Source organism: Bos indicus x Bos taurus, chromosome 7, assembly GCF_003369695.1.
Source record: "Bos indicus x Bos taurus breed Angus x Brahman F1 hybrid chromosome 7, Bos_hybrid_MaternalHap_v2.0, whole genome shotgun sequence".
NCBI classification, from domain to species: domain Eukaryota; kingdom Metazoa; phylum Chordata; class Mammalia; order Artiodactyla; family Bovidae; genus Bos; species Bos indicus x Bos taurus.
The window spans coordinates 99,144,221-99,202,368 of record NC_040082.1 but is presented as its reverse complement, the minus strand read 5'-3'; the positions used below and the strand labels follow the sequence as shown (position 1 = coordinate 99,202,368).

At 51.6% G+C, this 58,148-nt stretch overlaps 2 protein-coding genes and 1 long non-coding RNA gene across 8 annotated transcripts; 2 read left to right on the top strand and 1 right to left on the bottom strand.

Moving 5' to 3' along the window:
- Window positions 1-2,153: 2,153 nt before the first annotated feature.
- On the top strand, window positions 2,154-10,936 carry DDX39A (DExD-box helicase 39A). Of its 2 annotated transcripts, none has more exons than XM_027548001.1 (11): window positions 2,154-2,495; window positions 6,429-6,637; window positions 6,766-6,893; window positions 8,071-8,163; window positions 8,527-8,710; window positions 9,382-9,500; window positions 9,830-9,961; window positions 10,057-10,166; window positions 10,267-10,411; window positions 10,523-10,670; window positions 10,786-10,936. In XM_027548001.1, exons 2-11 carry the CDS (start codon window positions 6,430-6,432, stop codon window positions 10,800-10,802), a joined length of 1,284 nt encoding a protein of 427 aa, XP_027403802.1. In that variant the 5' UTR covers window positions 2,154-2,495; window position 6,429; the 3' UTR covers window positions 10,803-10,936. The 2 variants fall into 2 exon arrangements, with proteins under 2 accessions (XP_027403802.1, XP_027403801.1); XM_027548000.1 differs by having other exon boundaries at window positions 2,358-2,495; window positions 6,426-6,637.
- On the bottom strand, window positions 7,332-28,942 carry ADGRE5 (adhesion G protein-coupled receptor E5). 5 transcript variants are annotated; one of them, XM_027547995.1, is made up of 20 exons: window positions 28,816-28,942; window positions 24,334-24,384; window positions 23,996-24,115; window positions 23,290-23,445; window positions 19,924-20,055; window positions 19,237-19,383; window positions 18,227-18,373; window positions 18,093-18,139; window positions 17,885-17,962; window positions 15,720-15,897; window positions 15,528-15,635; window positions 14,905-15,119; window positions 14,175-14,357; window positions 13,010-13,201; window positions 12,567-12,793; window positions 12,397-12,463; window positions 12,169-12,260; window positions 11,917-12,085; window positions 11,722-11,826; window positions 11,040-11,632 (listed from the first exon to the last, which is right to left on the bottom strand). In XM_027547995.1, exons 1-20 carry the CDS (start codon window positions 28,853-28,855, stop codon window positions 11,603-11,605), a joined length of 2,484 nt encoding a protein of 827 aa, XP_027403796.1. In that variant the 5' UTR covers window positions 28,856-28,942; the 3' UTR covers window positions 11,040-11,602. The 5 variants fall into 5 exon arrangements, with proteins under 5 accessions (XP_027403799.1, XP_027403796.1, XP_027403800.1 ...); XM_027547999.1 differs by lacking the exon at window positions 28,816-28,942 and adding an exon at window positions 25,588-25,649; XM_027547997.1 differs by lacking the exon at window positions 19,237-19,383.
- Window positions 28,649-29,606, top strand: LOC113896043. Its single transcript, XR_003511982.1, has 2 exons — window positions 28,649-29,094; window positions 29,360-29,606. It is a non-coding gene; the product is annotated as an uncharacterized LOC113896043 (long non-coding RNA).
- Window positions 29,607-58,148: the final 28,542 nt, after the last annotated feature.

Sequence of the window (58,148 nt, the reverse complement as noted above, 5' to 3'; positions counted from 1 at the left end):
CAAAGTAGACCCAGCACAGTCAATAATAAACAAGTAAATAAAATCATTATTATTTTTTTAAAAAGACAGGATCAGTAGTTCTGAACGTTTCCTTTTGCAGGTGCCAATATGGCTTGACGTGGCACTGTTATGGCAACCCACTCCAGTGTTCTTGCCTGGAGAATCCCAAGGACGTGGGAGCCTGGTGGACTGCCATCTATGGGGTCGCACAGAGTCGGACACGACTGAAGTGACTTAGCAGCAGCAGCAGCAGCACTGTTACTGACCCTGTCTTTACTTAAAATTTTGATATTTTGCTCATCAGATATTTTAGCGAGATTTTAAACATTAATTTCTTTAAAATACTGCATTCAAATATTATTTATCTTGATGACTCAGTTTTTTAAGATTAAAAAAATTATTTTTTTATTTTTGGCTCTGCTGGGTCTTCGTTGCTATGAGTGGGCTCTCTCTAGTTGCGGAGAGCACTACTCACCGTTGTGCGTGTTTCTCATTGCAGTGGCTTCTCTTGTGGAGCACAGGCTCCAGGTGCACGGGGTTCAGTAGTTGCAGCACTTGGCCTCAGTAGCTGTGGCTCTCGGGCTTAGTTGCTGCACTGAATGTGGGATCTTCCCGGAACAGGGATGGAACCCACGTCCCGTACATATTGCAAGGCAGATTCTTAACCACTGAACCACCAGGGAAGTCTCATGAGTCTTTTGCTTTGTTTGGTTTGGTGTTTGGTGCCCCCCTTTAAGTTTGCATGCGTCACCCTCATTCTGTCCCCGCTTCCCCACTTCCGGGTATAGAGGAAGTGCTCTATAAGTGTTCTGATGTAATTATTACACACAATATCTACCTTATGTCATGTAAAGCCTCCCTCTGGATTGACTGGTTTCTCTTCATTGGGCTTTTTGACTGAAGTTATACCTGTGATGACTTTAGCTCTGAATTTGTCTCAGACATGGACCCTGCGGTAGCCTTATACTAAATGAAAACTGAAATGCCTGAACCTCTTTGGAAAACTGTGGAGAAAGATTTAATTGTGTCAAGGGCTTAGGGAGACTGGAAAGCTGGAGCAGGCTTATGGAGTTTGCCCTACTTACTTTCCTTCCTCCTTCCCACCCCCCAAATCTCCCATAGCTGAGAAAAGACTGACAGTACCAGGTATGGCAAGAATTAAGAATCACTGGAACTTTCACAGGGTGCTAGTGACAATGTAAAGTGGAACAACCACTTAGAAAACTGCCAGGATCTACTAAAGCTGAACACTCACATGACCTTCCACTCACCATTTCACTCCCAGGTATTTGCCCAAGAGAAGTAAATTCGTTTTCACAAAAATACTTGTATATGATTTATTAATAATGGCCAAATATTGGAGAAAAAATGTCTATCTATAGGTGAATGGAGAAACTACATTGGCTATATTGTGGAATAGCCACACAGTGGAATACTACTCAGGAGTAAAAAAGCAATATGCTGTACATATTGCTATGTACAGCAATGTGGAAAATCTCAAAACATTTTGTTGAGCAGAAGCCAGACACAAAAGACAATCTACTGCATGATTCTGTTTATATTAAATTCAAGAACAGACAAGATTATAGTGATAGAAATAAACATAGTGGTTGCCTGGTTGGGGCAGGAGGGAGGAAAGGGGTGTGGCTGACTTGAGAGGGACACAACAGAACTTTCTGTGGTGATGGAAATGTTCTATAACTGCACCAGGCAATTGTCACTCGGGTATCAATCATCAGAACTCATGGGAACGCTCAACTCGGTAAAGCACTAGCGGGATAAAAAGGCTAGGAAATTTTCATACAAAGAAAAACTAAAAGTAACAACAACAACAAAAGTTTTATAACGAAAACATCGTGGTTTTGGTTTTTTCGGCCTGAACCTACATGGCCACTCGCCGTGTCTGACTCGACTTTCAGCAAACAGGAATTGTGGCTTAGGACCATTTCTCTCACTCCCATGCCCTGAGGGGCCCCTTCTCTACTGAAGGTGCAAAATGTCCCTCCACGCTGGCATCATTCCAAGCTCCCTAGCCTTTTCAGAACCTCTACGTTGCAGGACCACTTCAAAAACTTTCTTCGGCGTAGAGGCCATATTTCATAAGGGCGAGACACTCACCCTAGACCCACATCACGGCTTCGATTGCCCGTACTAAATATGGTGGCACACGAGCCAGTTACAACCTCGACCACGTGACGGTACGCTCGCAGACGCCCGCTTCGGTCAGCCCACTCCGGCGCCTACTTTTAGATTGACCAATGAATCGGACGTATGAGGCACGCCCCTTTCCCCTCTCCACCAATAGCCTCCAGACACCTTCCGCAAAATCCAATAATCGCTTCCGCCTCTCTTGAATGAAAAGCGAGCGGTCCAGTGAGCTGAGCCTCAGTCGGACGCAGGAGACAGGAAGCGCAACAGCGCGTGTCGGGGCTCGAGAACGGTAACCGGAGTCGGGTGGCTCTCTTCGCAGCACGGGGAAGCGAACGAGGAATCAGGTGAGCAGCTGGCCCAGGCGCGGGGCCGCGGTGCGGAGACGTCGGATCTGCGGGCGAGCGGGAGATAAGAGACGCCAGGGGTTGAGGGAAGGAGTCCGGGCGCGAGACAAGGGGAGGCGGGGCGGTTGGGGTGTCCCGAGCGCGCGTTGGCGGCCGTTGGGCGTTAGGGCGCATGCGCGAGGGGTAGACCGGCCGTTGGAACGCGGGTACGAGTCCGCTTCCGGGAGGGGCTGTCATGGCCGCCTGCAGGCTGAACCCCACCTTGGGGCAGAGTCTGCCTGTTCTTGGAAGCCCGAGGCGATTTGGGGAAGGGTCAGGAGGCGACCCGGGGGTCTGGGGCCGCGGAGCGCGAAGCCGGAGCTTGTAGACGTGACGATCTTCAAGATCGAAAGACTCTTCCTCCGTTCTTGCTTTGCGTTTCAGGGGGTGGATTCGTAGTTCCAGAGATTTAGGGCAAAAAAATGATGTTCCAGTAAGGAACAAAGTCTTAAATGAAAATTCTCTTTGGGGGCACTTCAGTACGCGAAAGGGTCTGAGTTGTTACTTAGTCGTCTGTAAGCTTTCAAGTTGATCAGCTCCTGGGGCCTCTGCCACCTTCTCTGGGTGGAGCAAACAGCGCCAAATCCTTTCCTGATCTAATTTGTTTTGATTTTTAGGTTCTCCCTAGCCAGTCCCTAGAAATTTTTGTGTGTCAAGCCTAGTCTGTCATTAAATTTGTCTCCCCATTAAAACAAAAAGAGTTTCTTCGAACTCTTCTCCTAATTTTTGGAATGCACATCTCTTTCCGGATTTGAAGCCCAGAGTAGACAACGCTGCCTGTTTTTATGTCCAAGGCTCCCCCAAGGGTTGGTCCTCCTCTGTAGGGTGATCCATCCTCTTTTCTCTCTTTAACAACACTCCCACCGTGGTTAACCCCCTTTCATTTGGTGTCTGGTTTTCCCTGCTGCTGGTCCCTTAACTTAGTCCATCTTCTCTGGAGTAACTCGGTCTTGAGCAAATCCTGATTGAGTCACAACTAAAAACCTAATCAGCGATTTCTTATTGTTCAGCGAATTAAGTATGAATGCTCTGGGCCTAACCATCTTGGTTTTCTGCCTCTTGCTTCAAGCAGCCAGTTCTTTCCAACCCCTGAAAGGGTTTGGACTAGTGGTTTCTGGACTGCCCTTTGCTGGCACCTTTTTTCCTCTTTGATGCTTGAAGTGAGCCTTCTTGTTTTCACCAGTAGGAATCCTCAGTACTTGGATTGCCTCTTTCAAGAATCCGATAAGGATACTTGCTTAGCCCCTAAACTCTGCCTTGAGGCCCCGATTCTGATTCCATTCATTCAGCCATTTGCTCTTGAGTGCTTACCTGTTATGTACTAGGTCCTGTTCTGGGTGCTGGGCTGGCATGACTGGAGGGGGTGTTTTTTTAGTTGGACCCAACTTTAGAATATGCCTTTTTGGAACAACAGAACAGCTTCCCTGATGTTCAGTGGGTAAAGAATCTGCCTGCAGTGCAGGAGACACAGAGATGGGGGTTTGATCCATGGGTCAGGAACATACCCTGGAGGAGAAAATGGCAATTCACTCCAGTATTTTTGCCTGAAAAATCCCATGGACAGAGGAGCCTGGTGGGCTACAGTCCATGGTGTCAATAAGAGTTGGAAACGACAAGGTGACTAAACAATGGGAAATGCCTTTTTGAAACAACAGAGGTCTGAAAAAAGTGGGGAAAACAAGTTGAAAGGTGCTGAGGCATGTTTGAGGCTCAGCAGCAAGGCCTGTGTGTGAGGGTGACGGGGGTGACACACTGCATGTAGAGGGAGTCAGGTTGTGCCGGGCTTGATAGGCTGTGGTGAGGACTCTGGTTTACTCTGAACACAGTGGGATCCTGTGGACCGGTGTTGAGCAGAGGAGTGGCTTTCTCTGACTTAGCTTTTTTAGGCTCCCTTCAGCAGCTGAGCGGCATTGAAGGGGGAGTGGGAGATGGAAAGCAAGGAGCCCAACAAGGTGGCTTTTGACATAATCCAGGCAAGAGGTGACAGTGCCCAAGTGCCTATCAGTTGACAATGGCTAAAACAAACTGTAGTATTCCAGTAAAAAGGAATATTCATCAGCCACAAAAAGGAATGGTGTACTGATACACGGCCACAATGTAGAAGAACCTTGAAAAATAACGTGAGTAAAAGACGTCAGACTGTCACATGTTGTATGATTCCATTATATGAAATGTTCCAAATAGGCAAATTCATAAAAAGAAAGTAGATTAGTGATTGCCAAAGGGAGTTGGGGGACACAGAATGGTAGCCTAAGGATTCAGTCTTATTGACATGAGGAAATGTGTGCTAAAGATGATTGTGGCAGCAGTTGAAAGTATTTGTGACTGCACAAGAAACCAATAAAATGTACCTTTTAAACAGTGCCTTGTATGACATGTGAATGTGTCCATAAAGCTGCTCTAATCTAAAAAGAAAGGTGATGACAGCCTGAGAACCAGTGACGTAGCAGGGGTGAGAAGTGGCCTGATTGACCTGCTTGACTTTATTGGCTGGAGGGACAGGAAAAGAGAAAAGACAGAACAGTTCAGAGAATGGAGTTGCCTTTTCTCAGATGCGGGTTGAGGGGAGAGGTTGTCCATAGAGAGGCTGCACAGAGGTGGTTAAGGCCCTGGGGCTGCATACTCACAGAGGATGAGTGGCAAAAGGGCCACAAACTGGGCCTGGGACCATCAAAATCCATCTCAGGAAGAGGGACTGTTTTTAGCACTTCCACCCCCTACACTGGGCTTCCCTTATGGCTGAATGGTAAAGAACCCGCCTCCCAATGCGGGAGACGTGGGTTCAGTCCCTGTGTCGGGAAGATCCCCTAGTAGAGGGCTTGGCAACCCACTCTAGTATTCTTGCCTGGGAAATCCCATGGACAGAGGAACCTGGCCGGCTACAGTTCATGTGGTTACAAAGGGAAACGACTTAGCAACTAAATGACAGCAACAACCACCCCCTTGACTGGAGGCTGGGGTGCAACAGGGAGGACAAAAGACAGTATTCTCATGTTTGGGTCCCTTGTAGCCTGCACCCACTAGGTGCTCTGTGTGTCGGAATTAAATGAAGCCAGGAAGTGATCGCACTTTGTATTAATTCTTTTTACCATCTTGGCTGTATTCTTACTGGCTCCAGGCCCAATGGGAGGTCTTTTCATGAGAGCACTTAATTATTCCCTTGTGCAAACCACAAATAGCAGGAGCAGCTGGGGCTGGGTAGACACTGGCGAGCTCACAAGCTCCCATCTCTCCAGCATCCTGACAGTTGCATCTCCAGGCTCAGGGTGGGGTCCTTGGGGAGTGAAGGGGGAGGGGAGTCCTTGAGACTAGGTGGTCTGAGGCTATTCAGTAGAGCTGAGACTTTGAAGCTGAGAAGGAGGCATGTATTTGTTCAGAGACCAGAAGTAATGCAGCAGAGCCATGCCTGTGGGGCTGGGGTAGAGGCTCAGTGAGTATCAGCAGCCAAATGAGGCTGGGGGTGGCATGGAATGGGGTGAGCAGGGGCCAGAGAGGGAGGTTGCAATTGGAAAGGAATTGGGGTTTCACTTGGTGCACCTGTGGTTGTGGCCTGAAGGGTCCCAGTAGAGGTGAGGCAGCTTGGTGGAGGGTGGTGGAGATGTGGGAACAACAGGTGGAAGCTGGGAAGTGCTACACAGGTAGAGTAGTGGGACCTGCTGTTGGAGTCAGTGGTGGAGGTGAGTTAAAGAGAAATCAGAGAATGATGTCCAGTCTTGGCTTCAGTGGCTGGGCGGCCAGACCTGACCCCAGGACCTCACCCACCTTGGACTTGTGTCTGCAGCTCACAGCTTCTGTGCAGCCGGCTCCCTCTTCCCCCTCTGGGAATTTTCCCGCCTGCGTCAGTCACCATTATTGCTTCTCTGAGCCCTGTTCCCCCTCCTCTGTTCGCAGCAGCATGGCGGAACAGGATGTGGAAAACGAGCTTCTGGATTATGAGGAAGATGAAGAGCCCCAGGCACCTCCAGAGAGCGCTCCACCTCCCCCCAAGAAAGACGTTAAGGGTTCCTATGTTTCCATCCACAGCTCTGGCTTCCGGGACTTTCTGTTGAAGCCGGAGCTCCTGAGGGCCATAGTGGACTGTGGCTTTGAGCATCCATCAGAGGGTACGCATCCCTGGGTCCTCCCTTCCTCGGCTCTCCTCACTGCTTCAGCGTGGTCCCCTCAGGTGAGGGGCCTGCACAGAGGGAACGTCCGTCCAGTTTCTGATAGCTCATGTGCTCTCTTCCCTCAGTCCAGCACGAGTGTATTCCACAAGCCATCCTGGGCATGGACATCTTGTGCCAGGCCAAGTCAGGGATGGGCAAGACAGCAGTTTTTGTGTTGGCCACTCTGCAGCAGATCGAGCCCGTCAACGGACAGGTGGGTGGACACCCTCCCTGCTAGGCCCCAGCTTCCTGATGCAGCAGGAATCATGGGTCGTCTTGTTAAAAATCCTTGTTCCTGCATCCTCTTTGTGGACTTTTAAAATTAACTACGGTAATTAGTTCTACTGGAGTAGGAGATGGCAACCCACTCTAGTATTCTTGCTTGGAAAATCTCATGAACAGAGGAACCTCACAGGCTACAGTCCATGGCGTCACAAAGAGTCAGATGCAAGTGAGCAACTTAGCACACACACACTTAGTTGTTACCAGTATCACCCCCAAAATGATAAGCCAAGAGGAAAAACTGAAAAGTGCCCATTCTGACCACCCGGCAAGATGGCTGTTATTTCCAATGTGCTTTTCTGGATCGTTCACATACAGGAAGGTGGTCTTTTTTTTTTTTTTTTTTTTAGGAAGGTGGTCTTACACCGAACACGGTTTTGTTACTGCTTTTATTGCCAACAGAACACAATTGTCTTCTCATGCCTTGAATGTTGTAGTTCACTACTTGGAGGGGATAATTGCGGTCCTTGCAGGTGTTCTGTTCTTGACATGCTGGGGCACACCTCCCTGGGTGGTGTGTGGGTGCATGAGCCCTTGTTACTGACCTTAGGATGGGTGGTCTCGGAGGGAAGGTTTCATGGGAGGCCATGGTGTGGTCTCAGTCCTTGGCATTGTGGGCCAGGAAGGTGTGGTAGCCTTCCCCTGGTGGTCATAGGCCAGCCAGAGGGCAGGCTCGGGAAGCTGTTAGCGTGGAGGGTGTCACCAGCTAGGGGTCTCCCTGGCCTAGGGGGACACACCTGAGTAGCTATAAGGAGACGTAGGGAGGGCTTTCCTGGTGGCTCCAGTGCAGGAGATGCAGGTTGAGTCCCTGGGTTAGGAAGATCCCTTAGAGGAGGAAATGGCAACCATGGACAGAGGAGCCTGATGGGCTACAGTCCATTGGGTCAAAGAGTCAGACATGACTGAGGGACTAAACAAAAACAACAGTAAGCCTTATTACCTGCTAGGGAAAAAATAAGAATATACAGGGAGTGAGCAGCAGCTGATAGACTGGGAGAAGCTGGGGCCACGTGGACTGGACCTTCCAGGGGACCAGCACCAGGGTGGGCTCTGGCCAGGGGAGGACTTCAGACATTGCCTTAAGGGTCTGTGCCCCACCTGCCCCACAGGTGACAGTCCTAGTGATGTGCCACACTCGAGAGCTGGCCTTCCAGATCAGCAAGGAGTATGAGCGCTTCTCCAAATACATGCCCAGCGTCAAGGTGAGTCCCCAGACCGAGTGGGGCGTCACGTGACCCTCTGTAGCCTTGCTGGCCGTGGTGCTGGCCCAGCCGGCATTAACCAGGCTTGGCTGCAGTGGCTGCCTTTGAGGTCTGTGGTGGTTTACGCTCCTTAAAAGCCTGATGAATTATGAATGGCCCCCAGAGGCCTGTGCCAGTCTCAGTCCTGGGGCTGCTTTTCAGTGGAGCTGGGGCCAGGCTCTGAGGCCTCTCCTGTCCCCAGGCACCAGGTCTGGCGTGTCGGTGGGGGCTTTGCAGGGTCATGAACTGCGTGGCCGCAGTCACTGGAGTTGGGTGTGAGCTTTTGGCCACCAGATGGTTGACGGCAGCTTTCTGCCCACATAGGTGTCTGTGTTCTTTGGGGGCCTGTCCATCAAGAAAGATGAGGAGGTGTTGAAGAGAAACTGTCCCCACGTGGTGGTGGGGACACCGGGCCGGATCCTGGCACTTGTGCGCAATAGGAGCCTCAACCTGAGGAATGTGAAGCACTTCGTGTTGGATGAGTGCGACAAGATGCTGGAGCAGCTGGGTGAGTGTCTGCGCCGGGTCTGCGGGCTGTGGAGGCCCCTCGCAGCATCCCCCAGACTTCAGAGCCAGGCCCTGACAGGGCAGGCCAGAGGTTTCCCCAGAGTGGGGTCGTGTGGGTGGCCAGCAGTCAGGTCTCCTGGAAACAGATTTGCGGGCAAATCCTGGCATTTGGCAGAGTGAACTGCGGCTTCAGAGCTAGATCTTGGAGTGGGACCACATGGCCCAAGATAAGCCGTGTCTGGGCACATGTCCATGTTAGCCGAGGACTGTGGCCTTGCCACCTGCTGGTTTAGCTCTAGGCCCCCGCCTGCGCTCAGGGAGCCCTGACAGGGCTGGTGGGAACTGGGGCTTGTGCCTGGGAAGCGGCTGCAGCTCTCACTCCAGCGGCTATCTCTGCCTCAGGCTCCCCACCCTGAAGCGTGGCTGGAGGTGCGCTGGCACGGCTGCTCCGCTCTGGCAGCGTGTAAGTGGATTGCCGCTCCTCCCGCGCCTGTGCTTATTACCCTAAGTCCGGGCCCTCAGGCACCTGGGGCTCCCCCCCTCCGGCCAGTCTGCACTCACACCGCCCTTGTCATGGGGCCAGCGGCTCCCTGGCACAGGTTGGGAGGGACTGGATCCAGTCTTGGGTGGGCGTCATGGTCTGGCAGGCGCTCACGCCCCATTTCTTGCCAGATATGCGGCGGGACGTGCAGGAAATCTTCCGCCTGACCCCCCACGAGAAGCAGTGCATGATGTTCAGCGCCACCTTGAGCAAGGAGATCCGACCTGTGTGCAGGAAGTTCATGCAAGATGTGAGTAATGGCGGAGAGCTCAGTGCGGTAGCTTCAGCCTCCGAGGGTGCAGGCTCTTGCCGCTCGCCAACATCCACGCTGCCCTCATGGCACAAGCATGCTGGAAGGCCGGCGGAGCCTCTTCCTCTCTTGTCAAACTGGGAGCTGAGAGCTTGGTCTACACCTGAACCGGGCCGGACCTTAGATCCAGCTATTGGGAGACAAGTATTGGGGGTACAGAGGCCTCTTTGAAGTATTGCAGCCACGGAGTCACTTTTGGAAGGTTCTGGGCAGGCAGAAGGCCCAGAAGTAAGCCCCGCCTGGCTCTTCCTGCTCTCCTCCCTGCACAGCCCATGGAGGTGTTTGTGGACGACGAGACCAAGCTCACGCTGCACGGGCTACAGCAGTACTATGTGAAACTCAAGGACAGTGAGAAGAACCGCAAGCTCTTCGACCTCCTGGATGTGTTGGAGTTTAACCAGGTGATGCTTCTGCACTCCTGTGGCCTGTGCTGGGGTTCCCTGCCTCGGGGAGGGACTCTGGCCCTGACCCAGGTCTGCCCCTCCCTCCCTCGCAGGTTGTGATCTTTGTGAAGTCAGTGCAGCGCTGCATGGCCTTGGCCCAGCTCCTGGTAGAACAGAACTTCCCAGCTATTGCCATCCACAGGGGCATGGCCCAGGAAGAGCGGTGAGTGTGGGCCGCCCTCAGCCCCTGGCAGGCCCCGTGGAGGGGATGCCACCCAGGGTCCCCGTATCTGATGGCCACCCCTTGTTCTTCTCGCACCTAGCCTGTCGCGCTATCAGCAGTTCAAGGACTTCCAGCGGCGGATCCTTGTCGCCACCAATCTGTTCGGCCGAGGCATGGACATTGAGCGCGTCAACATCGTCTTCAATTATGACATGCCTGAGGACTCGGACACTTACCTCCACCGTGTGAGTGGCCCATGGGGGTGTCCCTTCCCCTCCTGCCCCTTTCTCAGGGTTGGTGTTGGATGGGGACCTCTGTCTGTTCTCAGCCTGACCCTTGCTCCTGTCTCCCTGCAGGTGGCCCGTGCGGGTCGCTTCGGTACCAAAGGCCTGGCCGTTACTTTCGTGTCTGACGAGAACGATGCCAAAATCCTCAATGATGTCCAGGACCGGTTTGAAGTGAATGTGGCAGAGCTTCCAGAAGAAATTGACATCTCCACATACAGTAAGTGGCTCAGACAGGGCTGGGGTGCCGGGGGAGGTGGGGGACAGTGGTGGGGCCTTCTGTCCCCACGCCCCCTCCTCACTGGCTTCCCCCGTCCCCCGTGTGTGTCTTACAGTTGAGCAGAGCCGGTAACCGCATGCCCTGACGACCAGAGCCACTCTACTTCCCACGTGCTGCTTCAAGTCCTCTTTCTAGGCGACACTGGGCCTTTCATTTTACTGTTTAAAAGCTGTAGATTTGTGCAAGAATAAGTTTGTATTATGGAAGTCTGGCTCCCACAGTGTCTGTTTCTGTCAGCTCACTGCATTTCATGGACACCAGGGGCCCATGGCCTGGTCAGTGAGCCTCTGGCCAGCAAGACATGCCACCTTCTGTGTCAACATGAGATTTAATTCTTGAAGTGTCAACACTGAAAGGTTTATACAGATTTTAAAAAAACAGGCAATGTCCACAGCCTTCACATCTTTTGAACCCTCTGCCCTGGGGCAGATGGGCCTTAGTACCACGAGCTTTCTTCGGCAAGGAGCTGAGAAGGGCCCTGCCCCTCTCCCACCCAGCCTCAGTCTTAGCTTAACCTAAAAGCAAAGTCTCAGCACCTTGGCCTCTTGTTCTGTAGCAAAGACAGATGACGGGAAAGGGCCAGGCTGGGCACGAGTCCTCATTCTGTCCCGGCCTGGTGTACTTGAGGGGGCTGCCCCTACCCTGGGTGCTGACTGGGGTGGAGCTGAGAGGCAGCAGGAAGTAGGTCCGACCCTCCACCCTTGCTGGGTGTTCAGGGGTTCGGTACCAGACGGTGGCTGTCACCCTCCTCTCCGTGGTGCGTGTGGGGCCCGAGGCAGGAGGGAGCAGAGCATAGAGGGAGGAGAGGAGGTCATCTGTGTGTGCAAAAGCTGCTGAGGCCACAGGAGATGCTGTTGGCCAGATCTGCGCCTTCACATGCCAGACTCTGAGGGCCTGAGGGCCTGGAGAGAAAGGAGCACAGCGTGAGAACGGAGCCCAGAGACCTGGGGGCCTTCTGTCCTGCACCCCTGACCCCAGGCTCAGCCCTTACCTGAGTCTGATTGTGGCTAGAGCCAGACCCAGAGGTGGTTGTGGCAAACTCGGAGTACTTGTTCCCAGCAACCATGCAGGCCCACTTGCGGTACTCCTCTCTCACCTGTGGGGCACAGGGGCCAGGTCAGGGGAGGACAGGCCCCAGGACAGGAGGAGGGGCCCAGCTCCGCCCGCAGCCTGGCCTGCAGCCCACCTTCTTGTTAAGGAGGCAGTACAGCACGAAGAGGAAGAAGCCCTGCAGGCAGTTGAGGATGCTGAAGATGTAGGACAGCACCCAGCTCTCCGGGTCGAAGAGGAGCAGGCCGAAGACCCAGGTGCAGCCCAACACGAAGAGCTGGGCGATGGCCGTGATAGTCAACACCCTGCAGAGAGGCAGCCAGTTGCAGCTGGGGGCCCCACCTCACACACCCACCTCTTCTGTCAGCCCTCCTGTCTGTCTGCTCACCTGGCTTTCTTTAATTTCTTTATGTCAGGGTTGATTTCAGAAAACTTCTGAGTGAGTTTCCAGACAGTAATCACAAAGATGATAGCATTGCCCTGGGCAGGGAGCACAGAATTCAGATTAGGGGGTATCCTTGGAACTTGCAGGGAGAAAGCTGGTACAGGGGCTCAATGTGGAGCCGAGTGCTTCAGATTTTCAAGGGTGTGGGGTGGGGCGAGGTGAGACAGTTACCAAAACGATGAAGGTCACAGGTCCCACAAAACTCCAGAGGAAGCCACCCTCGAAATTCAACCAGCAGCTGGGCAAGAAGGGAGGGTCTGGTCAGCACCCAGTAAGCCCAGAGGGGAGCAAGGGCTCCATGCAACCCCCAAGCCCTGGCCCTCCCACCACCTCGCGCTCACAATTTCTCGCGGCCATAGCCCTTGCTGTAGGCGCCTGCTGAGATGCCCACGATGATCAGAGGCACGCCGTAACCGATCAGGCAGAGCCAGAGCTTTCTCAGGCCTTGGCCCTGGAACACGCGCACCACGAGGAAGTAGAGCTCCACGCCCTCGAGGCTCATCCAGCAGAAGGCGGCCAGGAAGCAGTAGTGCAGCAGCACGGCCACCAGGCGGCAGCGCGTCCCCACCTGCGGGGGCAAGGGCGGAGGGACGGGGCGGTGACGTCAGCGGTGGGCGGGTCCGGGACTGGACTCAGAAGCAGTGAATGGGCGGGGCCGTATGCTTCCGCTGAGGGGAGGCCGACCACCCTACCCAGCTGGGAGTAGGCGCAGCTATTCCACTCCAGGCCCTCGCAGGTCTAGCGCCCAGGTGAGAGTGGGGCGCTCCACGGGGCGGGGCCTCACCTCGCCGCCTTCATTCTCGATGCCCGCCAGGAAGATGGCAGAGCCCACGAAGAGGCAGATGCAGAGGTGCAGGTGCACCGTGGTGCGCGAGCCCTGGATGGGCCGCACCAGCAGGAAGGTGAGGATGCACAGCAGCAGGCAGGCCAGCGACAGCGCCAGTCCCACCTTGGTGATCAAGGCCAGCTTCGGGTCCTAGATGCAGGATGGGGCGGGTGGGACTCCATCAGTACCCTGAGGCCTTCCTGCCCTCCTTGTGGGCCCCACCACCCACACCCACCTGGGACCTGGCCTGCAGGACTCTGATCAGGTGGCTCATCTCCCTCCACCTCCTCTACCATCAACATCTGAATAAACTTACTATGTCTCTCTCACCCTAAACACCACCACCCCTGCACCCATGGGTGCAGCAGGTATCCCCAATTCTTCTGGATGAGTGCCCCACCACACACCCAGACAGTTCTTAGAAGGTCCCCCGTGTATCCTCAATGGCTGCAACCTTCTTTCCCTACACTGATGAGCCCACCTCTCTGACCCTCATCTTCATCTCATCTCTTGCCTCTCCAACACCTCGCTGCAACTATGAGCTCATCAAAACCCACATTTGTGTCCTTCCTGGGCCTTGGGCCTGGACCACCAGCCTCCCCTACTCTGCCTGACCCATTCCAGGTATTCACATGGCCTAGTGTATCTATGGATCCCTCAGGAGCTGTTAGCGATATTTAACAACTTGATGGAGCTTCCCCAGTGGCTCAGTGGTAAAGATTCCACCTGCCAATCCACTAGGAGATGCTGATTTTATCTCTGGGTCAGGAAGATCCCCTGGAAGAGGAAAAGGTAGTATTCTTGCCAGGAGAATCTCATGGATAGAGGAGCCTGGCGGTCTACAGTCTGTGGGGTCCTGAAAGAGTTGGACACGACTTAATGACTGAACAACTTGTTAGGGGTGGGCCATCAGAGGGGCACTGGCTGAAGTAAGGCCCGCAGTGCCAGGCCACTCTGTTCAGTTGCTGAGTCATGTGGAGGTCTAGGGCTCCCAAGCAAGGGGCTGCATCTGGTCTGTGCAACCATGTGGAACCTCTTGGACCATTCCACTGAAACCAGCTGTCTGTTCTGCCTGAGCCAGCCATGCCACAGTGGGTTTCTGAGGATGGCCCCGTCTGCTCACCTCCACGTCGTAGTGGGCCATGAGGATAGCAAAGCTGCTTAGGTGGCTGCACTGGCAAGTGATGCTTCCATTGCCCCTGCCCATCTTCCAGCAGCCTGTGGTGGCCCAGGACCCGTTCCCATTGCTGTCTTTCTTCCAGAAGGCACAGATCAGCTCCTGCCGAGGCTTGAGCTCCGGCTGTTCCTAGGGAGAGGCGGTCATAGAAGTTAGCCTGGAACCCTCTCGTGGGTACTGGGCTTGGGTGGACCCCAAAGAGGGCTGCTTCTCCTTTGACACTTGTCTACTGAGCACCGATTGTGTGTGCCAGGCCAGGGGACCCGGGAGTGAACTGGGGAGACAGAAATCCCTGTCCTTCTGGGCTGACATTCTAGTGGGGGAGACAGATAGAAAATAATACACCTAATAAGTAAACTAGATAGTGTGTTAGCAGGTGCTGAATGCGAAAGAAAAGAGCAAAGGGGAAAGGTGGGGTGTGATTAGATTGTAATTTAAACAAGCAGGTCCAGGAAGGCCTAGACAAGTAGGTGACATGTGAACAAGTTGACAGGTAAAGGACTGAATCGTGGCGGAAAGGTGCCCCAGGCAGAGGGCACGTGTCAAGGCCCTGAGGCACGTGTGAGGAAGCAGCACAGTGGATGGCGTGGGGGAACGAAGGCTGCTAAGAGACCACAGGGACCTTGGCTATGGGGTGAGCAGTGTGGCTGATTGCCCTCCCCACCCCAGGACTCACATGGAGGGCGAAGGCAAAGGAGACATTGGAGTCGAGTTTCTCAGTGTTCGTGTTGCTCAGAAAGACAGAGCTGACCGCTGAGAGAAGCGTGACCTTGGCACCTCGGACAGGACTCTTGTAGGTCTCTTTCAGCTTCTCGGAGTCCAGTTTCAAAGAGGCATTGGCCAGCAATTTTTTCATGTTCTGACTGGAGAGGATGCCCACCACGGTGGGGCCTGGGGGACAGACATGCTGGCTACCTTCTGCTCTGCTTGCTTCCGTGCCCCATCCTTCCTCTGAAGATGTCTACTTCAAGCTCGCTAGTCTGCCATGATGCCCAGAGTCCCGCCCCAAGGCTCGGTTTCCTGTGGCTGCACATTCTGAAGCTGTGTTGCTGTTGTTCAGTCCCTCAGTCCTGTCCGACTCTTTGCAATCCCATGGACTGCAGCACGCCAGGCTTCCCCGTCTTTCACCATCCCCCGGAGCTTGCTCAGACTCACACCCATTGAGTCAGTGATGCCATTCAACCATCTCATCCTCTGTCGCCCCCTTTCCTCTTTCCCTCAATCCTTCCTGTATCCTAGCCATATCCTAGCTTCTCCCTCCCTTTCCCTGGAGTGCCCGCTCTGGGCGCCTGCCATTACCCGACTCCTCAGCTGCAGCTGCCACGGCCCAGTCCAGCAGCATCCGTGCGTGGCTCTGGCCCACGGTGACGTTTCCTTTCCCCTGCTCCTGGACCACCAGGGACAGCTCTGAGAAGAGAGGGGGCAGTGACCGGGGGCTCCGGGTGTGGGAGGGGGTCCTGGGGGGCTGGGCTGGGGAGGACGTGGTCTCACCTGTGTTGTCAAGCGAACGGTAGGTGAAGGAGCCTTTAGGCATGGCTTTGGCCAGTGTCCTCAGGATCTGTTCAAGGCCTGAGAGCAGGTGAGTGACTGTGACGTGCTTGGAAGACTGATCCAGTGACTCCAGGTCTCCTGAGTTTTTCAACAGGTCATCCACTGACCCGACAAGGTCCTGTGGGTAACGAGTGACAGCTCCTGGGTTACTGTACCACAAGGGCAGCCCGAAGGACCCTGCTATCTCACATCCCCTCACCCCACCCCCACAACTGGGGTACACACTGGAGAACCACCTGGGTTGCCTAGGGGACAGAACCAGGGGAATCATCAAGACAGGGCAGTAGCCAGAAGATGAGTAAGGGGGTTGAGCATGTGCCTGTGTGCACGTATTATAACAGCAACAGTGCTTAACATTTATCACGCACTGGCATTATGTCAGGCCCTGTTCTGACATAGAAAGTCTGCGGCTTTTCTGGTGGCTCAGTGGTAAAGAACCCACCTGCCAATGCAGGAGACGCAGGTTCAATCCCTGGGTCAGGAAGATCCCCCAGAGAAGGCAATGGCTACCCACGTCAGTATTCTTGCCTGGAGAATCCCACAGACAGAGGAGCCTGGCAGGCTACAGTCCACGGGTCGCAAAGAGTCGGACATGACTGAGCGACTGAGCACGCATGCAGGCACTTTCTAAGTCTGCACTGCCCGAAACAGCTGCCCTGAGCCCCAGATGTCACTTGAAATATGGCTCCACGTTGAAATGATAATAGTTTTAATCTATGGGGTTAAATGCAATTTTCACCTTAATTTCACTTACTTCTTTTTTTAAAAAATTAATTTTTTAATTGAAGGGTAATTGCTTTATAGAATTTTGTTGTTTTCTAGCAAACCTCACACTGAATCAGCTGTAGGCATACATATATCCCCTCACTTTTGAACCTCCCTCCTATCTCCCTACACATCCCACCCCTCTAGGTTGATACGGAGCCCCTGTTTGAGTTTCTCTATGTCTGCTTCTCCATTGCTGCCCTACCGTTTTTCTAGATTCCATGCAGGTTAGTATGTGATATGTATCTTTCTCTTTCTGACTTACTTTATTCTGTATAATAGGCTTTAGTTTCATCCACCTCATTAGAACTGACTCAAATGCGCCCCTTCTTAGGGCTGAGTAATATTCCATTGTGTATATGTACCACAACTTATCCATTCATCTGCCGACGGACATCTAGGTTGCTTCCATGTTCTAGCTATTGTAAATAGTGCTGCAGTGAACAATGGGATACATGTGTCTTTTTCAGTTTTGGTTTCCTCAAGGTATATGTCTAGGGGTGGAATTGCTGGGTCATATGGTGGTTTTATTCCTAGTTTTTTAAGGAATCTCCATACCATCTTCCATAGTGGCTGGATCAATTTACATTCCCACCAACAGTGCAAGAGGGTTCCCTTTTCTCCACACCCTCTCCAGCATTTATACTTCTACTCTTTAAATTTATTCTTAACCTTTATATTTTAAAAATGCAGCTATTGGAAAAATCCAAATGACATAAAGGGCTCACATATTTCTCTTTTAAAAAGTTTATTATTATAATCTTTTTAGAGGCTCAATATTTCTACCAGGCCAAGCACATATGACATATAGTATTTATATTGTATGCCAGGCACTTTTCTTTGAGACTCACTCCTATCAGTTCATTTAAAGCTTTCCCAAGTGAACTGAGGTTCAGAGAGGGGGAGTCACTTGCCTGAGGTCACACAGCAAGAACTGGCAGTGGGTGGGATGAGGGGTATTTGAACTCTGTGGCCTTGCTCCAAAGGTGAATTCTCAACTGCTCCATTTCATTGACATTATATTCCTCTCAAACATGTGTGTTTGTGTGTGTGTGTGTGTGTGGGCTTCCCTGGTGGATCAGTGGTAAAGAATCCACCTGCCAATGCAGAAGACACAGCTTGGGTCAGGAAGATCCCCTGGAGAAGGAAATGGCAACCAACTCCAGTCTTCTTGCCTAGAGAATTCCATGGACAGAGGAGCCTAGAGGGACTGAGCAACTAAATAATAGCAATCCGTGACTTTTGTATACAGATGTATGCGTTTGACCAGAGGCCTCTGCTTGGGCATCTCCATTCACACTGAAACATCCTCCAGCCATCCCACACTGTCCTGCCCTTACCTGCATGGATTTCTTGGCCATGGCTGGTTTGAAGTCTCTGCTCATTTTCTGGACTCTTTCAAAGAAGGCAGAGAGACTCTGGAGAGAGGGGAAAGGTGGGGAAGTCAGAGAGTTTCATCCTGGGTGGGGGAGCTTCGGGGAAAATGAGTGATCAGGGTGAGCTGGTTGGAGGGACTTTTTGTCGCTGGTCCCCACTGGGGCCACTTACCCGGCTTTTGATTCCAGGGGGAGCAGTCCAGGCGGGGAAGGAGATCTCTGCAGGGGACAGGACAGCAGTTCATTAGCTGTGGCAGTGTCTGTGTTTGCTGTGGGCGGGGCCTGGGGTCAGGGCAGGACAGGTACCTTTACAGATGGTGTCCGTTTGCTTATTCTTGAGTCCATGTTTAGGCTCCCAGCCTTCGCGGCAGTGGCATGTGTATGAACCCACAGTGTTGAAGCAGACGGTGGAGTTGTGACACTGATGCTGCCCAGAGCTGCACTCATCCACATCTGGGGACAAGAAGGAGGAGGTCAGGCTCTGCCCCAGCCCTGTGAGGCCCCTGTCCTCCTTGTGCCCCACTTTTTTCCCATATTAGTCCCCCAGGAGGTGACGCCACCCGGTGTCCGCACATCGAGTGGTGGACACTAAGGTTATTTATGGGAAGTGTGCGGAGTTCTGACACACAGCAGATGAGCCCCACAGATAGGCAAGTTGTGAAAATACTGAAGTATCTTTTCTCGTGATTAGAAAAGACCCTGATGCTGGCAAGAGGAGAAGCGGACGACAGAGGATGACATCACCTACTCAATGGACATGAGTTTGAGCAAACTCCGGGTGATAGTGAAGGACAGAGAAGCCTGGCGTGCTGCAGTCCATGAGTTGGCAAAGAGTCCGACAGGACTTAGCAACTGAACAACAATTAGTTGCTGCCCAGAGTCCCTGGGAGCCTTCCCCTTCGTACCCCAGCTCCTTCTCCAGGACCCCCCAGATCTCACATTTAATTAACACATTAATCACATTTAATTAACAAGAATTAGTGCCTGGCATAGCAGGACACCTCCAGCATTCATTCTGTTTGGTTTGTGCGGGTGCCACTGAATATGTGATTGGATGTTTTGAGTGTGGGTCTCCAAGAGTGTGGGCTTCCTAGGTGGCTCAGTGGTAAAGGCTCTGTCTGCCAGTTCAGGAGCCCCAGGAGATGTGGGTTTAATCCCTGGGTCGGGAAGATCCCCTGGAAGAGCAAATGGTAACCCACTCCAGTATTCTTGCTGGGATAATGCCATGGACTATAGTCCATGGGGTCGCAAAGAGTCGGACAAGACGAATTGAGCATGCACGCACACTCCAAGAGTGTAGCATCTGAGCTCCGAACCTTCACAGACAGTGTTGTTTGGGCCATTGGGGGATCCAGCAATAGGCTTCCAGCCGGGGCGGCAGCGGCATTCATAGCTGCCCACAGAGTTGAGGCAGTGGGTGGAGCTGTGGCATGGCTTTTTCCCTGAGGTGCATTCATTCACATCTGAGGACAAAGCCAGAAGGTCAGCGCCACCGCCACTTCCGCTTCTCACTGCCCAGTACCAAGGACCCCACTGTGACTGCACGTGTCAGCACCTGGTGACCTGCAACTTGACTCTTAAAACACCTGTAAGATGGGCGTGGTAGGGGCCATGGTCCTCAGTTTATAGGCAGAAAAACTAGGAGTGAAACTGAGTCACAGGGGCTGGACTTCCAGACCAAGGATTCTTGCCTCTGGGGCCCTGGACCAAGGTTCCCCTTCTAGGAACCGGAAGTGAGAGCTTCCTCTGCTCGAATGTGGCAGATGTGGAAGGGGTGAGGTCTGGGAGATGTTCACAGAGCCAAGTTTGGGGCCCGAAGTCTCTGCTGTCTCCCTGGTCTGTGGTGGGACCATTCGGGGAGGCGATCCGCAGGCAGGGCCCTGGCAGACCCTTGTCATCACAGGAACCCGAGTCTCTTCTCTCTGCTGCTTGGGCTCTGGGAACTGCCTCGGCTCCTTCCCCAGCTCCAGGCCTGCCTCACCCTTTCTTCCTGGGGTCTCTACCTGTGCAATGCCTCGGGTCCTCTGGGCTGAACTCCAAGCCAGGTGGGCACTGGCAGGTGTAGTTACCCTCAGTGTTGATGCAGACGCTGCGGCCTTTACAGACTCGGGGTCTGTGCTGACATTCGTCCACGTCTGCAAGGGGAAGGAGAGCGTGATGGATACCTGCTGCTGTGGACAGCCTTCGAGCATGGAGTTTGGCCACGTTTTCTGGTATAGAAGGATCCAGAAGGGCCCACTCTCTCTCCCCTGGTGAGTGGGGGCCTTTCCTCATTCACACGGAGGCATCCTATGGTGAGCATGGTGGCCCACATGTTCTGTTGTCCAGATGTGGCCCAAGTCCTACCCGTCTGCCAGCTCTGGCTCCCTTAGGCTCCCTGGGAAGCTCCCAGCTTGGATGGGAACATCACAGCTGCCTGTGTCCCAGTCTGAGGATTTGGACGAAGGACTGGGTGGGTCTTCCTGGAAGCCGAGCGCAGCTGTGTTCCCTCAGCAGGGCCCATCTTGGCTTCTAGTGATGGACTTTGTCCTGACTCCCCCAGGGCGAGTGCTGCCATCAGAGTTCTCCTTAGATCCTGCTGACTCCGGCAGGACAGCACTCTCCTGTCTGTGCTAACTCTGAGGCTCCAGCTCCATGAAGATGGACCAAGATCCACCCCTGAGTCAGGCTGCTCAATGACAATGTTTTGGGGCAGTGGCATGGAAAATGAGGATGACAGAAAAAGGTCAGGGCCACCCGGGCAGTGGGCACCAGGCCGTGTTCGACAGTGGGGCTGATGTCTGGCCAGGCAGCCTTGGGGCTACGAAGGTACCTTTTTCTGATTCCCATGAAGGCTTCCCCCAGACTGGCAGGAAGTGGTAAGAATCCATATCTGAGCAAAGTTCACAATGAGCAAAGGCTGGATGGCTGGAGCAAGGAGCAGGTGCCCTTGGGTGAAGGGTGGCAGGTGTTTCTGCTATCTTGGCACTTGGCCTCCCACTAGAGACGTAGGCCTGTGCATCCTGCTGGGTGGGGCTCAGCCTCCACCTTCTCTCCCGACATGGTCTGGGTCACTGTGGGGCCTGGATTGGTCTCCTCAGTAAAGGGTCAGGCCAGGGGCAGTGGTCTTTGACGACGTCTCATCATCTGGTCCAGATGGAAGCCTCTTTGTTCGACTGACTCTTGCAGTGGGTTGGGGGTTGATGTCACCCTGGGACACCCCTGACACAACATCCTCCCGGGCCTCGGTCATCAGAACTGCCTCAGGTCTGTGAACCGGAATTACTGGGGAGGGTCAGGGTGGAGCCTTGGGTGGGGCGGGGAAATAGATGGAGGCTGAGAAGCTGAGATGTGGGGTCAGGGTGACAGAAGGCGTCTTCTCCAGGCAGGTTGCTGGGCCAGGGGCGTGGCCAGCCAGGTACAGTGAACTGTTCCTTGAATCTCCTCCTTCAGCATTTCTAGACAGGTCCCCAGAGTCCACCACAACCCAGGGTGGACTCACCCTGGGTCAGAGGCCCCAGTGGGAGCAGGTCTCCTTCCAGCAGTCATTAACAATGGCGAAGAGGACAGATACGGTTCTGGGACACATGGTGCTGTGACCGCACTGAGTACCTTGAATGTCACCCCCATGGCAGTGGGGTGGATATTCTAAACATTGAGAAGAGCCCCTCTGCAGAGGTTCTGAGCCTTGGGGTTCAGAGAGGGCTGGGAGACCAGGTAGATGCACAGGATGGCCCTCTGATGCCAGAGAAAGTGGGATGAGGAAGCCAGGGAGCAGCCCCGGTCTTCTGCCCATAGCAGACCCCACGGCCTGGACACGGATGACACGTGCTCAGGTGCAGCAAAGGCTGGAATGCTGAGACGGGGTTGCACAGACAGTCCAGCTGAGCCCGCCAGAGAGCTAGGTCTTCAGGCGGCAGGCTTTAGTCCCAGTCAGTAGGCTGCTCTCTGCCTGGCACCCTCCTTGAGGCCCTTGGAGGTCCCTCTCCCAACTCGCTCTTGTTCATGCCTGTCTCTAGAGGAACTCACAACAGTGGGTGGGCGGCACACCCAGTCCAGATACTGAGTGGGATCCACGACCACCACGTACTGTTGTGCAGGCTGGTCACTGCACAAGGGTATCCAGCCAAGGAGGCAGGTGAAAACCAGCTCACACTCCATTCCCCAAACACACGGTTCAATGGGATGACAGGGAACTTTTCCCTATTCGTGTGAAGGCTCTGGCCAGGCCACATGTTTCAAGCACAACATCCACCCACAGAGGACCCTGTGAACCAGCAGAGACCCCACAGATGCAGGACCCCTCTTCCCTGTGAGGCTGTGCCTCCCTCTATCTGCAGGGCAGGAGGGAAGGGGCTGGGACCAAGGTTGCGGGCTCTTCTCTGTGCAGCAGAGTGGGTCAAAGGACCCTCCTCAGAGTCCTCTGGATCCTGGGCTCAGCCCCTTCTCACCTCCCACCTTCCCTTTCCTCCCCTCCCCATCCTCTGTATTCAGGTCTAACCATCTTCATGGAGCCCTCTCTGGAGTCCTGTCTGCCCACTGCTGGTCTCCTCTGCCCCTTCCCCTGCCTATCTTCTCCCACTGGAAAGGGGGCAAAGCCTAGTGATGTATGGAGGCCAGGCTCCTCCTGGGTCCCTGGTGAGGGAGTGGACAGGACAGCTGCTCCTGAGCACCCACCCTGGGGCACAGCCCCCAGGGATGCCCATCCTGGAGAGGGTGAGTTAGATCATGATGACCATAATTTAAAATGCCAACGGCCCTCACTGTTTTGTGCCTTGTTATTCTTATTATTATTATTTATACCCCAGCAACTCTATGAGGTAAACACCACTGTCACCCCCTTTTTACAGATGGGTAAACTGAGGGACAGGGCAGTGAAGTAACTTGTCCAAGATCACACAGTTAGTAAAAGGCAAAGCTACTTTTGTTGTTATCTGTAAAAGACACTCTTTTTGTTTGTTTGTTTAAAGCATAAACTCACAATTACATTGTCACATCTCACATGTTAATGACTCCTTTTTTTTTTTTTTTTTTGGCTGAGCTGTGCAGCATATGGGATCTTAGTTCCCTGGCCAAGGATTGAACCCACGTCCTGTGTATTGCAAGGTGGATTCTTAACCACTGAACCACCAGGGAAGTCCCAAACAGTGATTTCTGAATCAGTGTCCTGGCTAGTGTCACACACAGAGCGATCAGGGGCAAAGCCAGGACCTGGGCCCCTGGTTCATCATGCCACCCCGCCTCTCCGTGCAAGTGGCACAGGCGTAGGTACACCTTTCCTAACGCAGACCTGGGTGCCACACCTGTAACCAGGATGCTGCAGGAAGGACTCAGCATTTGAGGCCCCAAACCTCAAGAATGAGAGGCGGGAAGCGCAGCCTCATTCTTACCTCGACATGTGTTCTCACTCTCATTCCGGAAGATCATTGCCCCAGAAACAGGCTCATAGCCTGGGCTGCACGTGCAGTAGTAGCCCCCTTCCGTGTTCTGGCAGTCTGCTGAACTTCCACAGTCCACTGGTGAGGGTGGGCCACACTCGTTGATGTCTGGAACACAACAGGGCAAAGGGTCACCTCCCAAAGACACGAGTTTGGTCAGTGCAGAGATTCCCAACCCCTACCTGACTCCCCAGCTTTGGGCCTCAAGTTTAATCAGTATACTTTTAGAAAGAATTAGACTCTCTTAGGCCATACTGCTGAGACTGGGCTGTGGCTGGAGCAAGCCATTCCTAAAGCTTGTGCAATCAGCTCTGTTCTTCTTGGCCCTCTGGCTGTCACCCCGGATTGAGACACAGTGGGAAGTGCTGAACTGGGGTGTGGGTAGAAGCCCTGTGTCCCCCTCCTCAGTCCTGAAAGGACAAACTGAGGCACAGACTCCAGACTCCTGGAGACCCAGCTGTGCTCTCTCTAGGAAGCCATGTGTATTCATGTCTCGTCTGTCCATCTTCATATCTTTTCCTTTCTCTTTTTTTCTGTCCTTGATGATGGACCTGAGGACAAAGGCTGAGGCCCCCAAGCAACACCCATGTCCCCCAGAAACACTGGACTGTACCCCACAATCTCTGCATGTCACACCATCACCCCCAAGCTGCCATACCGTCACAACTCTCCAAGGGGTCGGTGAAGATCTCCCCAGAAAAAGAAATGAATCCTGGAGCGCAGCGGCAGGCAGCGCCATTGACACATGAGGAGTTTGGAGGGCACGGCAGAGCGCAGGCTGTGGGGATGGAGACCTTGGTCAGAAGGTGAGGGCAGAGCCAGGGGCTGGGGACGGGGACAGGATCAACTCCAGGAGACGGGGTGTTGGGGAGGCGTGACCCTGGCCTTCCCCCTGTAACGGGTTTGTCTCCTGCTTGGGCTGAGCGGTGCGGGTGGAAGTCTAGGGCCCCTTCCCCAGGCTCCAGCTGTGGACCACGTTGCTCCCAGCAGACTCACCCTTGCTGTTCTGGGATCCAACTTCCGACAGAGTCAGCAAGAAGCACAACACTGGAACAGAGAGGGCGGGGCGTCAGAGGGGCCACCGGCAGGGAAGGGCAGATGCAGTCCCCAGAGTAACGCAAACGAGGAAGAGAGGGCTCTCAGCCCCTCCCAGGCTTGGGCTCTGTGTCTCTGTCTGTTGCTCAAGGAGAAAGTGGGTACGTGGCATCTGCCTGCGAATGAACACCCATGGCCAGGGGATCTGCCACCTGTCACCTGGAGGTGGGTTTCAGAAACTGAGGGATGGCAGGCTTCCCTCGTAGCTCAGTGATAAAGAATCCACCTGCCAATGCTGGAGACATGGGTTCAATCCCTGGTCTGGGAAGAACCCATATGCCACGCAGCAACTGAGCCCATGTGCCACAACTACAGAAGCCCGAGAACTCTAGAGCCTGTGCTCCACAAGAGAAGCCGCCACCATGAGAAGCCCACAAACCACAGCTAGAGAGCAGTTCCCGTGAGCCACCACTAGGGAAAGCCTGTGCCCAGCAACACAGACGAAGCACAGCCAAAGAGAAAGAAACTGAGGGATGAGGAAGAGTTCCAAGCACCAGGGGGTCCCAGCTCCCGGGGACCGGTGTGGGCAGCAGCTCAGTAATCAGACTGGAGCCAGGCAGCCCCAGGTCTCAGACTGTGGTCAGGCGACCTCATCTCTCAGAGCCTCAGCTTCCCTTTCTGTGGAGTGGGGATGATGACAGGACCCATTTCCTAGAATACTGTGAGAATTAAGCCTGCAGATATCGCCTGGTGCACCAAAGTGTACTGTCATCAACGTTTCTTTTCTTTAAGTCATATTGGAGTACAGTTGATTTATAGTGTTGGGTTAATTGCAGGTGAACAGCAAAGTGATTCAGTTATACGTGTACATATATTCATTCTTTTTCAGATTCTTTTCCCATAGAGGTTATCACAGAATGTTGAGTACAGTTCCCTGGATAACGTTTCTTTATGTAAGGAGAGGGCTGGATCAGGCAGTTTTCTCAGATTCCACCCCCAACACTGAATCTAAGATCCTCCAGCTCCCATACCCTTCCTCAGGGACACAGGTTCACCCACCCCACACCCGTGTCGGTCAGTCCTGATGGCTTTCTTGGGACCCAGTGGCGACATTTAACCCTGGGCTGCCCCTGCCCCCACCCCAGTGCACAGGAAGATGCTGTGGGTTCACACTGGGGGTGTTGCTGGAAGGGGGTCCTCTCTGGCTGTACTTACCACCCAGGGGCACCCCATTCTCAGGGCCTCTTCAAGTCATCAGGGCCTTTAGAGATGGGGATCTCCTTACGATTCACCAAAGAGAGACCGACAAGAAGACATGGAGAAAAAATAGAGATGAGAGAGAGGGAGAAAGAGAGAGATGGAGACAGAAGAGGAGAGACAAATGGAGAGAAACACAAAGGCAGAAGTTCAGGCAGTGATAGAGATGGTCAATCCTAAAGGAAGTCAACCTTGCCTACTCATTGGAAGGACTGAAGCTGAAGCTCCAGGAACTTTGGCCACTTGAGGGGAAGAGCCGACTCATCGGAAAAGACTCTGATGTTGGGACAGACTGAGTGCAGGAGAAGAGGGTGACAGAGGATGAGATGGTAAGATAGCATCACCAACTCAATGAACATAGATTTGAGCAAACTCCGGGAGACTCTAGAGGACAGAGGAGCCTGGTGTGCTATAGTTCATGGGGTCACAAAGCGTGGGACACGACTTAGTGACTGTGCAACAACAGAGAGATGGACAGAGAAATAGGGAACTCCGCAAGAGAGAAACAGACGTGGCTGAGATTGGACAAAGAAACACAGAGATGTGGAGACTGAGAGGGAGATAGGGAAACAATTAGGAGGCGGGGATGGAAACAAAGGGGGAGGGAGGGGGAGGACAGTTCAGCCGCGGGGGGAAGCATGGAGGGCTTGGGGGAGGCACCCAGTCCCTGCCCACCTGAGAATGCTGTAGGAGGCAACACAGACCCCAACAATCCAGGGAGACCCAGAAGAGGGCAGTGGGCGGACGGATAGGGCAGGAGGAAGGGCAGGAATGAGTCACTTCCTGGGCCAAGGGAAAGCATGACTCACACACAGCTCGTTGCCCCTGGAGCGAGCTTCCAGGGGAATTCTGGGGTCTGTCATTGTGAGCCCGGCTTGAAGGGCTGTGAGGGGTCAGCAGACTGGAGGGTCCCCTGGCCACTCAGTCCCTAGGTCCAAACTTGATACCCTTAGGTTGGCGGTGGGCATGGAGTCCCTCCCAGAAGCCCTCTCAGCAAGGGTAAACTGAGGTTGGGATGCCCTTCCCCTTCCTCGTTTGAGGATTTCTCTCGTCCTCCTCTCAGGTCACAGGGCTTGGCTAGCTCCCCCCTCTGCTGGGACTCAGTTCCTCTTTGCAGGACAGACCCAAAATTATTGCCGCACCGCCCCTCCCCTTCCCCACCGCAGCAGGATTATGCAGCCTGGGCTGATTTGCCCCCATTTCCCAACTTCCTGCTCACAACTGCCCTGTTTGTGTCCATTCTGCAGATGGACAGATTGAGGCCTGGAGCCCAGAAAAGGCTCAGGAAGAATCTGGTGAACAGAGGAGCTTGGGAAAGGTGGGACTGGGGCTTTCCTGGTGGTTCAGTGATAAAGAATACACCTGCCAGTGCAGGAGACATGGTTTTGATCCCGAACTGGGAAGATCCCACATGACGAGGAGCAACTAAGTGCGCCACAACCTCTGAGCTTGTGCCCTAGAGCCGGGGAGGTACAATTACTGAGCCCGCGTGCCTCGAAGAGCAGCCACTGCAATGAGAAGCCCGTGCACCGCGACGAGAGAGTAGCCCCGGCTGACAGCAGCTAGACAAAAGTCCTCGCAGCAGTGAGGACCCAGCAGAGCCAAAAATAAATAAAAAACAAAAAGTGACAACACTTAAACAGAAAAGGTGGAATGGGGTCAAGTTTCCCAGACCCTGCATGGGGGTGGGACAGCTCTTCTGAGCCCCGTGCCCTCCGCCAGGGCGGGGTTGGGCTCTGCTCCCCCACCACAGAGGCTCCCAGGCCACAATTTCTCCATCTGGGTCCTTGGAGGTCGCCCAAACAGGAGCTGGGAGAGGCGCTGCTGGTCATCTGTGCCCAGTCCCATCTGGTTTGCATTCCCCCTGGCGAGCCCTGAGCGGTTACATTCCTAGGGTGGGGGCAGGACAGGCAGCCTCTCTTTGCTCCTCCTCAGACCCTCCAGTCTCCCCCCAGACCAGCCAGTGAAATAATAACGTGCGTGTGCTCAGTCGTTTCAGTAGTGTCTGAACCCTATAGACTGCAGCCCACCGGGCTCCTCTGTCCATGGGATTCTCCAGGCAAGAGTACTGGAGTGGGTTACCATGCCCTCCTGCAGGGAATCTTCCAGACCCAGGGATCCAACCCACATCTCCTGCATCGCAGGTGGAATCTTTACCGCTGAGCCAATAAAAATATTGTTTACTTAATTCTTTCTGTAAACTAGGAATAGTTTGCTTTGGAACTCACTTAACACAGCCCAATAAGGTGAAGATCGGTCTTACCCCATTTTACAGATGTGCAAAGTGAGGCTCAGAGGCAGTGAGATTCAGCTCCAGTGACACACCGCTTTCCCCTCCATCAGGTGTGCCCCACACAGACTCCTCTTTCTAGCTTCCCCGCCCGGGAGCCACTGAGCTTATGCCTGCCAACCTGGGCCAGCACGGGGAATCCCGTCCCAGGGCGACCTGGGAAGCCCGGGTTGGTACCCCAAGGGCCATTTCTTCATTCTCTTTGTTGCTTGGTTGCTTAGGCAACCAGCTGCCCAGATAACCGTTAGAGCCACCCTGGGTGGGGCGGGAAGGGAGGCCCTGGGGAAGTCACAGCAAAAGTTCAAACCTGCCACCAGCGCCGGTAAAACCTTTTCCACCCACCTGCAGCTGAATCCCAGCTGGATCCGGGGGAGCGAGAACGAGGGTCTCTGGGGCTGATTTTGCCACTGAGACAGTGTGGGACATGTTGGGGGTACCCCCACCTGGCAGTGAAGAGGTCCCGCCCCCCAGTCCTCCAGCCCCCTAGGATCTCCCTACAACCTGTGTTAAGAGCCGCCACCTGTGTGTGTGTGAGAGAGAGAGAGACAGAGATAGAGAGGGTCTCAGCGCTCCTTTTTGCCCCTCCTCCTTCCCCAAACCTGTCTCCCACTTTGGGAGCAGTTCAGAAAGCTCAGAGATTTCTCTGGGAGACAGGGACAGGCTCTAGAAAATGCCGGGGGATCCTGCCACCGTGTAGGGGTGCCTGGCCCCTGGCCCCAGGCCCCCTCAGCACCCGCCCCCACGCCCGGCCATGTGACTCCCTTCCAGGCTGGCCCCATAGCTGCCAGCTGCACCTCGCATTTCTCCAGGGAAAAGAGGGCGCGGGGGCACCACATGGTGCTGCCGGGGGCTCCCTGGCCGCTTGCCCCGACCCCTCAGGGCCCCAGAGCGCTCACCGTGAAAGAGAAGAAAGGGGCCGCCGTGGGGGCCTCCCATGGTCCGAGCTGCCGCAGGGGAAGCAGAAGATGGGGCAGGGCTGTTTCTGCCGCCGAGCTGGGCAGCTGTGCAAGCTTTCCCAAGGCCCGCCTGGCCTTTATAAAGGGGGGCGGGGGAGCAGCCGCGGGCCCAGGGCCCTCCCCGGAACTGGCGGGGCAGCTGGAAACCAACAGGAAAGTGGAGCGAAAACACAGACCCAGGGGCGCCGCACCCGCGGGCGCGCACACACACACTTTAAGGTACAACCTGCCCTTTGGGTGTCTGCACTTTGTGGCCCCTGTGTAAAACGGCTGGCGGATCCCAGGGGCTAGGGGACGGGGAAGAGTCTTGCCAGGACCTGCTTGCCTTGTTTGGCCGGAGGCGTGTAGGCTGGGGAGGGGCCGCGTTCAGAAATAACTCGGGGCTCCCACGTTGCGGGGACCACCCTGTGTTGGCTGCCTTGTCTTGCTGAATCTCCAACGCCAGTTTCCCGCGCTAACAGAAACTTCCTCTTTTGTTTTCCAGATGAGGAAACTGAGGCCTAGAGAGGCCAGAGTCCACATGAGAGCTGTGCGGGGGGTGGGGCACAAAGGAGCCCTTCGTGGAAGCCAGGCTGGCTGGCGCCAAGAAAGCGGAACTGCGGGGCCCCAGGGCCGTGGAGGTCCGAGGTCCAGGAGCTGGCCTCTTCTGGGCCAGCGTTTCACCTGGTGGGAAACATATTTCAGGGATTCATGGACACTGCGTTAATCAATAGAGAAATCATATCATAGGAGAGTTGTTTCCTTTTCTAATTAATCATGTGACTGACTTGTCTCTGAAACCATCTCATCATTTAAAACAAACAAACAAAAAAACCACACTATTATTTGTGAAGCACTTAATCTGAGCCAGGCCAGATTCACCTAGAGAAAGTGAAAGAAAGTGTTAGTCGCTCAGTTGTGTAGCTATAGCCCGCCAGGCTCCTCTGTCCATGGAATTCTCCAGGCAAGAATGCTGGAGTGCCCATTCCCTTCTCCAGGGGATCTTCCCGACCCAGGGATTGAACCCAGGTCTCCTGCATTGCAGGAAGGTTCTTTACCGTCTGAGCCATCATGGAAGCCCTCTAGAAGATTCAACTAGAGTTATCTATTTTAATTCACTGACTCCTCAAAATACCTTTGAGGCAGATGTTGCTATGATCCCCATTTTGCAGAAGAGGAAAGTTGAGGCACAATTTACAAGTAGCTAAACAGAGATCCACAGGCAGGCAGCAGGGTCCCCAAGTGTCTGCAAGGAGCCCAAGCTCCAGCAGAAAGTCTCAGTTGGGTGCTAATGTGTCTTTAACACCCTGGTAGCCCTGAAGTTTTTCCAGCTAGAATCCATAGCTTTATGTTCCTTGTGTTATTATATATTTGTTAAGCTTACAGACTATCTGAGGCAATGAGAAGGGTTTTTTAATTAGGACATCAAAATAAAAGATTCTTTTAAAGGAATGGATTCAAGAATGCAGTAGCATAGACAATTAAATAAAACATTAAGTGCATAATAGTCTAAAAGGGTAGGATTGTAGTCATGGAAAAAAAAGGTCACCCTCGGCCAAAGACAGACAAACATTATCCCAGGGGTGGTGGAGCGCCCCAAGTTGTAAACTTAACCCATTCCTGCCCTTGCTGTCCTTTTGATCTGGACAGGGTATGGGAAGGGGGCCCCATCAGGGAAACTGGGGCCTTTCTGGACCTCAGTTTCCTCAGGGGGAGGGGAGTGGATATGAGAGGAGACTGGGAGGGGAGAGGGCCAGACCAGGCCCAAAGTGGATTTTTGGCTTTTTTCCCTTAAAACTGGAAACGCCAGGGCTGGACATCCTCCCCTCCCCAACAGGTCTGACAGCTGGTGCTTACAAAAGCTGGGGGTGGGTGGGGGTGGGGGTTGCAGCCTAGGGAGCCACTGCCCTCCCCCCAACCCAGGGCTGTGTCTTGGGCCCTTGGAGCAGGTGTAACCAGCTCAGGACTCAATTTTCCTTTCTGGAGAATGGGACTATAATGCCTGTCTACTGGCTTCACAGAGCAGATTGAGTGATATGAGAGAGAAGGCTTGGGGAAGGCATGAAGGGGGACATTACACTCCCCACCCCGACCCTGGCTCCTCCCCCGCCACCCCCTCCATAATCTGGCATAATCAGCAAGTCCTACAGCTCTGCCTTGAGATAGACCCAGACTCTTTCTACTTCTCCTTCTTATTGGACCCCACCCTGGTCCAGCCATGTTATCTCCTGGGTCTGTGTTCCAGCTTCTGCCCCACCAACCCCCACTCCTTTCCCCTCCGAGAGGCCCAAGGATGCCTGAGTCAGGTCTCATCTCTCCTCTGCTCAAGAGCACTCCATGGCTCCCTCTTTCCTCGGAGTAAATCTGCACGTCCTCTTTCAGCCCATAAGACCCTGCCTGCTCTGCTGGGCCACCTCCCTGCCCTCACCTCCTCCCACTCTCACTTGGCTACAGTTTTTCTTTTGGAAAACACTGGGAGTGACTGCAGGGCCTTTACACAGGCAGTTGTCTCTGCCTGGAGCACTCTTACCCAGAGAACCAGATAACCTCTGTCTCCTCTCCCTCCTTGCCCAAACATTCCCTGGTCTAACCTCCACCCAGGCCTCCATGTCATAAATATAATTCTCTGGATACTCCCTGCTTTCTGAGTCTGTCACAGTTCACCATCCCCCCATCATAAAATCTACCTTCTTAATTTGTCTACTGTCAGACCCCCACCCCCACCCCCCACTAGACTGTCAGCCTGGAGGGCAGAGCTTTGGTTCATTTGCCTTTCTTCAGAAGCAGAGCTTCTAGGGTAAAGAATCCACCTGCCAATGCAGGAGATACAGGTTTGATCCCTGGGTGGGGAAGATCCCCTCGAGAAAGAAATGGCAACCCACTCCAATATTCTTGCCTGGGAAATCCTATGGATAGAGGAGCCTGGTGGGTTACAGTCCATGGGGTCAACTTAACAACTAAACAAGATACAGAGCAGAGCCTGCACCCAGCAGGGCTCCACTGAAGGAAGTCCCCTGCAGCCTTCCTGATTGGGCCCCTGCTGAGGTGTCCCGGTGTTTCTCCCCCACCCTCTGCCCTGAAGTCCCAGCCCCAGTGCCCCTGGACAATCTCATGACCTCTGGTCCACAACTGTGTGGGGCAAGGAGGGAACATGGGTCCCTGTTGATCAGCTGGAAAACCAGCATGTGGGTGAGGTGGGGTGGGGTGTGATCGGGCCACTGGCCTGCGATTCCTCAGCTAGGAAGTAACTGATCCAGGACTAGTCAACCAATCAGAATGATAGCTGAATATATTATATTTTTAGTATTGTAGCTGCCATGAAACACGTCATTGGGCTTCCCAGGTGGGGCTCAGTGGTACAGAACCTGCCTGCCAATGCAGGAGATGCGGGTTCTATCCCTGGGTCAGGAAGATCCCCTGGGGTTGGAAATGACAACCTACTCTAGTATTCTTGCCTGGGAAATCCCACAGACAGAGGAGGAAAATGATGGGCACAGTCACAGGGCACCCCAATCTTCTATCGGAGGTCCGGGGCAAACCCAGTCTCTTCCGCTTTTCGACTGTGTGGTCTCGGGTGGGTGATGTGGCCATTCTGGGCCTCAGTTTCCCCATCTATGAAATGGTCGGAATCTCGCAGCAGGGCTGATGGGAATCATAACGGAGTGAGTGAATTGTAGGGATGTAGCTGACAGTAGGGACTTCCCAGGTAGCTCAGTGGTAAAGAACCTGTCTATCAACGCAGGAGATAAGGGTTCCAATCCTGGGTTGGGAAGATCCCCTGGGGGAGGGTATGGAAACCCACTCCAGCATTCTTGCCCGGAGAATCCCATGGACAAAAGAGCCTGGCCAGCTACAGTCCATGGGGTTGCAAAGAGTCGGACACGACTTAGTGGCTAAACAGAGGCAGCAGCAGCAGCTGAGGTTATACAGTTAGTGAGTACATCAGGAGCTGTTAGGATGATTCCCTTCTCTTTGGTACTGTCTGGGGTGGGGAGGCAGGGGGGACCCCAATATCCTGCCCCCTGGCTTTTGGCGTCACCAGCCCATGCCCAGCCACACTTGCAAGCCTGGGCTCAGGCAGGGGGTCAGATGGGGTCTTTGGGCGGAGAGGGGCATAACAGGAAGCCCCCTGTTAGGGAGACAATGGCAGAGGAAGGGGCGGGCCAGCCCCCACACAGATGAGCCCAGCTGCCGGCTCCAGGAGGGCGGCACAGCTATTGTGAGGCCAGACAGCTGTCCCTGCACCAGGAAACCCCAGGGAGCAAGGGAAGGGGGTGGGAGGCTGAAGGCTGAGGGCCAACCCTGACCCTCGACCCAGGGGAAAGAAAGGCCCAACGATGGGTCCATTGTCTCCTCCTGCAGGCTGGACACCTGGGTTCCCTTGAGGCCAGCCCTCCAGAATCCACCTGACCAGGGATTCCTGGCACAGACCCTAGCCAGCCCCAGCTGGCATCTTCCTAACCCCTGGCCCCCACCCGGCCTAGCCCATGGTGTTGGGAGCTAGCAGCTGAGCTGGGCTGTATTTATAGTTCCCTGGCACTGCTGAGCAAACCCCTAAATATAGAAGCTGAGCTATTTGGGGCCACGGCCCTGGGGCAGAGTTGGGCGGGGGGGCCACGGCACATGTGCCTTTTTAGCCTGGACCCCCAGGACTGCCCAGGCCTCTCAGTCTCCTAGGACTGGGGTATGGGGGCGGGGTCTCAGGGGTCTCTGTTGTGTCCCATTTGAGTGGGGGTCAGAGAGAGATGTGGTGGAGGAGCTCCAAGCCAAAGAGGGGTGAAGCGAGGGGCTGTGATGCCTCAGAGAGGCCCATCAGGGGCTCAGGAGCGGGTATGGGGTTCCCAGAGCCCTGTTCCACCTCCTCTCTCACCCCAAACCAAAAAGTGGGTTGAGCTGTTGCTTCAGTGTTCTCAGCTTCTAGGAAATGAATGTCTACAGGAAACTGCAGGGGCACATTCAAACCCCAAACAAACCCCAGAGCTTAGCAACCTCTTCCCCTTCCCCATTAGCACTGAGCTCACTGGTGGCCCCAGGGTGGCAGGGGCTGGTGACGTGGGCTGGGGGAGGTGGGGCTATAAATAGCTGATTTATAAGCAGCTGCAGGGACATCAGGGCAGGGGTTGGCCATGGATCCAGCAGCGCTCTTCAGGGTAGCTAGACCCCAAAGTGTCTCCTATGTCACCCCCCTACCCCCAGCAGCCAGCAATCCCCAAGATTTGGGGAAGAAGAAGGAACAGAGGGGTGAGCTGCTTGAACAACGCCAGTGGTTCCTTAAAGGCAGCCCATTATCACAATGGCTTTTAAGAGATTCCACAGCAGGAGGCACCATTTCGATCCCCAATCAGGGAACTGAAATCCCATATGCCTCGCAGAGTGACCAAAGACAAATAAATAAATAAATAAAAGAAATAAAATACTGTAATGGAACATTAATGCTTACTCGGCAGCAACTGGAAAAACAGTGGAATATTACACAGCTGTGACAAAGAGCCCCAGAAGGGTTGCTGCCAGTGGCTGGGTCTTGGCAACACATTCTTTCCTTCTTAAAAATTGAGTGCAGTGTGCCATGCTGTGTGTGCTGCGCTTAGTTGCTCAGTCGTGTCTGACTCTTTGCTGTCCCATGGACTGTATCCCGCCACGCTCCTCTGTCCATGGGGATTCTCCAGGCAAGAATACTGGAGTGGGTTGCCATGCCCCTCTCCAGGGATCTGAGTGCAGTGTAGATCTTAACTTGCAGCTGGACAGATTTCATAGTAGAATCTTTAATCTCTGCCCCCACCCCAGCTTTATTGAGGTATGACTGACAAAACTGTAATATATTTAAAGCCTATGACTGGATGATTTGATCCTAGCCGAATCTTCAGCTCGGAAGAAAAGCTGTCACCAATGTCGAATGCATATTAAAAAGCAGAGACATTACTTTGCCAACAAAGGTCCATCTAGTTAGGGCTATGGTTTTTCCAGTGGTCATGTATGGATGTGAGAGTTGGACTATAAAGAAAGCTGAGCGCCAAAAAATTGATGCTTTTGAACCGTGGTGTTGGAGAAGACTCTTGAGAGTCCCTTGGACTGCAAGGAAATCTAACCAGTCAATCCTAAAGGAAATCAGTCCTGAATATTCCCTGGAAGGACTGATGCTGAAGCTGAAACTCCAATACTTTGGCCACCTCATGCGAAGAACTGACTCATTAAAAAGACCCTGATGCTGGGGAAGATTGAAGGTAGGAGGAGAAGGGGACGACAGTGGATGAGATGGTTGGATGGCATCACAGACTCGATGGACATGGGTTTGGGTGAACTCCGGGAGCTGGTGATCGACAGGGAGGCCTGGTGTGCTGCAGTCCATGGGGTCGCAAAGAGTCGACACGACTGAGCGACTGAACTGAGCTGAACTGAATCTTGAGCAAAAAAGAAGTCCCCAAAGCCTATACAGAAACCACTCGCATCATAGAGTTCAGACAGAAAATGAAACAAGTTTTCAGATGTGTAAGAAAACAAAAAAAATAAAGGAGGAGTGAGAGAGTAAGAAACAGAATTCGGAATGGTGGAGGGAGGGAACAGGGCCATCTCCTACTTCTTATTGGGGGTTTGTGGGTATACCTAGCAAAAAAATTTTTTTAATTAATGAATAAAGTAAAGTAAAACCGGTCATGGATAGACCCGTGGTCATGAGAATGACATTTCATCACTTCTGTGAACTCGTCCCCATCAACAGTTTTATGAAATTGAAAAATATTTAAAGGATTTCACGAGAAGCAGTTAGAAGAAGCAAAGAAAAGAGAGACGACCAGAGGTGGCCAGAGGTGGGGAGACCCAACTGGGAAAGGGGCACAGCTGGAGGTGGGGGGTGGTGGTCGGGGAAGGGGAACTGGCAGCCGCCAAGCGGAAGCTCTGCAGTGTAGAGCTGGGAACACCGCTTAACTCCTGCTGGTGTTTCTGCCTCTTGCTCTCAGCTCTCAGCTTCTTCCCCATTCTGCGAGGGCTCTGGGAGCCCCAAGCTGGGGGCTGACAATGCCCAGTGAGGGTGGACACCAGCCTTCCAGGGTCTCTGCAAGGGGGTCCCAGAATGTGGGGCGGGGGAGGGGAAGGAAAGGGGTTTAGGCTGAGGGCCCTCGTCCATCTCTCCCCCAGCCTCAGTTTCCCTATCTGGGTGCCCGCATGACAGGTTTCCAGGGTCCTGGGTAGTCAGGCCATGGTGCTGCTGATGATCATGACCAGTGCTAGAAAGAAGTGCTGTATTCTGGGCCAGGGGCTTTGGGAGAAACAAACCCATCTCCAGGACTCTATCAGACTTAGTCGCTAAGTCATCTCTGACTCTTTGGGACCCCATGGACTGTAGCCCGCCAGGCTCCTCTGTCCATGGGATTTCCCAGGCAAGAGTACTAGAGTGGGTTGCCATTCCCATCTCCAGGGGATCTTCCAACCCAGGGATCGAGCCCACGTTTCCAGGATTGGCAGAGTTCTTTACCACTGAACCACCAGGGAAGCCCATTCTATCACCTATGGGTCTGCTTTCCACAGTTGTGGGAAATAGTCTGGCAGTTCCTCAAAAAGTTAAGTATAGAGTTGTGTTATGAACAAACAATTCTTCTTTTAGGTCGATACACACAAAAAAATGGAAAGCAGAAACTCCAACACACACTTGGACACCCACATTCATAACAATGTGATTAGAAACTGCCAAGAGGTGGAAACTACCCAGGTGTCCATGGACAGATGAATGGATTAACAAAGTGTCCATCAGCGTGCTGGAATATCATTCAGCCATAAAGGAGAATGTATTTCTGAGATGTCTACAACACGACTGGAGGTGGTGATCGAACAGCATTGTTGAATGCTGTTCTACATGTCATGTACTACATGACACTGGGTTATTCATTTGCAAATTGTTGTTGTCCTTCAGTCTCTAAGTCATGTCAGACTCTGCGACCCCATGGACTGCAGCAAGCCAGGCTTCCCAGTCCTTCACTGTCTTCACTATCTTCACTTGCTCAAACTCACGTCCATTGAATCTGTGATGCCGTCCAACCATCTCATCCTCTCTTGCCCCCTTCTTCACTTGTCCTCAGTTTCCCCCAGCATCAGGGTCTCTTCCATTGAGTCGATTCTTCGCATCATGTGGCCAAAGTGTTGGAGCTTCAGCTTCAGCATCGTTTGCAAATAATTAACTTTATATCATGTGAATCTCACTCCAATTTTAAAAAATTCTGAGTGGGTCACAGCAGTGTCCCCCAACCCAACTGTGGTCATCTCTCCTTTCACTTTCCTTTGGGGCTCATAGGTCTCCCCTTATTTCATCTTTCCACTGCCCTGAGATGAGTTAGGCATTGTCTTCTTCCTTTTATGTATTTGACAGTCATACATTCACTCAACAAACATAGCATGCCAGGAATTCCCCAGTGGTCCAGTGGTTAAGACTCCATGCTTTCAGTGCCGAGGGCCTGGGTTCAATCCCTGGTCAGGGAACTAAGATTCCATAAGCCGAGTGGCGAGACATAATTAATTAATTAATTAAAAAGAAAACACAGCATGCCAGTCACTGTTCTAACACTGGGGAGCCAGGTCGTGGTGGTGGTGGAGATGTGAACAAGCCGGACTGTCTGTCTTATGAGGCTGATATTTCATGGCAGGTGAACCCTGTGAATATGATAAATAAGAACATTGCAGAGAATTTTAAGAATGGGAATATTAAGCAAGTTAATGAAAGAGGTCCCATCGCTTCATGGCAAATAGATGGGGTGGGGGGAATGGAAATAGCGACAGATTTTATTTTCTTGAGCTCCAAAATCACTGTGGATGGTGACCGCAGCCATGAAATTAAAAGATGCTTGCTCCTGGGAAGAAAGGCTATGACCAACCTAGACAGCATATTAAAAAGCAGAGACATTACTTTCCTGACAAAGGTCCATATAGTCAAAGCTATAGTTTTTCCAGTAGTCATGTACGGATGTGAGAGTTGGACCATAAAGAAAGCTGAGCACCAAAGAGTTGATGCTTTCAAACTGTAGGTACTGGAGAAGACTCTTAAGAATCCCTTGGACAGCAAGGAGATCAAACCAGTCAATCCTAAAGGAAATCAACCCTGAATATTCATTGGAAGGACTGATGCTGAAGCTGAAACTCCAATACTTTGGCCAACTGATGTGAAGAGCCGACTCATTGGAAAAGATCCTGATGCTGGGAAAGATTGAAGGTGGGAGGAGAAGAGGGTGACAGAGGATGAGATGGTTGGATGGCATCACTGACTCAGTGAGTGTGAGTTTGAGCAACTTGGGGAGATGGTGAAGGACAGGGAAGCCTGGTGTGCTGCAGTCCATGGGGTCACAAAGAGTCTGACATGACTTAGCAAGTGAACAACAATGAAAGAGAGGGAGATGGGTGGTGGGGAGGTTGCTGAACTGAACAGGGCAGTCAGGGAAGGCCCTTGAGAGAAGTTATTTGAGAAGAGACTTGAAGGAGGTGAGGAGGGCGGAACTATGGGGAGATCTGGGGAAGAACCTTCCAGGCAGAGGGAACAGCCTGTGCAAAGGCCCTGAGGCTGGTGTGGAAGAGCAAGGAGGCCTGTGTGGCTGAAGCCGAGTGAACAGTGGGGAGAGAAGCAGGAGAGAAGGCCAGAGAGAAAGCGTGGGATGAGATTGTGTGCAGCCGCTAGAAAGTCAGAGGTGACATTTAAAATACTACGTTTTAACACCTAACAAGTGTGGAGGCCAGCTAGTGAGAACAGAGTTAGCCCCATGTGGGTGCTCTCCTGTTCCCCTTATCTCTGAGGGCCTGGGGGCACCAGAATCCTCCATGGGTTGTATCCATCATGCACTGTCCACGTCCCTCCAGCACACGTGCTGCGGTCAAGGCCATGTCCCTGTATCTCACAGAGCGCGTGCTCCATGGCTGTGCTCAGTAATGGCTGCCAGGATGAAGGTGTATGTCTGAATTTATTGTGGCTGTATCTTGACACTTTTCCCCCTTTCTTTCTTAAAAATTGAAGTGTGTTTGATTTACAATACTGTGTTAGTTTCAGGGATACAGCAAAGTGAGTCAGTTATACATACATACATATGTATGTATTCTTTTTCAGATTTTTTTCCCTTGTAGGTTCTTATAAAATGGTGAGTATTGTTCTCTGTGCTATACAGTAGGTGCTTGTTGTTTACCAGTTTTATATATAGTAACATTGGACATGACTGAAGTGACTTAGCAGCAGCAGCAGCAGTGTGTATATCGGAGAAGGCAATGGCACCCCACTCCAGTGCTCTTGCCTGGGAAATCCCATGAACAGAGGAGCCTGGTAGGCTACAGTCTGTGGGGTCACAAAGAGTCAGACACGACTGAGCGACTTCACTTTCACTTTTCACTTTCATGCATTGGAGAAGGAAATGGCAACCCACTCCAGTGTTCTTGCCTGGAGAATCCCAGGGACAGGGGAGCCTGGTGGGCTGCCATCTATGGGGTCGCACAGAGTCGGACACGACTGACGAGACTTAGCAGCAGTAGCAGCAGCAGCAGTGTGTATATGTTAATCCCAAACTCCTAATTTATCCCTCTGCCTCCCCCTTTCTCCTCAGGTAACTATAATTTTGTTTTTCTATGTCTGTGGATCTGTTTTTGTTTTGTAAAAAAGCTCATTTGTATAATTTTTTATTAAGTGATATCACGTGATATTTGTTTTTCTCTGTCTGGCTTATTTCTCTTAATGTGATCATCTCTAGGTCCATCCCTGTTGTTGCAAATAGCACTATTTCTTTTTTTATGGCCAAGTAATAGTCCACTGTCTGTATTTAAACACCACATCTTCTTTACTCATTCATCTGTCAATGGATATTTGAGTTGTTCCATGTCTTGGCTATTGTAAATAATGCTGCAGTAAACACTGGGGTGCATGTATCCTTTTGAATTATGGTTTTCTCCAGGTATATGCCCAGGAATGGGATAGCTGTATCATATGGTAACTCTATTTTTAGCTTTTCGAGGCACCTCCGTTCTATTCTCTATAGTGATTGCTCCACTCTACATTCCCACCAACAGTGTAGGAAGGCTCCGTTTCCCCCACACCCTCTCCAGAATGTATTGTTTGTATGCTTTGGATGGCGATGACCATTCCGACTATTATGAGGTGGTACCTCACTGCTGTCTTGATTTGCATTTCCCTAATTAGTGATGCTGAGCATCCTTTCATGTCTGTGGGCCGTCTCTACGTCTTCTTTGGAGAAATGTCTATTTAGATCTTCTACCCATTTTTTGATTGAGTTGTTTGGTTCTTTGATTTTGAGATGCATGAGCTGTTTTTGACATCTTTCAACACCTCAGTAACCTCTTTCCATTTTCTTTTATTGTCTTTTTTTTTTTTTTTAAAGAAAGGAAACAGTCTTTGATTCATGGCTGGACTGTAGGATGAGGTCAAGGCTCTCAGGCCCCTGGGAGTGAGGCCTAGCTCTGAGAGCCAGCAGCCTTTTAAATTTTGCTCCTGAGTGCCTCACTCTCCTCACCCTATTCCCAGCTCTGAGTCTTAAGAAGGCAGTGGCATTAGCTGATTTAATATGGCCTCTCCGCTGTCCCTACCAATGTTGTTCTTTTTTCTGCTGTCCTCCACTATGAAAATGGCCTTATTTTCCTTTAGTGGCAGTGGCATCAAGGTTCTTTTTCTTTAAAATTATTTTTTATTGGAGTATAGTTGACTTACAATGTTGTGTTAGTTTCTTCTATACAGCAAAAGTTTCCTTTCAAGATAAATTCACTCAAGAATTAAAAAAAGGTGGTCCAATGGCTAAGACTCTGAGCTCCCAATGCAGGGGGCCTGGGTTCCATCCCTGTTCAGGAAACTGGGTCCCACACGCCACAACTAAGAGCCAACGCTGCCAAATAAACAAACAAACAAAAATTAATTTGAAAAATATCTTTTAAAAAGGATTAAAAAAAGGAAAAATTGCTTGAAGGAAGACTCTGTGGGCAATGGAGAGAGGAATGAATGGTGTTTGGGAGCTGTCAATCAACTCCATGCTGCAGGAGGCGAGGGTAGGGCAGCAGACCTGGATCCCGTGCGCAGGAGTGATGTTGCCTCGGCCAAAAGTGTCTTGTAGGTGATGCAACTCTGAGACAGGGTGAGAGAGGGGCAGAGGGCCCCCTGTGGGCAGACAACATACTTTTCTGAGTGGTCGGAGAAATGACTTTTCTGAGATAATTTCCTGTTGGCATCCCCGTGTCTGGGGCCAAGGGTGTCCCTGGGATTTCCAGGGTGCCAAGTGACAAAGTTCAGCAGGACTTCCTTTGTGGCTATGCCACCACAATGTCTGCCTCTTGCCCCTAATTTCTGTCTGGCTCAAGGAGCCAGCCCTGGGCACCCCACAGGCTGCCTGATGCCCATGAGACCCGGAAGCTCTGGCATTGACAAGGAGATTGGCACCCATGCCCTGAGCTTTCTTTGAAACTGACTCATTAAAATCCCTGGTGGGAGACTTCCCTGGTGGCACAGTGGATAAGAATCCACCTGCCAATACGGGGCACACCAGTTCCATCCCTGGTCGGGGAGGATCATGCCTCAGAGCAATTAAGTCCGTATGCTACTAGTACTGAGCCCACGTGCTGCAGCTGCGTAAGCCTCCACGCCTAGAGCCTGTGCTTCAAAACAAGAGATGCCACCACCATGAGAAACCGGCGCACTGAAGTTAGAGAGCAGCCTCCGCTCTCCACTAGAGAAAGCCCAAGCACAGCAATGAAGACCCAGTGCAACCAAAAAAAAAGAAAATCTCTCGTGGGGTAAATGACCATTAAAAGATGCTCAGGATCACTAATCATCAAGGAAATGTGAATCAAAACCACAGTGAGATACCACCTCCCACCCATTAGGATGACTACTATCAAAACAGAAAATAACAAGTGTTAGCAAGGATGTGGGGAAATTGGAACCCTCATGTACCATTAGTGGGAACGTAAAATTGCACAGATGCTGTGGAAAACAGTATGGCAGTTCCTTTAAAAATTAAACAGAATTAGCATACCACTTCTGGGTGTATAACTTCCCCAAACTGAAAGCAAGGTCTCAAAAAGATATCTGTACATCCATTTTCATAACAGCGTTATTCATAATAGTCCCAAAGGGGAAGCAACCCAGTTTCTATAAGTGGACGAATGCTTAAACAAAACATGCTTCATCCACGCAATGGAATATGATCCAGCTTTTAAGAGGAAGGAAATTATAATACACGGGTGAAGACATAACACTAAGTGAAATAAGCTAGTCACAAAAGGACAAAAATCCCATGATTCTACTCACATGAAGTGGTCAGATTTGTAGAAGAACGTCACTGCTTGCTGAGGGCTGAGGGCAGGAGGAGGGGAGTTGTTTAGTGGGTACAGAGTGTCACTTTTGCAAGATGTAAAAGTTCTAGTGGCTGATTGTACCCCAGTGAGGGTTACTTAACATTCACTGAATGAATACTTAACACTGCTGAGCTGTACACAAAATGGTTACGATGGTAAATTTCATGTTATTTGTTTTTAACACTTAAAATTTTTTAAAAAAGGAAATATATTTAAACACATAGTACAGTTTGGATGAAACTTGAGGACATTATGCCAAGTGAAATAAGCCTAGCACAAAAAGACAAATACTGTATGATTCCACGGGTTCGCTCTCTGGTCCAAGAGGATTCCACACTCCCTGAAGCAGCTAGAAGCACATAGCAATATGGAAGAGTCAAAATCTTGCAGAAAGAAGAAAGGTGGGTGCCAGGGGCTCGGGGAGTGAAGAATAGGGAGTTATTAATGGGGACCAAATCAGTTTGGGATGAGGCAAAGGTTTCTGGAGATGGATAGTGGTCATGGTTGTACAACACTGTGAATGTACGTCATGCCACTGAACTGGTCACCAAAGATGGTTAAAATGGTGAATTTTGTTATGTGTATTTTGTCACATTAGTTAAAAACTCAGGGTGGGAGGTTAAGATGGGACTAAGACTGGACCCGCCAGCCCATGAGGCTGTTGGACAGATGATGGACCCCCTATGAAGTCGATACCAATTATATCCTGAAGCCTCATGTGTTTCTGTTCCCATGTGGACCTTCCAACCTAGATTCAAACACCCAGCTCCTCCTCAATCTCACCTGGGGCTGCTACAGTGGCCACTGGGGTCTGTCACTACCATTCCAGCTTCTCTACTTCCAGGTAGAAGGGAAGAAGGAGCTGCCCCGCCCACTCATGTAGTCATATGACTTGGTTTGCCCAATGAACAGTGAGCAGTTATGACACGTGTCATTTCATGGTGGAAGCTTTAAGAGCTGGGGCTGGCCCTGCTGTGTTTCCTTTGCTTCTGCAATGGGAAGCCTGCAATGTGCCAGATGGTGGCCAAGTGCGAAGCAAGATCTGTGATGTCTTAAATCCCTGAGATGTGGGGCTCACAATCTCAGCAGAACTGAGGTTGCCCTGACTGACACAGCGACTGGCATTTGAGTCATCTCCTCTGTGTGCTGATGACCTTGGACCATGAACCCCAGGGCTGGAACTAGGGTGAGAAGTGAGGCTTTCACCACAGATAGCAAAATGTAACGGGATGACAAAGAACTCTATTGTCAAGATGAATATTTTTTAAAACTTTATTTTTATTATTATCATTTTTTCTTTTGGCTGCGCCATGCAGCATGCATTAACCAGGGATCAAACCCAGGCCCTCTCCATGGAGTCTTAACCGCTGGACCACCAGGGAAGTCCCAAGGTGAATATTACTTCAATGCAATGTTCTGAATAATTGAAATGAATGCAAAACATTTATGATGAATAAAAAGCTAAAATTTTAAATGAAGATGGGATCTGTCCAAGTGATACGCCAAGACATATTGAAGCTTATCGTTGTTGGTTAGTTGTTAAGTCATGTCTAAATCTTTTGCAATCCCATGGACTATAGCGCACCAGGCTCCTCTGTCCGTGGGATTTCCCAGGCAAGAATACTGAAGTGGGTTGCCATTTCCTTCTCCAGGGGATCTTCCCAACCCAGGGATCAAACCAGAATCCCCTGCATGGCAGGTGGATTCTTTATCACTGAGCCACCAGGCAAGCCACCAGAGAAGAGGAAGAGGGGAAAATCAACCTGTGCACCTCACTCACCTTACTCTAGTCCCAGCCCTGATAAACACCCAGGATGCTCTGCCTGGGAGCTTTCTCCACAGGTTTCTCCATGGACCACGGGTCTGGACTGATAGGACGTTAACATGCCTGGGAATAATCCTTCATCACTTTGGGTGGATCGGTACACCAGCTCCCTCACCCCTCATATGGGATAACTAAAGTGTGTGTTCTACACACTCTGTCAGAGATGCCCCACAGGGACTGAGTCCCAGGTGTACAGAGCAAAAATGTGCTCATTCAGACTTTCAGCATTTCCTGTCCGCCCCTCCGTATCTCACTTCCCTTTTTCTCCACTCATGCTCTCCAGGATCCCCTTCTAACGAAGCACCTGCACTCAACTCTTTGTCTCAGGCTCTGCAACTGGGAGAGGCCAGTGATAATTTTTTCCAACATGGCAAGCACTATAATTCCTGGTTCCCCTTCTAACTTCTGGCAGAACCAGTTGCTTGTTTTTCCGTTGCTCAGTCGTGTCCGACTCTTTGCGAACCCATGGACTGCAGCATGCCAGGCTTCCCTGTTCATCACCAACTCGCGGAGCTTGCTCAAACTCATGTCCATGGAGTCAGTGATGCCATCCAACCATCTCATCCTCTGTCACCCTCTTCTCCTCCTGCCCTCAATCTTTCCTAGCTCCACGGTCTTTTCCAATGAATCTGACACCGAGGCTGGGGTGAGTTTCCCTGGTTGGCAATACTCCATGCATGTTGTCCCACATCCTTACTGGCAGAACCGAGAGCTGTCAGCATGACCCAGAAGGGACAACTGGAAACTTGTGTCTAGTCTCTCGAGACACTGACCCATGCACCGCTGTTTCTTGCTGATGTTAATCTCGATCTTTTTTTCCTGCAATAAACTGCAACTGCGAGTGTAACAACTTTTCTGAGCTCTGTGAGTCCTCCTGAATCACTTACTCCAAGAGAGGTCTGTTTTGTGTTTTTGTTTAATATTTATTTATTCGGCTGCATTGGGTTTTAGTTACCACACACAGTATCTTCATTGTGTCATGCGGAATCTTTTGTTGAAGCATGTGAATTCTCTAGTCAAGGCCCGGGGGCTTAGTTGCTCCATGGCATGTGGGATCTTAGTTCCCTGACCCGGGATCAAACTCACATCCCTTGCATTGCAAGGCGGATTCTTTTTGAAAAGAAATTTATTTATTTTTTGGCTGTGCTAGGTCTTCGTTGCTGTGCGGGCTTTCTCTAGTTGTGGCACACAGACTTCTCACTGCAGTGGCTTCTTTTGCTGCGGAACAGGGGCCCTAGGGGGCTTCCCTGGTGGCTCAGAGGTTAAAGCGTCTGCCTGCAATGAAGGAGACCTGGGTTCGATCCCTGGGTCGGGAAGATCCCCTGGAGAAGGAAATGGCAACCCACTCCAATATTCTTGCCTGGAGAATCCCATGGACGGAGGAGCCTGGTGGGCTACAGTCCATGGGGTCCCAAAGAGTGGGACACGACTGAACGACTTCACTTCCACTTCCACTTCCAGGGGCTCTAAGACGCCTGGGCTCAGTAGTTGAGGCTCCTGGGCTCTAGAGTGTTAGCTCCATCGTGGTGGCACATGGGCTTAGTTGTTCAGCAGCATATGAGATCCTCCTGGATCAGGAATCAATTAACAGTGTCTCCTGAACTGGCAGGCAGATTCTTTACCACTGAGCCACCAGGGAAGCCCAAGAGGTGGATTCTTAACCACTTGACCACCAGGGAAGTTCCCCCGAGGGTGGTCTTGGGGGAATCTCCAACCCAAGCCTCCATTCCCCAACCAGCTGTCCTCTTTGAGATCTTCATCACCCTTGTCACTGAAGGATATTCTTGCTCACTTGCTATTTCCTGTCTCTCTCGCCTGGACTGAGAGCTCCTGGAAGGTCAAGACCTCATTTGTGGTCAAGAGATCGTCCCAGCTCAGCCACTTTGTGGCACTGTGACCCTGGGCAAGCAACATCTCCTCCCTGCGTGTAAACGGGAACAGGAACCCATCTTGCTCCTTCTTAGAGTTGTCGGGAGATGGATGGGCTGATCTAATAATGGCCAGAAAGGCCTCTTTACAAGTATTAGCTTCTAAGCGTCGGCCAGTCTGTCTCCCCCATTATAAGAGCTCAGTTTGGCGGCTTAGTGGTCAGCAAAGGGGCAATGAATTAAAGCGACCTCTCCAAAGCCTTTGACATGGAGAGGGAGGAGGGGACCAGAGATCCCCAAGTGGTGGGGAGGAGAAGAGAACACAGAGGTCAGAAGATGGGGGAGGGTGTGATCCCTGCCTTGTGGCTCTGGCCACATAATGGCCCTGCCACAGCTATTTGGGGCTGCTTGGGGAGCCAGGCCCACTGTGGCCACCAGGGAGGCAGCATAAGGAAGTGGCAGAGCTGCGTAGAGACAGAGAGGGTGGGGGAACCAAATCCCATAGTCATGGCTCTTAGGAGGAAATACGTGGGAGGCATGGGGGGAAGATCTGGGCAATTGGAGCCAGGGCTGTGGGCCAGTCCCCAAAGAAAGCATGTGCTGGGCGGCAGTCGGTCTGGCCCAGCCTGGGAAGATGCCTCCTTTACTGCTGGATGCCCGGGAGATGCCTCTGGGCTGCTGGACACAGCCCTGACCATCCCCCACTCCCCGGGAGGAATGTGCCCCCTCCCCTGCCACTGCCTCTACACTCTTCCACATAAGGCTTTCGGGGGGCGGCGGGCGGGGCGGGGTGCTCACACCATATGAGTTCAGGACAAAGGAATCAGAAGCACACGGACTGGATTCCCCAGGGAGGAGAAATTCTGGAAAGAAGACTGAAATGAAGAGAGTAGAGCCTGAAGGGGTGCTAGGATGGGGACCTGGGAGGAAGCAGGGGAAGGTGCCTGGCTCTGCCCGCAGTGATACACACACCCCCAGGGCTCTCAAATCAGCCTCACCTGGGGATGAGGTCCGCCCTGGACCCTTGTGCAACCTGCCCCATCCCCTACCTCTCTGAGCCTCAGTTTTCTTCTTAGTGGCCCAGAGGCTCAGGTCAAAATTTTGGAAGTCATCCATATCTCTCTGGGCTATTTTCATCTTCTTCTCTTTTTCCTTCTTCTTGCTCCACGCGCCGCACCTCCCCCCACCCCCCGCCACCCCACCACCTTCTTCCTCCTTTCCCCTTCTCCCCCTTCTCTCTCTCTCTCCTGCATCAGCAAACCCAGTGGTCCAGGGGTTGCTGACCACCAACTCCCAATTATGCATAATTCAATCACCTTTCACCTCCTTCCCAGCCTCAGTCATCTCCCACTTGGACCAGTGCTACCACCTCTGCCTGGATCTTCCAACTCAGACTCTCACCTCTCTACAGGCTGCTCCCCCAACAGTGGCCAGAGGACACCCTCCCCTGCTCAAGAACCCTGCTTGGCTCCCACTTCACTCAGAGCAAAAGCCAAAGTCTTCCCCAGGACCACCAGGCTCTGCACACTCTGCCCTGTCCCCTCCCTGCCCTCACCTCCTCCACTCTCCCCCTGGCTATTCCTTCTGCCCCCCACTGGTTTCTTCACTGATCCTGGCATGCTCCCACCACAGGGCCTCTGCACCTGCCATTCCCACTGCCTAGTACCTTTCTACCCTAGATTTCTGCACGACTTTCTCTTCACCTCCTTCAGGTCTTTCCTCAAACATCACCTCCTCAGAGAGCCTTCCCTGACCCCCCACTTAAAATCGCATAATTTTTCGTAACACATCAGCATCTGACAACTCTGTAGATTTTCATTTCTGATCTTGCTTCCTGTCTCCTCGTGAGAACATCAGTTTCACACAGGCAGGGTTGTTTTTTTTTTTTGGTTTGTTTTCTTCCCCACTGTGCTCCCAGTGTGAAGAGTAGCTACTTGTTGATCTGACTGAATGATGACAATCCCATCTGAAGATGGTTGGGGCAAGTTTTTTTCCTAACTTTCTTGAAGTCTAATTTATATTTTGTTTAATTCACCTGGTATCTGCAGTCAGGTGATTTTTAGTAAGTTCAGGGTGTTATGCAACCACCACCACAATCTGGTGTTTGGGAACACTTTCGACAGTTCAAAAGTTCTCTCCTTCCCTTTTGGGTTTGTTTTGTTTTGTTTTCTTAAATTTTATCTATTTGGCCACACGCCTGGTCTTAGTTGCAGCATGTGAAATCTTAGTTCCCAGACCAGGGATTGAACCTGGGCCCCGTGCATTGGGAGTGCAAAATCTTAGCCACTGGACCACCAGGAAAGGCCCCTCTCTCATTCCCCTTTATAGTCTTGTCTCCACTGCCCCTGGTTTAGGCAACCACTGGTCTGTGTTCAGTCTTTTAAGCTTTGCCTCTTCTAGAAATTTCTCAAAAATGGAATCATACAAAATGTAGTATTTTGTATCTGGCTTCTGTCACTTGGGGTAATATTGTTGGGGATCCATCCATGTCAGTGTGCTTATCAATTCTTTGTTCTTTTTCATTGCCGAGTAGTATTCCATTGTATGGATCTACCACATTCTTTTTATTCATTATCAGACTGTATATCTGATAAAAGTCTTGTATCCACAATATATAAAAAGCTCTCAAAACTCAATAATGTCTCAATATCCACTCATATTTAAAACTCTAAGCAAGGTAAAAAATAGACGGGAACTTCTAAACCCTGATATGAGGTGCCTACCAAAAGCTCATAGACATTTCGGTCATTGCCACCGTTGGGCTATTACAGATAAGGCTGCTCTGGAGACTCGTATGCAAGTTTTGTGCAGAGTCTGCTTTCATTTCTGGATCATATGGGACACAAATGTTTAACTTTTTAAGACACTGCCAGATGATTTTCCAAAGCGATGGTACTATTTTACTTCAACACCAGAAGCAATGGAGGGTTCTAGTACCTCCATATCCTAATACTAGGCATTATCAGTCTTTTTTATTTTACCTTTCCCAAATGGTGTGTGTGGTGGTATCTCATCATGGTGGTTTTAATTTGCACTTCTCTAACCACTAATGATCTTGAGTATCTTCTATTTTTATTTGCCATCCAAATATCCTCTTTGCTGAATTGTCTGTTTAAAACCATTAAAAATTGTTTTAAAAAACATTTATGTATTTGGCTGCACCAGGTCTTGGTCGCAGCACACAGGATCTTCTACCTTTATTGTGGCGTGCAACATATTTTAGCTGCAGCACTCGAGATCTTTAGTTGAGGCATGTGAACTCTTAGTTGCAGGATGTGGGATCTAGTTCCCTGACCAAGGATCGGACCGGGGGCTCTCTGCATTGGGAGCACGGAGTCTTAGCCATTGGAGCACCTGTTGTTGTTCAGTTGCCCAGTCGTGTCTGACTCTTCATGAGCCCATGACTGCAGCACGCCAGGCTTCCCTGTCCCTCACCATCTCCTAGAGTTTGCCCAAGTTCATGTTCATTGCATCAGTGATGTCACGCAGCCATCTTATCCTCTGTCGCCCTCTTCTCCTTTTTACTCTTAGTCACCACCCAGTAGTTTCCCGGAGCTGCAACTTCTGTTTTTTTTTCTTTTCTGACTGTGCTGCAGCGCATGTAGGATCCCAGTTCCCTGACCAGGAATTGAACCCACATCTTCTGCATTGGAAGCTTGGAGTCCCAACCACTGAACCACCAGAGAAGTTCCTTAATTGAGTTTTTAAATCTTTTATTGAGCTTTTTTTGTGTATGGAGAGGTTTTGTTGTGGTTTTGGTTTTTTGGCCATGCTCCACAGTTCATGGAATCTTAGTTCTCCAACCAGGGATTGAACCCAAGCTGCAGCTGTGAAAGTGCTGAGTTCTAATCACTGGATCACGGGGAAGTTCCCTGTTTTTGTTTTTATTGAAGTATAGTTTCTGTACAATATTATTTGTTAGAGGTATACTATGTAGTGATTTATAATTTTAAGGTTATACTACATTATAGTTATTATAAAATCTTGCCTCTATTCCCCGTGTTGTACAGTATCTTATTATTTAGTTTTTTAAAAAGTTATTTTTCAATACCTTGTTGCTGATATATAGAAATAGAATTTATTTTAAAGTATTGACCTTTATTCCAATAAAAATTAGTTATTAAAAAAATTGACCTTGTATCCAGGGATTTTGTTAAAGTCACTCAGTTCTATTAGTTTAGCAGTAGATTTTTTTTTTTTAGGCATTTTTATTTTACTTTTTTTGGGCTGTGCTGAGTCTCTGTTGCAGCATTCAGGCTTCTCTAATCACGGTGCCAGGGTGACATGTGGGATCTAGTTCCCTGACCAGGGAGTGAACCTGGACCCCCTGCATTGGGAGTGCAGAGTCTTAGCAACTGGACCAGGGAAGCCCCTAGCAGTAGATTTTATTGTATATGCAATGTACATAATAGTGTCATTCACTAACAGTGAAGGTTTTAGTTACTGCATTTCAATCTTTATGGACTTCACTGGTGGCTCAGATGATAAAGAATCTGCCTGCTAATGCAGGAGACCCAAGTTCGATCCCTGGGTCAAGAAGATCCCCTGGAGGACAGAATGGCTACCCACTCCGGTATTCTTATCTGGAGAATCCCATGGACAGAGGAGCCTGGCAGGCTACAGTCCCTGGCTTTGCAAAGAATCACACACAACTGACACTTTCACTTTTCAATCTTTAAATCTTCTATATTCTTTTTTTATTACCTTGGCTGGGTCCCCTATTGCAATGTTGAAGACGAGTGGTGATAGGGGCCATTTTTTCTTGTTCTAATCTCAGAGGGAAATCTTTCACTATTTCACAACCAAGTTTGATATTTGCTGTGAGGTTTTGGTAGGTAACTTATATCAGAGTTTAGAAAATCTCATCTATTTTTACCTTGTTTAGAGCCTTAAACATGAGTGGACATTGAGACTTATTATTGAGTTTTGAGAGCTTTTTACATATTATGGATACAAGTCTTTTATCACATATGTGATTTGCACATACTTCCTCCTGGTCTGTGACTTGTCTTTTCATTTTCCAAACATTTCACTTAAATGAGGTCCAAGTTATTCATATTTTCTTTTACAAAACATGCTTTTGGAGAAATAGCGCTAAAATTTTTTTGCCTAAGCCAAGGTCACAAAGATTGCCCCGTTTATTTTCTCCCAGAACTTTTATAGTTTAAGGGGAATTTTTGTTTTTGTTTTCTTTTGGATTTTTTAAAATTTTTGTTTGTTTGTTCTGGTTGCACTGTGCGGCTTGTGGGATCTTAGTTCCCCAATCAGGCCCAACAGTGAAAGCACTGAACATCCTAACCTACTAGATCTCCAAGGAATTCCCTAGAGTTTTAGGTTTTATATTTAGGTCTATGGTTTACTTCTCAGGTGGCTCAGTGGTAAAGAACCTGCCTGACAATGCAGGAGATGCAGGAGACCTGGGTTTGATCCCTGGGTGGGAAGATGCCCTAGAGAGGAAATGGCAACCCATTCCAGTATTCTTGCCTGAAAAATCCCCTGCATAGAGGAGCCTGGCGGGCTACGGTCCATGGGGTCGCAAAGAGTTGGACATGACGGAGCGCACATGCATGCTCTGGTCTATTTAGAATGACTTTTTGTGTAGAACAGGAAATAGAGTGTAAGAGCTTCCCCCCATCCACTCTTCTTCTCCTTCCTCTTCCTTTTGCATGTGTATATCCTATTCTTTGGACAATTCAAATGGGGGTTATTTTGGTTTCTGGTTGAGTGGGTACTTGGCTCCTGCTTGCCTGTCTGTAATTCTCCCACCAGGGTCAGGGCAGGACTGCAGGAGAGAAAACCATAGACAGGATGCCCAAACAGGATGTTGCCCAACCTCTCAGGGCTGAAATCCAGCTCAAGGGTCCTTATCAGCCCTTCCATCAACAGCTCTACTGGAGCCACACCACAGGGCTTGCCACCTTCCTACAGCCCCTGGCTTGAGATCCAAACAGAGCCCGGTGCCAGCAAAGCCTGAAATAACCTCCGGACCCCTGTGCCTTCTCCGAGGGGGCAGACCCTGTGTCCGTAGGACTTCCTGGGTTATGTTGGCTTCTCAGTGATCAGCTTCCTTCCCTCTTGCCCTGCTCCAGTCAAGCTAGGTCATGTGCCCTTGTTCCCCGAGCCACTCCTGTTCCCACCAACCTGCAGAAGGCAGAAAGCAAACACTTTCCCAGAAGCCTTGCCCAAGTGCCCTGGATCAGGGTGGGGCTGGGGGCTTCCGGGAATGAGAAGCCCGAGGTATTATATTGTCCTCCCAGCCCTTCACCCCACCCGTACCTCCCCCTGTGGGTCATGGGAGAAGGTCACAAACCCAACTGAAACCAGTCGCCTCTGATTGGGACCTGAACCCACATGGCCGGGGCTCAAACCTGGCCAAAATCCACAGTCTTTCAGTTGAGATCACACAGCTGGTTTTGGGACCTAATGGAACTCAGGTTCTTGATGTCTCATTGTAGAAAGAATTCAGTGAGAGACAAAGTGATAGGTAAGAAGTTGATTTATTTAGAATGAAACATGCTCCACAGAATGTGGAATGTCACAGAGGGCAAGTGCAGCCTCGAAATGTGGTAATTTCACAGGCTAATGAGTGGGAAGACTGTGCACTCAGCTGTTCAGTCATGTCTGACTTTTTTAAACCCCATGAACTTTAGCTCGCCAGGCTCCTCTGTCCATGAGATTTCCCAGGCAAGAATACTGGAGTGGGTTGCCATTTCCTCCCCCAGGGAATCTTCCTGACTCAGGGATTGAACCCAAGTCTCTCGGCAGGCAGATTCTTTACTATAGGCACCTGGCGGGAGGATTATTCATCTATTTTGAGGAAGGGGTGGCGACTTCCAAGAATTGGGCCACCCCCAACTCTTGGGTCTTTGAAGGTCAGCCTTGGAAGTGCCATGGCACCTGTGGGTGTGTCACTTAGCTTGCTGATGTGTTACAATGAGCATATACTGAAGTTTAAGGTCTAGTGGAAGTCCACTTGTCTGCCATCTTGGACCCATTTGGTTCCAATCGGTTTATGTTGAGGTCTTGGGCTACATCGTTCTTTTCAGCGTTCTGCCTTGCCTTCTTCCCTCCTGTTTCAGAACCTCAGGGAAACACGGGGAGAGGATGGTAGTGGGCAGATTAGCGGGGATCACAGTGGGTAGAGACCCAGCCTCTCTGTGTGTGTCTATGACAGCTGCTTTGTGGGTCTGACCATCTATTCTTTCCGTGAGTCTGGTCAGGTCCCGCCTCTCCTCTGCTCAGAACCCTCTGTGGACCCCATCGCACTCAGGCCAAAATCCAAAGTCCTCGTGGCCCACAAGGCCCTGAACAATTGGCCCCAATGCCTCCCACCCTCCTCCTCACGCATTTCCTCCAGCCACACAGGCCTCCTCACTGTTCCTCACCCGACTGGTAGTGCTCCAGGGGCTAAGACTCCCCGTTCCCAATGCAAGGGGCTGGGGTTTGATCCCTGGTCAGGGAGCTAGGTCCCAAGTGCCCCAACTAAGGATTCACATGCCTCAACTAAAATCTGGTGCAGGCAAATAAATAAATAAATATTAAAAAATAAAAAGAACTCAGTTCCCTTTCCTCAAATGTCTCTATCCTTTCCCCCTGCTTTAATTTTCTCTATACCACACCTTATTTTTCTTTATTAAACTATACACTAATGTATAGTTAGTATACACCAGATTTTATTTGAGGCATGTGAATCCTTAGTTGGGGCACTTGGGACCTAGTTCCCTGGTCAGGGATCAAACCCCAGCCCCTTGCATTGGGAACGGGGAGTCTTAGCCACTGGAGCACCAGAGAAGTCCTAAGGAGCTGAGATCTTTTTAAACAGGAGATGGTATGTGAACAAAGACTTGAAGCAAAAGGAGTAAAAATATTTGGGAAAGGCAGAGGGAACGGCCTGTGCAAAGGCCCCGAGGCTGGACTGTGTCTGGGTGTGTTTGAGGAACGGTGAGGAGGCCTGTGTGGCTGGAGGAAATGCGTGAGGAGGAGGGTGGGAGGCATTGGGGCCAATTGTTCAGGGCCTTGTGGGCCACGAGGACTTTGGATTTTGGCCTGAGTGCGATGGGGTCCACAGAGGGTTCTGAGCAGAGGAGAGGCGGGACCTGACCAGACTCGGGAATTTATTATTTTGGCTGTGTTGGGTCTTTGTTGTGGTGCACGGGCTCTCTAGCTGTGGCATGTGGGATTTTAGTTGCCCGACCAGATATCAAACCCACGTCCTCTGCCTTGGAAGTGGATTCTTAACCACTGGACCACCAGGGAAGTCCCTCTGTACCACACCTTCTACTGTCATTATAATTCACGTCTTTACCTGGAGTAGTAACTCCATGAGCGCGAGGGGTGTTTCTGGTATATTTCCAGCACCTAAAGCACAACCAGGCATACAGTAGGTGCTCAATAAATTCATTGAGTACGTTGTCTCTTTCTTATTCACGCTTTGTCCACTTAGGCCTGGTGGGGCCAGGCCCACCCCCATCACCAGGAGCGAGCACAAGATCAGACCTGGTTCGTGGACACACTCCACTTTTTTCTGGCTACTGTGATTGATTCCTAAATGACACGGATCCCAGTCTGTCCAAGGACAGGCAGCCCCAGGACTTTTGCCAGAGCTATTGTCAAAGTAGCTGTCTTCCCTAGAGTTTCAGGGCTGATAAGATATAAACCAGGGATTGTGAGGCCATTTAAACCCCATGGAAAATGGCTGTCTGAGTGTGAAGCTCACTAGAGGACAGCTCATTTGAGAGAAGGGCTTCCCTGGTGGCTCAGACAGTTAAGAATCTGCCTGCAATGTGGGAGACCGGTGTTCAGTCCCTGGTTTGGGAAGATCCTCTGGAGAAGGCAACGGCAACCCACTCCAGTATACTTGCCTGGAGAATTCCATGGACAGGGTCCATGGGGTCGCAAAGAGTTGGACATGACTGAGCAACTAACACACTCACACACATTTGAGAGGGGAACATTACTTTGTTTAAGCCCCTGGATCCAGTTGTGCCTGAAGCCAACATACCTTAGACTTTTCAGCTGTATGAACCATTAAATTATTAATATTTTTTGTCCTTAAGTCAATCTGGGTTTGAATTTTCACTTGCCACTGAAATAGTTCTGACCAGTTCCTTCTCCCTGCTCCCTCTTTCCATTCCTTTCCTCTCCACTTCCTTTTTTCTCTTTTTTCTCCCTTCCCTTCTTCATCTTTCTCTCTCTCCCTCCATCTCTTTCTTTCTCCCTCCTTCCCTTTTTCCCTTCTTCCCTCCTATCCCTAATTTAATCCTTACCCCATTCTGGTCTAAACCATCATTCTTGCCACCCCTCCCGCAACGCAGCTGACACAACTGAGTCAAACTGCACTTTTTACCTTCCCTCCTAACACCCCTCCTCCCATCACCGCCTCCCCAGCCTCACCCCTCCCTAATTCAGTGCCTGTGTGTTAGTCACTCAGCCGTGTCCAGTTCTTTGCAACCCCACAGACTGTCTGTACTCCACCAGGCTCCTCGGTTCATGGAATTCTCCAGGCAAGAATACTGGAGTGGGTAGCTATTCCCTTATCCAGGGGATCTTCCTGATCCAGGGATCGAACCTGGGTCTCTCTCATTACAGGCAGATTCTTTACCATCTGAACCACCAGGGAAATCCCTATGGGACTCTGCCAAATGTGGGTCTGAAATCCAGCTCTCCCACTAGAGGGCTTTGTGCCCTGGGTAACTTCCACCTCCTTAAGCACCAGTTTCCCCACCTGTAAAACAGGTGAAAACAGCCTGATCATCGTTCTCAGGTCTGCCTCCTTCCTAACTTCTTCTAACTGCTCACCCGAACTTCACTTCGCCTGCCCTCAACTCACTACCCTTGAGCATTGCTCAGAATCTTCATCTCCTGGGACCCTGCAGAAGGATGTCCCAAATCACCCTGAGCCCTGGGGGTCACCACAGTCATGGTCCAAGACTCTGATGGGACTGCTGACGTCATCCCTACTTTACAGATGAGGAAACGGAGCCCCGGGTCACCCAGCCTGCGTATAAACAAGGCAGTTTCTCAGAGGAGTAAAGCATGCTAGCCTGGAGAACTCCAGGGAAAGGAGCGGTGCCTGGGGAGACAGGGGTCAGGGAGGGTTTCCTGGAAGAGATGACATTTTGGGGTCAGAACTTCCCAGACACAGCATCATGGTGGGGGGCGGGGGAAAGGAAGCCAGGTAGAGGGACCTGCCAGGGCCTGAAGTGGGAAGCAGTGGGTGTGTCTAGGGGCCTGGGAGGGCATCAGGAGAAAAGCAGGGAGGGGGGCAGTTCTTCATCTCGGGAGCCCAGCAGAGGGCTCTGGGAGGAACAGAGCGGCCCCAGGTGCTGAGTGAGCCCCCACTGATGGAGCCCCCTCTGGGCCCCCTGGGTCTCTTTTTTGCCCAGAAAGTGGATTCTCTGCCAGCAGACTGGTGGTTTCAGACCCTCCCTGTCCCACCGCTCTGATCTGCCCAGCCTGCCCCGCATCTCCATGCAAGGAAATTGAGAAGATTCGAAGTAGAGGGGGGGCTTCTGGGAGGGGAAATATTTGGATTCTCCGAAGGCATGAGAATTGCCTGATTCCCAACCGATTAGGGGTAATTAACCCTTCGCAAGGCAGTAATTAAGTCTGTGCCTCTGAAACCGTAATTAGGAGCTCCAAGAGGCTCCACTCCCCTCCCCAAGAGGCAGACAATCCCCAGTGCTGAGGCCAGCTGGGACTGGGGGCAGGGCTCTCTTTCCCTGGCAGGGTTGAGGGGTACTCACAGCCTCCCAGCCTCCCTCAGCACCACCCCATCCCATCCCATCCCAAAGCAGGGATGCAGGGACCAGCACCCATGGAACCCAGGCATTTTCCTTTTGGGGTTGTCAGGCTACACAAGGAGACTTTGCTTTTGTGGGGCATGAAGTCAGGGAGATAAGGCTGGGCAAGGGGCCTGGGGTGTGGGGCTGGCAATAACCCTTAAGGGTTTTTCTCTCTGGCCAAGGGGAGCGAAGCAGAGATCCCAAATCAAAGTGGGTGAGGACCCCATGGACACGGGCTGGCCACAGGGAGGATGGGGGCAATCTTAGGGGGCTCAGTGAGGACAGGAGATGCCCGCTCACCACGGCCAAGAGGCATTGGCCTCAGGAGTCAGGCTGACTGTGTGCTCTCCGGGTCTCCCAGGGAGGTGGCCAGGAGACGAGGAGCAGAGACGCAGAGTTCCTGGTGTGGGGCAATTGGTGCACAATGACCCCTGGGACACGCAGGTCCACAGAGACCCCCTGCTTTGCCCCTGCCCCATCTATCTAGACCCCAGCATCCACCAAGGAGACTTCTTTTTAAAAATAATTATGAATTTAAGCTGTCTTGGGTCTTAGATGTGGCATGCAGGAACTTTGATCATTGCAGCTTGCAGGATCTTGGTTCCCTGATAGTGATTGAACTCAGGACCCCTGCATTGGAAGCACGGAGTCTTAGCCACTGGACCACCAAGGAAGTCCCCCTCAGCAAGCTTTCCGAGGCCAACTCTAGGTCCCCACGTAGAATCCCATTCCTCTCCACTACACATGCCCTTTGGTGGTATAACTGGAGTCATTATCCTCAGAGGCAAATGCCTGGGAGAGAGAGGCAGGTCACATGGTCTGGGTTTTTTTCTCTGGTGTGTATGGGGAGGTGGAGGGGCACTTGCTCACAGGTGTTCATGGTGGGTTGGGAGGATGGTATCTACGTGGAGCTGAGTGGTGATAGAGGGCTTTCAGCTCAGTCTGAGGTTTATTCTTTTCTTCTCCAGCTCTTAGGAGACGACACCTCAAGGAGGGGCACGGAAGCAGGGAGACCTATGGGATAGGGAGTGTAGGGTGGGATTTGTCTCCAAAAGAGTATCTGACATCCCACCAGAGCTCTCCCTCCACTGCTCAGCTCTGGCCACCCTGATCCTTTCTTGTCCAGTACCTCAAGCTCCTTTCTCTCTGCCCCAGGACCTTTGCACCAGCTATGTCCTCCACAGATGCCTTGCCCCGGTCTTGGGGTGGCTGGGGCTTTATCCCTCTCAGTGCGTGCTTAGTTGCTTTGGTCCTGTCTGACTCTTTGGGACCCTATGAGCTGTAGCCTGCCAGGCTCCTCTGTCCATGAGAATACTCAACTGGGTTGTCATGCCCTCCTCCAGGGGATCTTCAAGACCCAGGGATTGAAACCAGGTCTCTTATGTCTCCCGCGTTGGCAGGTGGGTTCTTTACCACTAGCGCCAGCCACCTGAGAAGCCCATATCCCTCTCAGGCCTCAGTGCAAACGTTGCCGCCTCCGAGAGCCCCCGCTACTCCACTTGT

What these genes read in the sequence shown, in the direction of transcription:
- DDX39A (XM_027548001.1), top strand. Translation starts at nt 6,430, where the DNA reads ATGGCGGAACAGGATGTGGAAAACGAGCTTCTGGATTATGAGGAAGAT. An exon ending in CTTTGAGCATCCATCAGAGG is followed by an intron (nt 6,638 to 6,765) that starts GTACGCATCCCT and finishes CTCTTCCCTCAG; the next exon opens with TCCAGCACGAGTGTATTCCA. An exon ending in ATGTGTTGGAGTTTAACCAG is followed by an intron (nt 9,962 to 10,056) that starts GTGATGCTTCTG and finishes CCTCCCTCGCAG; the next exon opens with GTTGTGATCTTTGTGAAGTC.
- ADGRE5 (XM_027547995.1), bottom strand. Translation starts at nt 28,855, where the DNA reads ATGGGAGGCCCCCACGGCGGCCCCTTTCTTCTCTTTCACG. An exon ending in CCCCTTTCTTCTCTTTCACG is followed by an intron (nt 24,385 to 28,815) that starts GTGAGCGCTCTG and finishes TCTCTGTTCCAG; the next exon opens with TGTTGTGCTTCTTGCTGACT. An exon ending in CTGTGACCTTCATCGTTTTG is followed by an intron (nt 12,261 to 12,396) that starts GTAACTGTCTCA and finishes CTCCCTGCCCAG; the next exon opens with GGCAATGCTATCATCTTTGT.